Raw genomic sequence first — 72,089 nt, forward strand, 5'->3', positions numbered from 1 at the left:
ACTATTATAACACAACTTTTGTAAGCAAATAGATTTGTGCTATGCCACGACCCCATTGGCCATTATAACACAACTTTTATCAAACTTGAAGAATAACCTATAAAATATTTGCTTGTGCAGTCATCTTCATGGCACCCACAGAACTAGTCGCACTAGGTTATTAGGACCCATTGCCACCCCCCTTCATCTTTATCCAAGGGATACTTTGCTACATTAGCTCTAATGAATTACATGACACTATTATTGGAAATGGCATGGTAGCACTTCTTGATTTGGAAAGACTATTGTTACTACAACTGGACACATCCAATTGGCTCAAAATCTACCGCATTGCCCTCTCTAATGTTGGCAATTCAATATCAAAGCTAAGGATCTTGGTGGACAACTTAGACACTCTCATTAAAGGAGATAAATGGAACCTTAATCAATGGATGGAGTCTTCCAAGGGCATCATTCACAATCTCTTCGCCCATACGAACATTACCTTTATGGAAGAAAATCCTAGAGTGAGAAAAACAATGGAAGTGGCTACTTCATCCCAAACTAACCTTACATTGAGGAAAGCACTCATTTCTAGTGAATATTCTAAGGTTGATGCAAAAAATTTTAATGCCACATGGGATACCCCAAAAGGCCTAAACAAATATGACTAAGGGTCATATGTAGGAGCATTTATCCCCCCTCAATTGTTAGAAATTTATCTACAATCTTGTAGACATCAATAAATATGGGGTCTTCACACTTGAAATGTGGCTATTGATGTTAGGAGAAGTGAATACCATAGAGGCTTCCAAGTATTATACCAACTTAGCACATGAAGGGACATCCTCCCTCTCTAGGACTACAATATTAAATGGCCTTCCGCCTATGGTAATGTTTGAAACAAGAAGGTGCATCTCACCACGTGGTATATGTGTCTCCACCAAAGTTGTCAAACCCAACAAAAGAATGCATGACTCTAAGTTTCTTCATGGATTGTTTAACTATATAAGGCCCTTCATCCAATGTTGCTATGATCTAGTAGGCCATAAGTTAGAATGTAAGAACAATTCAATACTATGATTTGGTCATGTGAGTTGGTTTGTAATGCATAATGTTGAAATAGTGTTCCAAGACGAATCCCTCAAAGGATCCGTGGTATTATTCTTCAAATGGCTAGCCATGAAAGTACCTAATGCAATAAAATTATCCCTCGTATTGTCATACTTTTAAGAAATGGTTTTGAATGTAGCTAAGAACCTTATGATCAATAATGATTCTCAAAGCATCCTTAGAACTGTGGAAGGTGAGAGAGTAAGACTCATTGAAAGATGCTTCTCCTCCAACAACAAAAATTCAAACGTGGTAAGTAATACTTCCATACAAAGAGGTTCTCAAACCTCTTCAAGGGGAAGCTGTTGACCACAAGGCCATTACAAGCCTAGAAAATTTGATACCAAGAGGCATATTCCACGGTGGATTCCGTGAGACCATGTTGGATTCCGTGAGGTTTTGCGGTGGATTTCGTAAAATTATATTTATTATTTATTTTATTGGGGCTCGTACACAAGGTGGATTCCTTGTGTGAAAAGTTGACGAGGGCGCCTGTCCTTTTCGAGCATCACGTTAATTTAATGTGCAAGTGGGTGATTCCATAGCGGGTGATTTCGCAAAATACATATTTAAATTAATGGACGTTTATGAGTTTTGAGTGCGCACTCGTATTAAATTAAGGTTAGGATAGAGTTCCAACCTATTTATTTATTTTGTAGCTGAAGACTGCTAGGTATTCACTTTTGTCAGTTTAATTTTATTATTTTCTAACAATTGTGAATGCTTCAGTTGATGTGTAGAGTAGGCGGCGGTGGCACTGGGAAGCACTGGGCAATAGCATGTATTCAAGTTATTTAGAAGAAATTATCATTTTTGATGGACGCACGTCTCATGCGTGACACCAATATTTATTTTGATGCGCTTATTTATTGAAGCGCTTGACATATATTTATTATTTTGTATGTGCATGGGCGCACGGTTTAAATATTCATTATTGGACATTGTATTTGGGCACTACCCGACTATTGGGCCGTCCAACTGCTTTATTCTTTATTTGGACAAAAGCAAACACAAAAGTTAAAGCATGCTGATTGTAAAATTGGGCTATTTTTGAGCTTGGAGATGAATAAAATATAAAATACATGCTTTGTGGAGCGGTCACACAAGACATGGGGGGAGATTGTACCCAATTGGTCTTTTTGCCTCATGTCGTGCAAGTCTATTCTCTTGAATTTTGAGCTTAAAGTAGAGTTCTTTTGTTCTTGGGGACCTTCTGGCGCTCGCTACGTACACATATAGCATCTGATCTGCACACCAGTGGTATCAGAGCGAAGCTGAGATCGAGGGCTTCCAATTGCTCACCATCTCACACGAAGGCAAAGTTCATGGAACGAATAGGCTTTACAATCAGTCTCGCGACAATCCGTCAATACGTGCATGTTCTTGGCAGTGAAGAACCCCCTGCTACGCTATTGGATCGCGAAGGACCAGCCTTTGCTGACAAAGGGCCACCCGGGAAGTTTCTTTAAAAGTCGTTTTTCTTCTCAGAGATAACAGAAAGTAAAAATCTCATTAAGAATAAGCTTAAGAGCTTTATTAAAACTTAAACTTTACTTAAGCTTCTGAAATTTCACAAACGACGGCAGGAGGTCGAACTGAATGGCATCCACTGCGACCAGGACATACTGCCATCCTATCGCGTTGATTTTAGAAAAAGTCAAGCTTTTTCTTTAAAGCTTCAAATTCCTAAGCTTCTAAAGCTTAAAAATTCAATCTTTAAATTCCTCCTTAGTAGGCGTTCACACGGAACTAATCCTGAACCGGTTCTACAACTCCAGCAAGCCCCTGTTCGTGCCTACACTCTGGCAGAGACACTCTTCAGCCCCAGCAAATTGATACACGCAATATATTTTCCGCTTGAAGGAGGGCTTCATCAATTCCCATACTCGCAAAAAGAAGAAATATCGCTAAAAGTCATTTTTTTAAAAAAAGAGCAAGCCTTCTAAACCTGACTTTGAGCTATGCTCATCCCGCTAACAAGATGGTGCACAGATCGGATGCCGTATGCGTGCGTAGTGAGCGTCAGAAAGTCCCCAAGAACAAAAGAACTCTACTTTTTGCACACAAATCAATGAAGAAAGCTTGCACGACATGAACAAGAGACCAATTGGGTGCAATCTCCCCCCATGCCTTGTGTGAGCGCTCCACAAAGCATGTATTTCATATATTAATCATCTTCAAGCTTAAATAATAGCCCAAATTACAAAATAGCATGCTTTAGCTTTTGAGTTTGCTTTTGTGCCAATAAAGAATTAAAGCTAATGGGTGCCCAAGAAGTCAGGCGGTACCCAAATACAATGTCCAATACAAATATCTAAATCATGCGCCCATGCGCATACAAAAATAATAAATAAATATCAAGCGTCTTGATAAATTAGCGCTACAAAATATAGGCGCCATGCCTAAGATACGCGCCCATCAAAATATTGATGATAACTTGAATACACGCTATCCTCCAATACTTTCAATTGCCACCGCTGCTATCTCTACACATCAACTGAAACATTCACAATTGTTAGAAAAATAATACAATTAAATCGACAAAAGTGAATACCTAGCAGTCTTCAGCTACATAAATAAATTGGTTAGAAATCAATCCTAACCTTAATTTATCATGAGTGCGCACTCTAAACTCATAAACGTTTATTAATTTAAATATGTATTTTGCGGAATCACCTGTTATGGAATCACCCATGTACACATCAAATTAACAAAATGCCCGAAGAGGATAGGCATCCCCATCGACTTCTCGCACAAAGAATCCACTTTATGTATGAGCCCCGGTAATAAAATCTTACGGAATCCACCATAAAACCTCACGGAATCCACCGTGGAATATGCCTCCTGGCATCATACCCCCGGGGTGGGATAGCAATTATCCTCAATTGCTATTAGCTCAATGTGGAGCTAACAGAGTGGGGAAAGCATTCAAGTCTCTAGCGTGCATCCATTGGGCCTCTTCAACAGGATGGTTTTTAAACTTGACCAAATATCTAGAATATCTACGGCCAGTTCTAGTGGTCATAAAGTCAGTATCTATAATAGTTTTAGGCTCAAGGATTTCAGTTTCATCATCTAGTAAAGGGGGGTTTTCATAGACAGGGTGTACATGTAATTGGCCTCTAAAGGGTCATAATAAACTGATATGAAAGGTGTTGTGGATTTTCCAATGTTGTGGTACTTCTAGCTTAAATACATTGTCATTGATTTTGTGTATGATCTTGAATGGTCCATAGAATCTAGGTGCTAGTTTCACAACTGGGTGTTTATCTACACTTTGTAATCTATGTTTTTCTATGCGTAACCAAACATAATCATCAACTTTAAAATTCATAGCATGTCTCTTTTTCTTTGCTTGTTTTGTATATGATTGCTGAGCTTTGGCAATCATATCTTTAACTTCATCAAAAATAGTGGCATGCATGTTAGCAATATCATCACCAGTCTAAATTTTGTTTGATAATGATGCAACAAGTGTAGGAAATCTATATCCATAAATAACTTCAAATGGTGCTTTCTTTGTAGCTGTATGTGGTGTATTATTATATACAAACTGAAGTAAATGTAGATGTGTATCCCATGCCTGTAGTTTTGAAATAGTGTAAGCACGCAAAAGATCTAAAATAGTACTGTTAGTAGCTTCTGTTTGACCGTTTGTTTCAAGATGAAATGCAGATGAAAAATCAATATTTGTTCCTAAGTTGGCAAACAAAGTAATCCAAAAATTATTACAAAATCTAGAATCACGATCAGAAATAATAACTTTTGGGAAATCATGATTAGTGAAAACAATTTTCAAAAACAATTGAGCAGCTTGAGATGCAGTTAAAGTTTTCTTGCATGGAATGAAACATGCTTGTTTGCTAAACCTGTCTACAACAGTCCAAATCATATATGGTTAGCTTTAGTGTTAGGTAAACCAGTGATAAAATCCATTGAAATATGTTCCCATGGTCGTGATGGAATAGATAATGGCATTAGTAAACCATATTGTTTACCATGGTGTCTTTTAACTCGTTGACAAACTAAACATTCAGATACAAAGTTAGATACATCAATGTCCATATGTGGCGAATAAAAATCTTCAGTCAATGTACGCAAAGTAGATATAATTCCTCTATGACCTTGATATGGAGGACAATGAATCTCATGCAAAACAAATGATCGAAATGGAACTATAACACATAATCTTTTTTCATAAAACATGAATCCATTATTGTAAGACAATGAATCAATAGGAATCCAATTATTTGCAACTAACTTATTCCAATCAGCTTGAAAAGTAAGATCCTGATAATAAGTATCTTTCATGGGGATAAGGGAATCAAATGATATCACAGAAATATTATGAATTGTCGATCTTCTACTCAAAGCATCGGCTACAACATTCTCTTTTCTTGGTTGATATTATATAAGGGGATGAAAACTTTGAATAAAAGCTGCCCATTTAATGTGTCAGTCAGATATTTGGGGTTGACTAAGGAGATGTCTAATGCTTTGTTGGTCAGTTTTGATCATAAATTCAGAACCCATTAAATAATGTTTCCATTGACGTAAGGCTTGTACTACAGCTAGCAATTCTTTATCATATGTAGAATATTTAAGTTCGGATGGTTTGAGTTTACAGCTAGAGTAGGCTATGGGATGATTATCTTGCATAAGGACAGCTCCTATTCCAGATCCGCTAGCGTCAGTAACTACTGAGAAGAATGGTCTATTGAAATCAGGTAGTTGTAAGACAGGAGCATGGATTAATGCATGTTTCAATAAATCAAAAGATTTTTGTTGATTATCAGACCAGTTATAGACAATACCCTTCTTTAAAAGTTTTGTCAAAGGTAAGGCAAGTAATGAGAAATTCCTTACAAACTTTCTGTAAAAACAAGCAAGACCTAGAAAAGAACGTAACTCATGCACATTTTTGGGTATGGGCCAATTTAAAATTGCATCTATCTTTTTAGGGTCAACCTTAATACCTTCTGATGAAACAATGTGTCCTAGATATTCAATTTCTGATTGAAAGAATTCACTCTTTTCCGGATTAGCATATAATTGATTGTCTTTTAACAACTTAAAAACTAAAGACAAATGTTCATAATGCTCATTCTCATTTTTACTGAATACTAATATATCATCAAAGAATACTATGACACAATGCTGATATTTCAAAAATATGTGATTCATCATGCGACTAAATGTGGCTGGTGCATTAGTTAGACCGAAAGGCATAACTAGAAATTCATAGTGTCCAAATTGTGTTCTAAATGCAGTTTTGAATATATCATATTTATCCAATCTTACTTAATGATAATCAGATTTAAGATCTATCTTATTGAATATGGCAGATCCTTGTAATTTATCCATAAGATCATCTACCCTAGGAATTGGATATCTATTCTTAACAGTAATTTTATTTAGGGCACGATAACCAATGCACATGCGATAAGTATTATTTTTCTTTTTCACTAATAAGACAGGTGCATCAAATGGAGAACTACTAGGTCTAATTAATTTGGTTATGTCTATATGGTGCTTTACATGGTGGTTGTGTTCCAAGAATTAAATCTATTTATTGAGCTTCAATACGTGAAGGTGGTAGTCCAAGTGGTAAATCAACAAAACAATCTTGAAATTGGGCAAGAAATTGTGTATGCCTAGGATGCATCTGTTTTTCTTTAGCTTGAAGTTCATTCACCCATACTAAATAAGATTTGCTACTTTTACGTAATGCACGTTTAGCCTGAGTATGAGTAAGCAGTGAAAATTTATTAGAAGCGTGCATACCATGCAATGTGATTTGTTTTCCTTGAAAATAAATTTTAATTGAATGCGTAGAATAATCTATGTTGGGATTATATTGATGACGCCAAGGCATTCCTAAGATAATGTCACTAGACTGCAAAGGTACAACTAGGAAATTTCTTCGTTCAGTATATTCACCAATTTTAATTTCTAAATCATGCACCTCTTGTGTTCCATTATATCTTGTGCCTAAGAATGCAACTTTAATGAGATAATGTGTAGAAACAGTTTGTAAATTCAACTCTTTCACTAACTTTGTAGAAATAAAGTCATGTGTGCTACCATCATCATGTAATATAGTCTTTTCTTTACCATGCACAAAACATTTCATTGTTAACAAAGAATGGGGAGTTGGCATACCTAGCAAAGTATCCGAAGTAGTACCAATGTCGTCATCATCTTCCGTAAAGTCAGGCATTTCCTCACATTCTTCTTCTTCAATTGCTCCAAGATAATTGATATGGATATGTGGCTTTTTGGATTGACAATTGGCTGCTAGATGTCCAGGTTGATGGCATTTGTAACAAACTATGGGTTTGGCTTTAGATACATTGTTAGTAATGGCAGGAAGTTTAGGAATGTTGGGATTTGGCTGTGAGGATGGCTTAGGGTTTGGATTGGTATTTGATGGCAAAGCAGGTGGTCGTGTCCAAGACTTACAGAATGAAGATGGAAAAAAACGACTTTGATTGAATCTTCAAAAATTTGAATTGAATTGTTTGGAACGATAGTTACCATTAGTTGGAAATTGTTGTGGTCGCTTGTCTCTTCCGCGAATCTTGTCTTCAGTGTCATGAGCCAAGGAAATTGCATCTTCAAGGGTTGTTGGCTTGAACATATTGACTTCTGCATAGTAATGTCCAAGTAGGCCAGACATAAATTTGCGTTTGTGAGTTGCTTCAAGTACATCTTCGAGCATGCATAGTTGCAGTAGAGCATTCCAAAAACGTTCAGTGTATTGGAAAATAGGTTCACGATCTCTTTGATGTAGAAGATCCCTTTACTTGATGGCTTTTTCATGGAACTGAGGAGGAAGGAAATTCTGCAAAAATTTCTTTTGGAAACTCTCCCTTGTAGTAGGGCAATCAACACTCTTGCGGACCACAATCCACCATATCTTCGGGTTGCGATCCATCTCGGTTGGCGGTAGATCATTGCAGATTGGCCAATTGAACTTGCAAAGCTTGTCGGGCTCTTCGTTCTTCTTCGAGCTACATCATAATCAAATCCAACTTTTGTTCCATTGTTAATTCGGGTAAATCACCTTCAGCCATAAAATCGTCCATGTTTTGTTCAGTCATCCTGTAAAATCCAAAAGATCTCACACTCTCGAAATCTGATTAGCGGAATGAGCGTAGCTCAAAAGCGGGTATACAAGGCTTGTATATTTTTGTTTGGCTTTTATAGTCTTTCTCCTTTGCGATTGCGGTATTCGTTGTCACAATCGTCACGTAGAAACGGCGTATAATCTTCGTATGAAGTTATGTTCTTACTGAAACTAGTTCAGCAAGTCTGCAGGTGTGAACAAGGTCCACCAGAGAGCAATAAACGGATTCTGTGCTTCTGCGTGTAAACTGCCTTTATGGGAGTTGTTGAATAAGTCTTTTATGGACCTCTGTGACTTAGGTGACTTGCAAGAATAAGGAGGCTTAGTGGACTTGGGGGACTTAAGAGCTTAAGGCTCTTATTGATCAAGCGTGGATTTTGTGGACTTTAGGACATCCTCAACGGATTCGACGGCTGTCAGTTCATACTGACGCCGCAGGCGGAAAATTCGATGTGGCTAAGCTTTCTTATTAAGCTTACTATTAAGCTTTTTTAAACTTTGAGATAAAGCTTTTAAGCTTTTTAGCTATGGAGGCTTTTCTGTCTATTTGAAGACAACTTGAAGAAGGACATGTCCACGTGGTCCTCCGCCTCCACAGGCTGGTCCTTCGTGATCAAAGGGTACAGAAGGGGGTTCTTGACTGCCAGGAACACACTGGTATCGACCATTCGCGACGAAACTGACTGTAGAGCTCGATCGTTCCAGGAGCTCCGCCTTCGTGCAAGATGGTAAGCGATTGAAAGCTCTCGATCTCAATTTCGCTCTGATACCACTGGTGCACAGATCGGATGCCGTATGCGCGCGTAGTGAGCATCAAAAGGTCCCCAAGAACAAAAGAACACTACTTTTTGCACACAAATCAATGAAGAAAGCTTGCACGACATGAACAAGAGACCAATTGGGTGCAATCTCCCCCCACGCCTTGCGTGAGCGCTCCACAAAGCATGTATTTCATATATTAATCATCTTCAAGCTCAAATAATAGCCCAAATTACAAAATAGCACGCTTTAGCTTTTGAGTTTGCTTTTGTGCCAATAAAAAAGTAAAGCTAATAGACACCCAAGAAGTCAGGCGGTACCCAAATACAATGTCCAATACAAATATCTAAATCGTGCGCCCATGCGCATACAAAAATAATAAATAAATATCAAGTGCTTTGATAAATAAGCTCGACAAAATATAGGAGCCATGCGTAAGACACGCGCCCATTAAAATATTGACGATAACTTGAATAGACGCTATCCTCCAATGCTTTCCACTGCCACCGCTGCTATCTCTACACATCAATTGAAGCATTCACAATTGTTAGAAAAATAATACAATTAAACCGGCAAAAGTGAATACCTAGCAGTCTTCAGCTACATAAATAAATTGGTTAGAAATCAATACTAACCTTAATTTATCACGAGTGCACACTCTAAACTCATAAACGTTTATTAATTTAAATATGTATTTTGTAAAATCACCTGCTATGGAATCACCCATGTACACATCAAATTAACAAAATGCCTGAAAAGGATAGGCATCCCGATCGACTTCTCGCACAAAGAATCCACTTTGTGTATGAGCCTTGGTAATAAAATCTTACGGAATCCATCGTAAAATCTCACGAAATCCACCGTGGAATATGCCTCATGGCATCACAAGATTTCGAGTGTGTGAGGTTGTTTGAAATTTTACAGGATGACTGATCAAAATATGGAAGATTTTATGGCCGAAAGTGATTTACTGGAACCAACAGTAGAGCAAAAATTGGACCTAATTATGATGCAGCTTCAAGAGGAATGAAGAGCACGTCAAACTTTGCAAGCTCAATTGGCCACTCTTCAATGATCTACTGCCGATCAAGATGGACCGCAACCTAAAGATGTTATACGACGCACGATCGATGTGACACTCGAAGCACAATCTATCCAGAAAGAAGCCAAGATAAGTAAAAGAAATTTCAAATTTCGTACTTTCAATGGGTTATACGATGGAAAGAATGTTCTCGCTTTTATCAATCAGTTTGATGATTATTTCCATGAAAAACAGTATGCCAAAAAAGACAAAATTAAGTGTGTCACTAATCATTTAGTGAACAGAGCATTGCTATGGTGGACTGTTGTCCGCAAAAGGATTGATTGTCCTACTACTTGGGAGACTTTTCAAAAGAAATTTTTGCACAATTTTCTTCCACCTCAATTCCACGAAAAAGTAATCAAACAGTGAGATCTTCTGCAACAAAGAGATCGCGAACCTATTTCACAATATACCGAGAGTTTCTAGAATGCCTTATTACAACTTCGAATGCTCGAAGATGTACTTGAGGTGATCCATAAGTGCAAGTTTATATCTGGTTTGCTTGGTCACTTTTATACGGAAGTGAACGTGTTTAAGCCAACGACTCTCGAAGATACAATTTCCTTAGCCCATGATGCTGAAGATAAAATTCGAGGACGAGAGAAGCGACCACAACAATTCTCAAATAATGGTAACTTTGGTACAAAGCAATTCAATTCTAACTTTAGAAGATACAATCAAAATCGCTTTGTTCCATCTTTGTTCCGTAAATCTTGGACACGATCCCCTGCTTTACCATCAAACACAAATCCAAATCCTATGCCATCTTTCCAACCAAATCCCAACATTCCTAAAATCCCAACCATTACTAATAATGTTTCCAAAGCCAAACCCATTGTCTGCTACAAGTGCCATAAACCTGGACATCTAGCGGTGAATTATCAATCCAAAAGGCCAACTATTCACATCAACTACTTGGGAGCGACTGAAGATGAAGACCATGAAGAAATGCCAAATTTCATAGAAGATGATGACGATATCGGTACTACTTCAGATACTTTACCAGGTATGCCAAATCCTCATTCTTTATTAATGATGAAATGTATTGTGCATGGTAGAGAAAAGATTGTTTTGCATTATGATGGGAGCACACACGATTTTATTTCTACAAAATTTGTCAAAGAATTGAATTTACATACTGTTTCAACTCATTATCGCATCAAGGTTGCATTCTTAAAAAGCACTAGATACAATGGAACACAAGAAGTGCATAACTTAGAAATTAAAATTGGTGATTATGCTGAACGCAAAAAATTCTTAGTTGTGCCTTTGCAATCTAGTGACATTATCTTAGGAATGCCTCAGCGTCATCAATATAATCTTGATATAGATTATTCCACGCATTCAATGAAGATTCATTTTAATGAAAAACAAATCACATTGCATGGTATGCACACTTTCGATGGCTTTGCATTGCTTAGTTATACACAGACTAAATGTGCATTAAGAAAAAGTACCAAATCCTACTTAATACGGGTGAATGAAATTGAAGTTAAGGAAAATCATATGCATGCTAGGCACACACAATTTCTTTCACAATTTAAAGATTGTTTTGCTGCTGACTTACTACTTGGTTTACCACATACATGTCCTAAAGATCATAAAATAGACTTCATTCCAAGTTCACAACCACCATGTAAAGCACCTTTTCGACATAATCAAATTGAACATAAAGAAATTCAAACCCAAGTTGAAGAATTGTTAACTCGAGGACTCATTAGGCCTAGTAGTTCTCCTTTTAGTGCACTTGTCCTATTAGTTAAAAAGAAAAATAACACCTATATGATGTGCATTGATTATCATGTCCTAAATAATATCACTGTCAAGAATAGATATCTGATCCCTAGGGTAGATGATCTCATGGATAAATTACAAGGGGCTACAATATTTAGCAAGATAGATCTTAAATCTGGATACCATCAAGTATGATTGGACACATATGATATTTTTAAAACTGCATTTAGAACACAATTTGGACATTATGAATTCCTTGTTATGCCTTTTGGTCTAACTAATGCACCAGCCACATTCAGTCATATGATGAATCGCATATTTTTGAAGCATCAGCATTGTGTAATTGTTTTCTTTGATGACATATTGGTTTTCAGTAAGAATGAGAATGAGCATTATGAACATTTATCCTTGGTTTTTTAATTCTTGAAAGACAATCAATTATATGCTAATCTTGAAAAGAGTGAATTTTTCCAAACCCACATTGAATACTTAGGACATATTGTTTCATCTGAAGGTATTAAAGTTGATCCTAAAAAGATAGAAGCAATTTTGATTTGGCTAATACCTAAAAATGTGCATAAACTACGTTCTTTCTTAGGTCTTGCTAGCTTTTACAGAAAATTTGTGAGAAATTTTTCATTGCTTGCATTACCTTTAACAAAATTATTAAAGAAAGGTATTGTGTATCATTGGTTTGAAAATTAGCAAAAGTCTTTTGATTTACTGAAACATGCCTTAACACATGCTCCTGTATTGCAACTCCCTGACTTTAATAGACCATTCTTCCTAGTAGTCACTGACGCTAGTGGATCAGGAATAGGACATGTCCTTATGCAAGATTCACATCCCATAGCTTACTCTAGCTGCAAACTTAAACCATCCGAACTTAAGTATTCTACCTATGATAAGGAATCGCTAGCAATAGTACAAGCTTTACGTCAATGGAAACACTATTTAATGGGATCTGAATTCATGATCAAAAGTGACCAACAAAGTATCAAACATCTCCTTAGTCAGTCACAAATCTCTGAAGACTGGCATATTAAATGGGCTGCTTTTATTCAAAGTTTTCATCCACTTATACAATATCAACCTGGAAAAGAAAATATTGTTGCCGATGCCTTGAGTAGAAGACCAACTATTCATAATATTTCTATGATATCTTTTGATTCCATTATTCCTATGAAAGATACCTATGATCAAGACCCTAGTTTTCAAATTGGAATAAATTAATTGCAAATAATTGGATTCCAATCGATTCATTGTCTTATGCCGATGGGCTTATGTTTTATGAGAAAAGGTTATGTGTAACTATTCCATTTAGATCATTTGTGTTGCACGAAATTCATTGTCCCCCATATCAAGGCCATAGAGGTATTATTTCCACTTTACGTACATTGGTTGAAGATTTCTACTGGCCACAAATGGAATCTGATGTTTCTAACTTTGTAACTGAATGTTTAATTTGTCAAAGAGTTAAGCGACACCATGGTAAGCAATATGGTTTGTTAATGCCTTTACCAATTCCAAAATGACCATGAGAACATATTTCAATGGATTTTATTACTGGTTTTCCTAACACTCAAGCTAATCACGATATGATTTGGACTATTGTCGATCAGTTTAGCAAACAAACATATTTCATTCCATGCAAGAAAACGTTAACTGCATCTCAAGCTGCTCAATTGTTTCTGAAAACTATTTTCACTAACCATGGTTTACCAAAAGCTATAATTTCTGATCGTGATTCTAGATTCTCAATAATATTTGAACTACTTTGTTTGCAAACTTAGGAAGAAATATTGATTTTTCATCTGCATTTCATCCTGAAACAAATGGACAAACAAAAGCTATAAACAATACAATCTTTGATCTTCTACATGCATACACAATTTCAAAACCACAAACTTGGGATACACGCTTGCATTTACTTCAGTTTGCTTATAATAACACTCCACATACAGCTACACAAAAAGCACATTTTGAAATCATTTATGGACATAGATTGCCTACACCTATTACTTCATTGTCAAACAAAGTTAAAGCTGCTGATGATATTGCCAATATGTATGCTATTATTTTTTATGAAGTTAAAGATATGATTGTGAAAGCCCAGCAATCATATACTAGACAAGCTAACAAGAAAATAAAAGCGATGAATTTCACAATTGATGATTATGTCTGGTTACAAATTGAAAAGCGAGATTACAAAGTATTGAGAAACACCCTGTTGTAAAGTTAGCTCCTAGATTTTATGGACCCTTCAAAATCATTCACAAAATCAATGATAATGCATTTAAAATAGAATTACCCCAACAGTAGAAAATCCACAACACTTTTCATATAAGTTTATTACAACCTTTTAGAGGCCCATTACTTGTTCACCCTGTCTATGAAAACCCTCCTTTGTTAGAAGAAGAAACTGAAATCTTTGAACCTGAGACTATTCTAGATACTAACTTTATGACCACTTTGAACCTGAGACTATTCTAGATATTGACTTTATGACCACTAGAACTGGCTGTAGATACTCTAGATATTTGGATAAGTTCAAAAATTATCCTGTTGAAGAGGCTCAATGGGTGCACGCTCGTGACCTAAGTGCTTACTCCTCACTACTCGCTCCACATTGAGCTAATAGCAATTGAGGACAATTGCTATCCCACCTTGGGGGTATGATGCCAAGAGGCATATTCCACGGTGGATTTCGTGAGACCATGGTGGATTCCGTGAGGTTTTGCAGTAGATTTCGTAAAATTATATTTATTATTTATTTTGTCAGGGTTCGTACACAAGGTGGATTCCTTGTGTGAAAAGCTGACGAGGATGCCTGTCCTTTTCGAGCATCACGTTAATTTAATGTGCAAGTGGGTGATTCCATAGTGTGTGATTCTGCAAAATACATATTTAAATTAATGGGCGTTTATGAGTTTTGAGTGCGCACTCGTATTAAATTAAGGTTAGGACAGAGTTCCAACATATTTATTTATTTTATAGCTGAACACTGCTAGGCATTCACTTTTGTCAGTTTAATTTTATTATTTTCTAACAATTGTGAATGCTTCGGTTGATGTGTAGAGCAGGCGGCAGTGGGCTAGGAAGCACTGGGCGATAGCATGTATTCAAGTTATTTAGAAGAAATTATCATTTTTGATGGGCGTACATCTCAAGCGTGACACCAATATTTATTTTGACGCGCTTATTTATTGAAGTGCTTGACATATATTTATTATTTTGTATGTGCATGGGCGCACGATTTAAATATTCATTATTGGACATTGTATTTGGGCACTCCTCGACTATTGGGACGCCCAACCACTTTATTCTTTATTTGGACAAAAGCAAACACAAAAGCTAAAGCATGCTAATTGTAAAATTGGACTATTTTTGAGCTTGGAGATGAATAAAATATTAAATACATGCTTTGTGGAGCACTCACATAAGGCATGGGGGGAGATTGTACCCAATTGGTCTTTTTGCCTCATGTCGTGCAAGTCTATTCTCTTGAATTTTGAGCTTAAAGTAGAGTTCTTTTGTTCTTGGGGACCTTCCAACGCTCGCTATGTACGCATACAACATCCGATTTGCGCACCAAAATTTGGCTCCAAGAGAGTTGCTACAACAACCCAAAGCTCCAACAACATCCTTAACACATCTCACCACCTAAAGAGAAAAGGAGCTTCACTAGAAGAATGCAACTCAATAGCTAAACACTTTGACTAATTGATCATGATTATAGTTTTGCAACCACATGGCCACGTAGATATTGTCTCTATTAGACCTCGTGTGAGGACTGTACATGTTTCTTTTTGTAATGGGCTACTAGACTCTATTGGTCAAACCCAAAAAAAAGTTTTAAAGAATTTTTTGACTTGCTTAATCTACCCCTACAACCAAATCTTTTTGATGATATAGTCATTGGATGGAAATTCTTACCATCTCCTAAGGACATTCTCTACAAACCCTTAGATACTTTTTGCAAGACCACCAAACCCACTATAACTACAAACTCTATAGCAATCTTTTTAACTACAAAAGCACGCATCATGTGGGCATTATAAACCTTAACATCATTACAAATGAAAATCTCATAGTTCTAATTTCTAAGAGGTTCAATCATATTCCCTCTAGAAACTACAATGTAAAAGAAGCCCACGATGTGTCACTTGCTGATTTTGAAGAGTTCCTACATATTCTTAATCTAGATGCACTTGGGTACCAAGGAAAATTCACCTCTTATATTACCCAAAAATTAAATTAGCAATGATATCTATTGGAATGCCACACAAACATGAATTCAATCCCAAGGGTTTTTCTAAACTATTTGAGGACTTATATATCATTGGCATTGATAAATGCCCTAATAACCCTTCCTTCTTTTGCAAAAAATTGGTTATCTCCTTTGCAAAGGATAGATTTAATGGGATTGATTTGGACCCATGCAGCTTGGGCACCCCTACCATATGCAATATTGTACATACATCCATCTACTACCTCAAAGTGAAAAGGGACCAATTCTAAGAAAAGATACCCTTTCTAATGGGAATATTTAAAGCCCATAAGGAAGACTTTATGTGGATTACCAATGCCTCTAATTGTATCTCCTCTCAGTTTACCAATATCTTAACAAAGGTACTCTTATCATGTAAAGAGACATTGATGAACCTTTGTGCAGAACTAGACAGGAAAGTGGCTATTCTACCTAGGATCAACATCCAATCCTTTTGGATTGCAAACTCAAGCCAACAAGTCTTTATTAACTTACCAAACAAAATCTTTAGCATTCTTTGAGATGACATTAAAAAATGTTATGAAATCATTCCTCACAATGGAGAATTTGGACTCATTACTATCATTAATACTCTTATCAAATGGACCTTCCAATGAATCAAGAATGAAATTTTCTCCCCACTAAAAGGTAATGGCAGTTGGACAAACCAGAAATTGTCAAGGACCCTTCTCTCTCACTTGATGAATGCCTACACCGCAACACTTGGGTAATCAACAACACATTCATTACCCTCAATGGCATTATCAAAAGACAAAGAAAAGGGATCCCTATGGGCTTTAGTTGCTCAACTTTATGGTGCAACCTTTTCCTAGCATTCTTTGAATATAGTTTTCGCAAAAATCTAGCAACCCTCAATTGATATGACATCCTCAAACACTTCACACATACATTCAAGTACTATGATGATCTACTCCTAATCAATGTACCTAACCCCACAATCTTTCTTGTCAACTCTCCCTTCACTATCTATAAAGGAATCCCCCTTGAGTTTGACTATTCAAAAAACTCCATCTTCTTCTTTGAAATAGGGCATTTTGTATCTCTAGCACTACCTTCCTCAATATGGAACTCTCTTGTAATAATGGGGTTATGATTATAAAAACACATGACAAAATAAATAAATTTACATTCCATTGCAATAAGTATATACATCGAGCAAGAACTCTCCCCTCATGCTAGTCCCACAAAGTGATTATCTCACTTATTGGACCCATTCTTTACTCCAACAATCATGTGGACACTGCCTATGAGAACATATGTTTACCTATAAAAGACTTTTCAAGAAACGGTTTCACCAAATCTCATCTATGGCAACTTGTCGCTACTATGAGGATAGCAAAAGAATATCCTCACATCAAAATAGACAAAAAAAGCTCATGGCCTTAATTGGTTGAATAGTTGTGTAGTACTACAGGACAAAAAACCACAGACACATGGGTGCCGTAGGCACCACCCACCCTCTTGTGGATCAACATCTACTTTTACAAATGGATTAGACTCCTCATTAATAATAACCAATATAATAGATTGTAAATAAAGTCACACATAAAATACATTAAAAAAGGGCTAGACATTGACTCACAAAAAATTGGTTAAGACAATCTAAAAAGGTAATACTCATTACTAGCCTAATAGTAGTGTTGACTAAATTATTAATAGCAATGTGCCATACTCTTGATATCTCCTCATTAATAATAAGCATTGTAGACATCAAATGAAACACCACCTAAGGTACAAAAGAAGAATGGAACTATAAGTTAGCTCACCCAATTAGAAATAAAGGATTTCTCTAAAAAACTAATAATACATGCTATCTCACCAAATGGTGGACATAATTTAGTAAGCTTAAGGAATATAAGGAACAAAGCCATATGCATAACTATGTTAAGGCTGCATATTCTCAATACTTAAAGAACTTGGACCAATCTCTACTGCTAGTGGCCCTTGTGACACCAACATTACTTATAGACTATATCACGAATTAATAAAATGTCTAGTAGGGTGGCAAAATTATTAGAAAATGAACTAGTTAATGGAACCAACTAGCTATTATAAGGAAATAAGGACCAACTTCCTTAAGCTCATCTAGTTAGATGTGCAATAAAAACTCTCCCCCTACCAAAGCCTCAGATGCTCCACCTCAAATAATGGTTGATTAGCCCTTTATGATGCATGGAAGTTTGGAAAGTAATGTTATGTGCCCTCTCTCCCATTATAAAACAACTACCTCTTCACAAATAGTGAGGCTAGCTTCCCCATCACATTACTCACATGCCACACTGTCCAAACCCATAACTCCTTCATCATATTGACCTAGCCTTGTCACTCTCCTTCTCCGCCATGCCTGTAGAATAGCATTGGCCTTAGTCACTTCTCTTAGCATTCCTCCCTAGACCACCACTCCATGCCGCCTCCACACCTAGGTCTAGCCTCCACAGTAGCAATGCAACAACATTGCAACCCACACGAGAAGAAGGCTATGGTCATCAATTCTTAATTGACGTAGATTTGCTCAATATTCATGGCTGACGACCCACACAACCTAGAAATATTTAAGGTTTTTTCATGATCATCCCAATACTCCTTATGCATAGTTGATTTAATACAAAAAATCTTTTCCTTTCACATTGTAATGTATACGCAAGTGCATGTGTGTGTGTGCGTGCATGCGTGTGTTACACGTATTGAAGCATTAAAAATATATATAATGATATATTTGCCAATATTGGTATATATATGTGCATGTAGCTATAAATATAAGTACTAACTAATACACATAACTCACATTAATACAAATAAAGGTAAATTTATGAGGTAAGTATTGATTAAAACCACACGGCCTATGAAACACTAACAACAAGTTTTAATTAGGATTCTATAATAACAAACCTGAATCCATCCCTATTTTTTTAAAATGCAATTAATAGCATGAAAAGCACTATTATTCCTCCCCTCCCCCACCCCACCCCTACTATGTGTCACTTCCCCATCCTCTCCTTCAATGCCTTATATGTGGCAAGTTATTGTAGCCCCTCAGGGCTATTTTGAGGAAACCTTCACTTACATAACACTTGAAAATATGCATTGTCCTCCAAGCTGTCACTCTTGCCACATTCTTTTGCTTACATCTACCGTGATCTAGCTACTCCAAACTAAAGTTTACTCAAATGGACTCCAATAAGATAAACCATTTTTTGGGTTGACCCAGATAACAACCAAGTAAGGTTTTTGAAACCTGTAATATGTGGCTAAAGTCTTGGTCCTTACCATCTTCATTGTATGGAAGCAGGTACCAAAGTTTACTCCTACTCGAATATGTTTTGCTTTGCTAAAGTTCCAAACTTATAAATTGTTTCAAAAATAACTTTTAACGAAAATAAAATTGTCTCTTTAGCTTCCCATTTGTAATGTCTCTTTTGGTTTAAAAAGAAATTACTAGAACTTTGCAATGCAAGTCATGAGATTCTCCCTCCCCTCCTCTACTTGATGAATCAATGTTTGAGTGAAATGATAACTCGTTTCATTTCAACCCTACGTTACCACTTTTTAAATCACATATTAATACACTTTGGTAACACACCCACACACACACCCATACACACATTGATTACACATTAATCATTAACTATTAATTGTTATTATGTAAATGATCCTTAACCTATATTCAATTTGTATATGTATAGTTGATATTCATATTACATATAAACACTTAAATATTATATATAATTATAATTAACTATTTATCTAAATTAATAATAAATATTAATATGTATATAATAATCAATATATTATTATTATTACATATTAGATATATTAGATATATTAATTATAATACTTATTATATTTATATAATTAATTATATATTAATTAGTTATTAATATAATATATATAGCATATATGTATATTGATAATAAATTAATAGGTTAATGTATATGTATTATGTGTTATGTATATACGTTAATATATAAGTATATATTAACTACTAATAATTATTATGTATACTTATCTTTCATATATTATTTGTATCAATGATAATTATAATATATATATTATGGTTATTCATAAATTTAATATAATTGATAAGATATTGATTATCAATAAATAATTAATTATTAAAAAGATATATAATTTATTTTAATTAATGTATTATACATAGATAATTATGTATATATGCTATTAAATATTTGATTATGAGAAAGAGAATAATAACAACAACAATAATAATAAATTCTCAATATAGTTCATGGGTTGTCAAATTTATGTGATGTTATTTCTTTAAATGTGTAGATTGATATTTAAAAACAACAAAAAAGTAACTACATATAGCATCACTGGATGCCACATGGCATTATGCCATCTCTTTTAGTTTCATAAGAAACTGAACATCCAATGCTTGTTTTTCAATTCTCAAGAATAGAGACATTATTTGCTTTCAACAGAGGTAGAGCTTCATTTGGTTCTAGTTTGGGACCCAAACATAAATTTATTTCTGAGAGACCAAATGAACTTGATGGCAATCACGGCGTAGCACAATTAGCCTCCACTTATTATCTTCCAGTGATGAAGAGTGATTAGCAAAGAGAAGGCTACGAAAGAGTGATTAGCAAAGAGTGATTAGTAGATTTAAATTTGCCCCTTGGAGCCAAGTTTCGATTTTCTTCCAAAGAGAGGAAACATGTCTACATATTTACTATTAGTTAAGGGGAGGTTGGGGGCGGGTGCCATGTGGCAGCCCCCAACCTCCCCACAAAGAAATGCGGGGGCAGGTGCCACGCCCTCGCTGCGAAAATCGCGCCCGCCCCGACGCAAAGTGCCAGGGAGACTCGCGGAGCGCCTAGTTTCCAAAAAGGAAACGTGTCTACATTTCCAAAAAAGATGTCTCTATCTCCTCAACCCTCCCACAGAAAGGACAAAGCGGGGAATTCTGAAACCTTTTTGCCAGCCTTGCATGCCGCCATCTCACAAACACTGTCTATCAGACGGCATAGCTCTCCAGGCTTTGGCTATGCGTCTCTTCCAGGTGTCCATAGTAGCTAGAGGAGACTCTCTTCTCCACTTAAGTTGCAAATCCTTGTAGATAGCTGGAGATGGGGTTCGAAGATCCCTCGCAGAGCACAGCTATTGCATAGGCATTTCCCGGTCGTTGGGGATAAAAGGTCTATTCGTATCATACTAGCATCCTTTCTTACACTGGAACCTGAGAATAGAGAGGAGCATTTATGGGAAAGGAATCAGAGCATGGGTGGATTTATGGGGCACTCAGAATAAACAGCTCATATCCAGTCATGACGCTCAAAGGCAAGTTTCAGCTCTTAGAGAAGGAGGAGGTGTTTCTAGAGTTGGTGTATCCTCGATGAGGATATCCCAGCTAATTTGAGGTTGAATTCTTCTGCCCTTCCTAGTCCATAGAAGTTCCCTTAGCAGTTTCTCTACCTTTGTCCAAGTTGTTTGACTAAAGGGGAGCAGGGAGCCCACATAAACAATCATAGAGAGAAGAACAGACTTGATGATAGCCAATTTGCAAGCAAAGGAGAAGTTAGTAGACTCTAGTTAGCCTTTAATTTTAACCTGCAACTTATCTAGAAACCACCTGTATCACCGGTGAAGTGATGTACCAACACCTATCGGTGCTCCTAGGTAATGCATCATTTCTCAGGCTTGACAACTCTAAAGCCCAATTGGATTAGCCACTCCTTAGGATCCTTCCAAGAGAGAAGAAAGAGTCATGTTTTAGCTTGGTTGATTTTGGAGGCAGATAATGCAGGGAATCCCTCATATAAACCAAGTAACTGGGTCACAAATTGCTGATCTGCTCCTACTATAGAAGCCTTGTCATCAGCAAAGAATTGGGCTGGGGCTTGGGAGCCATCAAGGAGGGGAAAGCCTTTGATAGTACCATTCTGAACAGCTTTGTTGACTTTTCGCAGAAGCGGATCTATGATTAGGGCAAAAAGCAGGGCAACCCTGCCTGATAGATCCCCTAAGAGTAAAAGGAGAAGTATAGGTTCCATTACTATTAACCATTGTTGATGCATTCTAGAATACAGTGGCAATCATACCACAAAAGATTGGCCCAAATTTCATGGCCTCCAAAACACTCAACACAAAAGACCATCAACCCTATCATAGGCTTTGTCCTAATCCATGTCAGAGGGCATGCTCAGGGCATAGTCCATAGAGAAGATCAAATTCAGAATAGCATCATGGACTATGCCCTCTTCCAAATACAAACCCATACTGTCTTCCATGAGTAATCTTGGCTAATAAGTACTTAATCCTCATGGCAAGAGCTTTGGCCAACCCTTTATATGTGAAGTTCAACAAGGTAAGGGGCCTCCAATTGGATATTTTGGATCTATCCTGCGACTTGGGGATCAATTTAATAATCCCATAGTTAAGATCGGGGTGCATGCATCCCTTTTGCCTCATGGAGTTCAACAAAGTTACCAAATCCATGCCACAAACTAGCCATAACTTCTGAAATAGCTCAAAAGGGAGGCCATCCTTGCCAGTAACCTTACCTATCTTCATAGAGAACACCACCTCCTTCACTTCCTCAATGGTGAATGGCCATTCCAATAGAAGCATTTGATTAGTTGTTAATGTTGGAACTTCTTCTAGAAAGACATGTAGTTTATTACCATAGTTTGCAGGAACCACATGTTCCAAACCAGCTATATTAGTAAGATGCCCCTGAAATAATTTTGCCAGTGAGAACTGATCCGAAACCAATACACCATTCCAATCCTCAATACTTATGATAGACACTTTTTTCTGCTTGGTCTTCATCTGTGCAAAGTAAAATCCATTTGGGCCGTCACCAAACATCTCCCATCTTCCTTTGAGCTGAAGCTTGGCAGCCTTAACAGCTTCTTCTTCCTGCAATCTGAGGAAAGCTTCCACATCCTTAAGATAAGCATGCATGGTATCATCATGGGGGTTTATAGCCAGTACTGCAGAAATTGTAGCACACGCTTTACAAGCACCTTGAATCACTTGTCTCCTGCAAGCTGCTTGGTTTCTCCCGTGCTCCTTCATGACCATAGTGACCGTTGCATGCCCTGTGTGCCATCTCTTCATAGGGGAGGAGCATCCATAGGAGCTCTGCCAGCCACGCATCTTCAAGCTTAGCTAAGAATAGCCAATTTTCCAAGAAGGATGTGTTCAACTGAAAGGGTGGGGGGCCGTTAGCAATTTGACCCAAGAGTATCACCTTGAAGGTAGCCAACCTTAGAGTATGATTAGACGTAGAAAATTCTTCAACCATATTGATTTCATAATTGTTCAATACCTTCTTGAAATCAAGCTATGTTTCCTGAAGCTCTGAGGAGGGCATATCCTCACTTTGTTGGCGTTTGCCAGAGCCTAAATGCATCCACTCAGAATTGCCATGTGGTGATGTAATGGCATTAGAGTGCCTTAATTGTGCCACATCAGTCCATGATGGGCTAGCACAAAAGTTACTCTCCACAATGAAGACTACGATAGAGCGAATTAGTTGGTCCTTATAGCTTTCATTCCTTGTTTTGGCTCATTGTGTGAGGAAAATATGCACCCATGATAGGATCAATATGAATAAAAATCACGATTAAATGTGTTTGTCTTTGAAAATATTTGAGAAATGGTCATAAGGTTCCATTAGAGATATGATTTATGCTTGATCCCATTAATCTTGATCTTTCACTCCTTATACATTAATGAGTGCCACATCCCCATATATTGCATTTCCATGCATTCAACATTGTATTAGTCTAAGTTACCAAAGCTTTCGAAATTCTGATTCTATCTCTTATATCAACCTCCCATGAACCCTCCTCCCACATGAAACGTGCTTTCAAACCTTGTTGCAAAACACTAGGAGAACATCGATGCGAAGCATTGAAAGAATCTAGGTGCGGAGTGCCTAGTGTTTATTTACAAACCACCTAGAATCATGACCACATCATTGGCATCGATTTTAAGATAAAGATTAACCATATCCATTAATAAAAATTTTAAGATAAAGATTAACCATATCCATTAATAAAAAATTTAAGATAAAAATTAACCATATCCATAAATAAACAAATTATCACTATAGGAGACTTCAACATTGATTATAACTAAACTAGAAATAAACTTAGAAAACTTCAAAATCTATTTTTCACATATAATGTGAAAGAGTTCACAAAACCTACTATAATGTACCAAACAAAACTTTACCATATATAAGCAAACAAGTGTGCACTAGCATGCATTGGATCATTGCGCTTTTATTTCCAAGAAGTACTCCTAACACTTCTCTAATTCCAAAAAACAAGGGCTCTCTGAGGATTTTACTTTAAAAGGAAAGAGAAAGTTTTGACAAAAAAATGAATTGAATCAAACTAAATCAACTCTTAACTCAACAACTCTGAAAGTGGGCCACTTAAGTCTAAAACTAGGGGTATATTTTCGAAGAAGAACCACCTTGTCACATCACAATTGTAATCGACATTTCCTAACAATACACTAACATACATACTATTATGACCCAACTTCTCCAAGTGAATACATTTGTGCGAGATGCGGGGATCGAACTCGCACACCCATAGAACTCAACTTAGATCCACTATTCCACGAGTGACCTCGTTGGCTTGCCACTATACCAACTTTTATCAACTCGAAGAAAAAAAATTATTGTAGGAATTTTATGCTAAGAAAGCTTGTTTTAGGATTCTTTTGCTTATCACTACAGGGGAAAGTGAATGGTAATTGCATTTGAATTGCAGGATTTTTGAATCTCTGCTGCATAGGAAGCCCGATCGGAAGGGGTGGGTCGAACCCGCAAGAGGCATCGCCATGGAGACGCTCTCGGTATACAGAAAGCTTCTGAAATCAATCAAAGCAAACGTTACAAAGGATGCGCCCAAATCATCCTTCAGAGATTATGTTGCAGAGGAATTTAGGAAGAATGCGAGCTTAGCAGACAAAACGCTTGCAACTAAAAATCTGCAGCTTGCTGCAGATTATGCAGTGCTTCTTCAAAGCATCCGTCACCACAAGGTACTGCCATTATAAGGGTATTTGCATGTTTATGCAACTAAAATGCATATAAGGTAGTGTCATTATAAGGGTATTTGCACGTTTATGCAACTAAAATGCATATAGATTGCTCTGCTGCATGTAATCTGTTGCACAAGCTACCTTGAATCAGCCATGTTTTCGGGTCGCCTTTATTTCTCTGACATGCTAAAATCCTAAGGGACCCCTTAGGATGGACATGCCCATCTGTTTTTTTAAAATTGGCAGTGGCCTGGGGCTCATCAATCACACAACCAGTCTCAAGCCAAGCTGGATAGAGAGAAGGCCTACAATCAGAAGAGCTCCTTTATTTCTCTTCAACATATTAGATATGAGAATACGCTAGTCCTAGCGTAGAGACAAGAGTGTATGGACAATACAACCAACCAATGACTGCTCATAGATAGAAAAGAAACAATCATGAACTCAATAGATCAACTTGGGGTGGTAGGACGGCTACCAACTATAAAATGAGCCAAACCAAGGTGAAGGCTCAAAGGAGAGGGTTAAGCACAAGGGTGAGGGACACTCTCAGAGAGGCAGTCTTGACAATGTGGAGCTGAAGGAGTTGGAGATATGATGAACATCAGTGAGGAGTGTGTCATACTTGAATGGATCCTGATCCTGCATTTGGGCAAGCAGCCAGCGAACACTCAATATTTGACAAGCTTGGGGAGCAGCACAGCTGCCTTTGGTAGTGCAAAGGCTGTATAACAGCAACATATATTTGGAGACTGCAACACGGCTTGATATGAGCAGATCTGATGATGTGGCAGCATGCTGTATCTGTGTTTTCTGTGCAGGACAGCAGCAGATGACTCCTCAAACTTTTGGCAGCAGTGGTTGGACCTGCATGTTTTCGTGGGGTAGCAATGTCATCAGCTGCTATAGCAATGTGGAGCAGAAAGGCTACATTTTGAGCGTGGTGTTAGATATGCTCAATGCCCCACCCTCATAAGGTGCCACCAATAATCCATGGTGCTCAAAGTTGTAAAGCCCCCATTATGATGAGAAGCCATATGTGAGCCCGGATATTGGTTGAGTCCTGACTTGTATGCCAGATGAGGTCTATGTGGCCGGATGGCAAAAAAGGTGACCGTTGTGGGTCTAATCTTTGGGTTAGACGGAGTAGTTAAGCTGGTAGCAACTCGAGGCACATCAAGTTGCGGGGTAAGAGAGTTATCAGGGGCCCTAGCCAACGGTAAAGGGAATATTTCCTAGCCAACTAGTGGAGATGCACATGGAAGGTCAACAGACACATGTGCATATGGAAGGTCAACAGACACAGGTGCATATGGAAGGTCATCCATCATGACCCCCTTCACAGGCTATAAAAGCTAAACCTTCACAGCTATCTATAATTTATCTTTCACCCAGTCAAAGTTGTTTCAGCTAGCCTTAAGCTCTTCACCTATCTTTTGCCTAGATCGCCATCTGAGCTTCATAGTAGAAGTGCACCGGTGGACAGAGCCATCTTTGTATCAGTTGTTTGGAGCTAAAAAATTTACTTCATTCTCCTCTTATCTGTTGTGTACTCTGTATCTCTTTCTCAGATTCTGTTTACTGTACCATGTAATTTTTACATAGTATCAGAGCCCAGGGGGCTCTAGGGATCGAAGAGTGCGCAAGAGGCAAAGGCTTCAACAGCAAAGAGAAAGGATGCCGTCTTCCGGAAGTGGTTTTAGTGCATCAGGAAGCGGTGGAGAAGGTGGTGCTGTTGTATCGGCTATTCAAATACTGAGAATTTGTCCACCAACCTTCAGTAGCAAAGGAAAGTTAGATGGTACAAACTACACCTTGTGGAAATTCAAAATTACAACTATCCTTGATTCTTATGAGCTTTTGGAGACAGTGCTGGGGACTGAGGCAGAACCACAGCCTACCCCCGACCTATCAAATTCTAGTGTGATGATTCCTCCGAATGTAGATATTCTACGAGCTTGGAAACGAAGGAATGCAAATGCATTATGTGCCTTAGTTACAGTTCTAATAGTATTTTGACTCAGCATACAACCAAAGCATTAGAGGCTTGGAATGCACTGAGGAGTCAGTATGAAATGCGAAACTAATCAAGGATTCAAAACTTGGAGAATCAACTAGCAATGGAGAAGTTTGCTGAAGGAGAGACGGCTGAAGCATTCATCACTCGGATTAAGAATTTACGCAACCAGATGGTTGGCACTGGGATATAAAAGACTAGCGAGGAGTCAGCTTGGAGGTGTCTTCGGATTTGTCCACAAAAGTTTGATGGACTAGTAACTGCCCTTAATACTCAGGTGAGACCTCAAGCTTTGACTTTTGAGGAGCTTTGTGCGTTATTGATGGAGGAAGAGTTGAGGCTGAAAGCTCGAGAAGGAAGTAACAATGGAGATGCTGCATTCTCTGCCAATGCAAAAGGCAAAGGTGGTTTCTTTACAAAAAATGATGGTGACAAAAAGAAGAAGGGCGGTAAGAAGAAGTATCAAGGAGAGTGCTTCTACTGCAAGAAGAAAGGACATGCAATCGCAGATTGTCGTGTCAAGAAGGCAGATTAAAGAATGGTTCCCTTAAAAGTAAACAGAAAGAGACAGTCAATACGGACAGAGTTGGAGTTATTCATGGTGACCATTGAGGAAGTGTGCTCCTCGGCGCAATAAGAATCTCACTGACTCATGGATGTTGAATAGTGGAGCCTCCCGTTACATGACCAACAAGAAAGGTCTATACAGTTCTGTGCAGCCTCTACTACAAGAATCCATCACTGTGACAGTTGGAAATGATGCAAAATGCCCTGCTGCAGGCACATGTACCATTTCTTTTGTTGCTGCAAATGGTGAAGTCAAAAAAATTTCAAATGTGTTGGAATTAAGGAGAAATTTGTTATCAGTTGTGCTGCCATAACTAATCTTGGTTATGAAGTGAGGTTTAAGAAGACAGGTGCAGAAATTCTCGACAGTGTTGGTAAAGGAGAAAGAAGGAACAACTTGTATGAGCTAAGTGCTCTTACAGCCACCGGTAGAGTGGGTATAAGTAAGCTTTGGCACGAAAGGTTTGGACACATCGGATTTGCAGTGCTGAAGCCTGAAGAAGATGTACAAGTAAGGTATGGTTGCTCACCTACCTGCAGTGATTGAATTGAAGGAACCATGTGAAGCTTGTATGATGGGCAAGCAACAGAGAAAGGCATTTCCATAGGAAAGCAAGATTAGAGCACAAGCTCCTCTAGAGTTGGTGCATGCTGACTTGTGTGGTAAGATGCCAACACAGACCTTGGAGGGATCTTCTTATTTTATGTTGATTATCGACGACTACAATAGGAAGATGTGGGTGTACTTCCTTCGTGATAAGGCTCAAGCTTTTGGTAAGTTTAAAGAATAGCTAAAACTTGTTGAGAATGAAACAACAAAAAGTGTGAAGAAATTTAGAACAGATGGTGGTGGTGTATTCAACTCAAAGGAGTTTGAAGACTTTTGCAAGAGCTAAGGGATCAAGCGTCAATTAATGATGCCTCACATACCTCAGTAGAATGGTGTTGTGGAACGCAGTAATCGCACCATTGTGGAGATGGCAAGATGCATGCTAAAGGATAAGGGATTTCCTAACCATTTTTGAGCTGAAGCTATTAATACTGCAGTTTACATTCTAAATTGGAACTACACAAAGGCTCTCAAGGAAAAAGCACCTCATGAGGCTTACACTGGTAAGAAACCATTAGTCTCACATTTCAGAATTTTCGGATGTGAATGTTATGCACATGTTTCAGATGAGAAGAAAAAGAAGTTAAAACCAAAAAGCAAAAAATGTATTTTCTTGGGTTATAGTGATGTGAGAAGAAGGCTTACAAATTATATGACAAAGAGGCAAAGAAGATCATCGCGAGCGTGATGTGGTATTCAAGGAGCAGCCGCATATAGTGGAGGAGGAGAAGACAAGTTCTTTCACTTTATCATCAAACAAAGTAGTCCACTATGAACTTGTTCAGAGAGCTGTCCCTATCCTTAAGGAGAAGCAAGCATCATCTTTAGATGATGAGGAAAAAGTTCACCAACCTAACATCACCCCACGGGAAAAGCCATTTCCGCGTTGGGTGAAGCAGCTCTATGATCACAATAATCCTATGCCTATATCTGTTGAGAAGAGGGCAGACGGACCAAGGAGGTCTCAGTGAATAGAGGAGTAAAGGAGGGCTTTTGCTCACATAGTCAATATGGCCTTGATGGCTGAGATTATGAGAGAAGTAAAGGAGCCAACTGACTTAGAAAAAGCACTTGCAGATCTAGCATGAAAGGCAGCTGTGCAAGCCGAGTATGATAGCATAATGAAGAATGATACTTGGGAGCTAGTGGATCGGCTAGCAAAGCGGAAGATTATTAGCACCAAGTGGATTTGGAAGGTAAAGTACAAGGTTGATGGTATCTTAGAAAAGTACAAAGCTAGACTGGTTGCACAAGGATTTTCACAGGTTGAAGGGTTTGATTTTCAATAGTCATTTGGTCCAACTGCTAGAATGACCACTATTCGCACAGTACTTGCAGTGGCCGTCCACAAGTAGTTGCCAGTTTACCAAATGGATGTTAAGTTAGCATTCTTAAATGGTGACCTCAAGGAGGAGGTGTACGTGGCTCAACCACCAGGGTTTGAGGCCCCCCATTCTGAGAACAAAGTGTATAATTTGAAGAAGACATTGTATGGGCTGAAACAAGCCCCCAGAGCATGGTATGAGTGGATAGATAAGTTCTTTTTAAACTTAAACTTCAAAAGATGTGCCTACTTGTATGTTTACAGGGATGGTGAAAAGTCTATAGTGATTGTTCTATATGTGGACGCCTTCGAAGTATGCATGGGAGATCTTGAAGGCATTTGGCATGACCAAGTGCAAGGAGATAGCTACACCTATGGAGGTGAATGCAAAGTTATCCGTTGAGGATACATTAGTACTAGTAGACATTGGAAGATACAGGAGGTTGATCTACTTATGTAACACCAGACTAGATATCAGTTTTGCTGTTGGTGTTTTGAGCAGATTCTCAAACAAACCTCATGAGAGTCGTTGGAAAGCTGGGATGCGGTGTTGAAGCGTTTGGGGTCGAAAGTCTACCGCAGGGGCAAGAGACAGCAGGGTGAAGGGAGATTCAGGGAGAGGAGTAGATGGAAGAGAAGGGGTTCTAAGGAATAGAAGATGTAGAAGAATACTCATAGAGGTAAAGCCTATCAATTTATTTTTGCATTATGAGAAGATAAATCTCTTGTAGAAAAAAATGTACATAAAGCAATACCTTCCTCTATGCTGCTCAGACCGCCAATCTGATGCTTCTGGCTTCAAAAGGGGAGTAAGATACTAGGATGCCTGGTCAGAATTCTACTAGATCACTCCATCTCCTAGCTCGGAGTGCTGTTCACTGCTTGAAAACTGCGATCGTGCGTCGCGCGATTTCACCAATCCTTCTTTTTACATAAAATCCTTCCAAAATGACTAAAAGCTACCTACTTTCTTTTACATGTCATCTTATTCTAGAAGTTTTCTACAGTTTTTAGATTTTTACAAGAGATAATATCTAAAATATCAAACATTGGCTAAACTTGTCAAAAAATCTAGTATTTTTGAACCATCCACACTATGAACACTGACATTAATGACTAATATGGCATTCGCTCTCTAGATCAATAAGAAAGCCGCACTCTAGAGTTTTTCACACTGTGTCTGCGTAGCGGCACGATATCCACCCCCTCTTAACCTGCACATCCTCCGGCATGTGCCAAAGTCTTATGGATCTACAGTGTTAGAAGAAGTATCCTCTGCCATTTCAATGTCTTCATCTTCTATCTCTTCTTCTTCCATATTCTCATGTTCATGCTCAGTATCCAACTTCAACTCATATGTTGAAGACTCACTACGTTTAAAGAGCTTGATACGTTTTTCAGCCACTGGAATCCTTAGAGCTGTCCCATCCATCTCATTTAATGCATAGGTAGCATTATAAAAAACAAACCTTACCACATATGGACCAAACCATTGCTTTGCCATCTTCCGACTGGCACTATGCTAATTTTCCAAGTTGCTATCATTAACCAGCACCCAGTCCCCTTCTTGTATAGCTCGTGGTCGAAGTCTGTGTCGCTTATCAAACCTCTTCTTGTTCTTGATCCTTGCAGTCTTCAGCTTTTTCATGGCTGTCTCAATGTCTTCAAGCCTTCTTTCTAACTGTCTAATGCATAGGACTAGCAACTCTTCTCTATTCAAACCCTCTTTCCATGGTAGAACACTCCAAGTAGTAATAGTCTCCTCAATAGGCATAATTGGCTGTTGTCCATACATTAATTCAATAGGCATATACTCTGTAAGTGCGTTATGAGTGGTCCTATCAGCCCATAAAGCAAAGGGTAACATTCTTGGCCACTCTTTCATCCTGCCGCCCTTGCATGACTTTGCTAATGCCTTACTGATAGGCTGATGACCTCTTTCACTTTTGCCATTTGCTTCAGGATTGTAGGCTAAAGCCAGCTTGATATCCAATCGTGAAAAGAAGTCACAAGCCTCATCCACATCCAATTCTCCTCTATCAGCAACCACTTTACCGACACAACCATACCTGCAAAAGACTTCTTCCAATAAGAACCTGCAAACTGCTTGAGTAGTTTTTGTACTAAGAGCTCGACCTTTCACTTGATTTGTCAAGTCTTCTTGCGCAAGCACAAGATATCTCATATTCCATAAACTGTAGGCATGGTAACCGAATCAACTACCCATTTGTAATGCATAGACAATGGATAGGTCGGTTGCAACCCATCTCTATGCTTTACCATGGAATACATCTAACAGACACTGCATGATTCTACATAATGCTCCACATCTTTATACATGTTCTGCCACCAATACTTCTCTTTGATCTTAGCAAATGTGCCCCAAACTCCTCTATGTCGAGCCCATAAGCTTTCATGAAACTCTTGCATCACCTGTAGTTGAGAAGCCCCATCTCCCAATACACGTACTGAAGCTTCTCTCTTTTTCTTTGCATGCTTCCATAAATATCCATCTTTCAAGAAAAACCCATAAGATTTTCTTTTAATCCTTTTAAATTCAGCTTCAAACCACTCAGCCTTCCTTTGTCATGAGGCTGAGATATTGGCCTATTTTCAGCCAATCATTCTCATACAACTCTTCCAAAAATTGTGTTCTCACTGAAGCATAACACTGATGATGCTTTCTCTCTATTGCCCATCTCTTCTTGTAAGCTCTTTTCTTATTTCTGAAATTTGTGTTACAACAGTTGTATCTATAGTAATGCATTTCCTGTTATCATAAAGTCATTTTCAGCACCTATCATATCATCCTCTTCATCTTCCATCAGCTCCTCTTCATCTTTAAACTTTGCTTGTGAAAGCATGTTAACCACAGGGTTTTCTTTATCTGCAATATGTTGAAAAATCAGAGTTAAGTGACTTTATATATGCAATCCACCGTAACATGGCAATATCGGTAGTTGAGCAATTTACTATCATGCCCAATAGAGGTAGACAATCAGTCTCTCCCACTACATGAGCTCCTATAAAATACTCCCTATCACACTTAAGGGTTGTCACTACACCCCAAAGTCCTCTTTTGACTTGAGAATACCGCCGTTGCCGTTCATTGAGGACCTTTGCTCCAAACCAAATGGTATACCTATTCCCATCAGCATCATCATGACCCATTGCCCAACCAATACCGCTCGTATCCACGGTGAGAATAATAGGCTGCCCATTCTCATAATTTGCTTTCTTTAGTGTTGGAGCTGAAATCAATAAGCTCTTTAACTTCTGAACTGCCTTCGTATGTTGTATATCCCACCAAAACTTTTGCCCTTTTCTCAAGAGCTAATATAGACTTTTAGTCACATGAGCAAAATGCGGAATCTATATCAAGTAAAAGACACATGCATCCAAAAATCTTCTCACCTCGGATACATTCGAACATGTCCCTTGCATCTTGCTTATGGCATCAATCTTTACTGGTGAGGGCTTTCTCCCATATAGTCCACACATGTGCTCAACAACTAATACTTTCTTCACTCCAAAAATCAACTTTTCTCTTGACAGAGTCAAATGCACTTCTTCAAGATGGCTCAAAATCCTGTCACAATCAACAATATGATTAGCCACAAATCTTCTACATCCTTGCTCATTCAGCTCTTCATTCTTCTCATGGATATCACACCATATGCGCCACTAAATTGGTTGCTCCCTGTGGAAGTGTACAGATCCTAACCAATCCAAGCGGTATCTTCATGGTAGTGATATCCCGGCTTTCCAATGCAAGCTGGAATTGATCATATCCTGAATATAAATCTCCCATAGAGTAAATTGCCTTGCCTGCAAATTCTTCTGCAAATTCATCCACTATCGGGCTTGATCCAACATTCCTTATGGTGACTTTGTTAACTGGTTATAAATCTTGTATAAACCTCAAAAACCATTCTTCTTTGGAACAATAAACCACCGATTCGAATATGGAGCTGAAGAGGGCTCCAAAATCCGTATTCTGATCTTCTCGTTCAAAAGCTCCAACAGCTTAGGCAAATATGTCCGAGGTACTGGAATAGGCTTTAAATTTCATGGCACATGAGATATTGTAAAGATCATCATAGGTGTAACTATCGGATCAACACATCCAATTTCATTTGGCTGAAATGCAAAGGCTTTCCCATGCCTTGCCAACATCTGCAAAAAACAAGATCTTTCTGCAGGCAAAAGAAAACTTGTATCACCAATTTTCAACTTTTGTAAAGTTTCAGCTGTAAATTTATGTCCTACTCCGTGTGGATCCCGTTAACTAGGCTGTTGAGTCACTTTTTTAGCCAACCCATCACTTTTAGGTGGTAAATGCAAAGCCACAGGCTTAACCTTTTTTGCAAGAGTTTTGTACTTTGTATCCACCCTTGCTTTAACCCTGTTTTGCAGCCCATAACATTCATGCTCAGCAAACTTTTGAATGACTTCATACATCTCTAAAGTGTCAACATAAATAACCTCTTTTTCTGCCTTGTTTTCAGCATTAATTATTGCAAAAATTTCAGCCATTGTATCAACATCAACCAGCCCTGAAAATAGCCCTGAAATACCTTCATTTGTAGCCACCAAACCATATGTCTTCAGCACTTTTTCAGCCCATCCTACATATTTCTTTTTAGCCTTGCACATGGCTGAAATATTCTTAAAATTGCCAAGACTATATGCTGTCCATTCTTGCAATCCAAACACAAACACAGTTTCCCCCTTTCTTGGAGGCATAATTATCTTCCTACAGACACTGCCATAGCCTCCACTTATAGCAGTGTTGTCTAAAAACCCTTAAACTCTCGTGCATTAGGTGGCATGGGATTATCCCACAGCCTATCTCAATTGCAAGGATGATTCACACAAATAGTGAGAAACTATACCGCATTTATATTGTCTTTACTCCGAATCCGAGCATATGAAGAACCATCATCTAAGGCTTTTGTTTCTAGCCTTGATCCCGAAATATAGAGCTGTTCCAAAATCACCGGATAACTATATGAATCCTGTACAAAAAAATGATATTCATCCCTAATATCTCCAATAGTCATGGGTACATTCGAATAAGCCGCATAAAGATTCCCTGATGAATTGTTTGCTGCTCGCATGTGCCATCCCAGATCTACATCAATCGGCCAATCTCCATTCTCATACAAGCTGCATGCCATAACATTGATTTCGGAACCATGATCCAAGAGTACTGTGCAAGGCGTCTCTCTTTCTCCCACTTTAACAATTATCTTTGTTGTAGCACGAGTCCAATGAGTTCGTGAATAATGACTACTTGGAATAAAATGAGCATCTTCTTCTTCATGTACTTGTTGATGGACATTCCCATTATACATAGCCTTTTCTCTATGCTTACTTCTGCCCATAAGACCAATTTTAGCCACAAGCTTGCTGTCTACACTCCCATGTAATCCATTTTCAATATTAGCCTACTCCAAATCAGCATTACATGCATCATCATATTGCCTTTGAAGTTGTTTCTCTATGTCTTTGTTAACCTGCATCAATGCTTGCAAAACTTCACCATCAAACTGTTTTTTTCGTTATAGCTTATCAATGATTGCATCATGAAATTCATGCTTTGCGATTCCAAGAACTTCGCTAAGTGCGAATTTCACTCTACTGCCAAGTATGCGATCTTCCAAGACCTTTTTAAGGTTTGTGGCAATCTCAAGATTTGATTGTAACCTATAACTGGGTTGATTACCCATTTTTTTCCCTTTTTGTTTCTTTTCTTGAGATGCATCCTCCATAACATGCTCAAGTATGGCTTTTTCAGCTTATTTTTGCTACCTCATTTTACTTCATGTTATGCGTTTAGATGGGCCTGATGAGGAAGGACCAACCGTGTCCTCATCTCTTCTTCTCTTTTCTTCCACAAGAGCTTCTTGATTATGAACCTTAGCCAAATAAGCATAGGTTGAAAATGAATTCACCGGTGCACTCTATCCTGTTCTCCCTCGTATACTTCGACTTGCATCAACCAATTCAAACTTTGCTGTTTTTCCCTTTTCCATGCAATCTAATGCTTGCATTCAAACACGAAATTTTACTTCAGTCATGCATTCTTTACGAGCTTTATCAGCCCTTTTAATTCTCAACCCATATGTGGCTGCATCTATGGCAACAAATGCTGTCCTTGCAGTCATATCTTCCAACCTCTTCTGCATGCCACCATTTCCAAAATTTGGCTCTATTGGAAGACTAGTTTTTGTTGCATGTATTTTGCCATCTTTCCAAAAGACTAACCTTTTTGCTTCTGCTTCATGGTAGGCTATACAGTCTCGTTTCTCATACTGTAAATTGTTACACCAAATGCATCTCCTCTTGTATCTTTCTTTGTATGGTCTTTGGGCTATCGCTCGACCCTTCTCTTCTACCTTGACATCCAACTTTTCGACCTTTATATAGATTTTTGTCAAATTCAACCTCAAATCACGCATGCCATTGATTAATTCATCCACAACATCCCCTTTAAGAGCCAGACCAAGTATAGTCGGTTGTTCCACCATAGCTACAGGTGCCTTGGTTACAATTCAGTCATAGAAACATGAAACGGGGAACGGGAACGGGAAACGGGGACGAGGACGGAGACGGGAACGCCAAACCTAGGGAACGGGGATGTGGGAACGGGAACGGCATTTAAAAAATCAAAATTTATGAAAAAAAATTAATATTTCACTCATAATCCATGTGGACTTTGGAGTCTGGAGTGTTAAAACTTAAAACCAAGGTATATAATCCACAAGGATAAATCATTCTAAGTTTTAACTTTAAGATATCATGCATTATTCTAAAACTACTCATTAGAAATTGAATTGCAACTTACAAGGCTCAAGAGGTAAGCTATTCAATTATAAATAATAAAATCCATAATACATATGCCAAAAATCATAAATGATAAAACAATGAACAATGAACTAAACTTAAAAGTCTAAGCTAAAAGAACATGCCTATGGTACCATTGCCAAAAAACTTAAAAGATTACAAATATGAAATTGAAGTCTAATCTTTGAAAGAACATGCTCATTGCTCCAAAAAAGACTACAAATATAAAGTCTAATCTCTAGACTGAAGCAAAATGCGGCATGCCAAAATAGCCCAAAGGGCAACTGCAAGACTGCAAGACTCAAGTACAAATATAATATCGGCATGGCACAACTGTCAACAACCCAAGTGTCACAGTGTCATCAATGATCATAATATCATATATAATGTAAATGTGTCATGTATCATGAGACTCGTGATAAGTAAGCTAAATCAAAGATCATGATCATGATCTGAGGCTGCTCTAGCCACTCCTGAAGTGCCAGCCTCATCATCATGTGTACCATGAATTGCTGCATCTCCCTTAACATCAGCATGTGTCTCCTCTTCTTGCTGCATCTCCCACTCTGTGAATGGATCAGGCTTTGTTGTCATACTGTTACATAACATTCTCAAATTAGCACTAACGAATACTAGATCATTTGCCCTCTCCACACCAAGACGGTTTCTCTTCTTTGAAGCAATGTGAGTGTAGGTACTCCACAATTGCTCCAAACAAGAGGAGCTGACTGACTGACTCAAAATACGGATGGCTAGTTGCTGTAACTTAGGACCATCCAAACCATAGTCCTCCCACCACAAAGCCACCCCAATCTTACAGCGATCCTCCTTTGCATCCCCACAACCAAAAGAACCCCGAAAGGTCCTATAACATGAAAGCTGATCTCTGATCTTTCGTCTAGTGCCATGATCAGGCACTAGACGAGACAATATAAGTCTCCATGCATCCATAACCTCACTGTCATTCTCCCGACCCTTGCCCTGGAACTCAGGATCCACAACAAATGCAGTTGCATGCATGGGTGAGCTATAGGAGTTCCACCTCGTCACAACTAAATGGTGTATTTCCTCATACGCCTCATCATTTGGTGCCAACTCCTGCAACTTTTCATTCAGTCTATCCATAGCCTCATATACCTTGCCAATGCAAGGTTGCATAGCATCCATAACCCTCAATAAATGTACAATGGATAATACCATAGCATCTATCCGCTTTACATCATCCCAAAAAGTGGAGTTATTTGCTTTCTCCAAGCATAAGATACCTGTAGGAGTATCTGCCAATGTTGATGAGGTAAACTCATCACTAAGAAATAACTGCCTCAAGGTACCACTGCATTCTCTTAACCTGCCTAGCATCAAGAAGTTAAAGGAAAATCTGGTATCAGAGTATTTTAAAAGTGTCTTCTTCAACCGCAAAGAGAAGTGATGGCGAAGAAACTGGTGATTCAAAACAAAGCTAACCATTTGAGCTCCTTGCTCTATGACAGGTGCAATCCATGACAGGTTACCAATATCCTTTAGTAGGTTGTTCAAGCAATGAGCCATACAATATGAAACTGTGATATGCGGATAATATCCCTGAATAATAGCACTTGCTGCCCTATTTGCAGGCTCTCCATCTGCAACAAATCCCACAACATGCTCTGGGCCAATAAGCTCAACACCTGTAACCCACTTTGCTGCAAGTACATCTGCTGACTTTCCTGTCCCCGATGCATCATGTGAAGATATGAAATACATTTCTCCACGAGAATAAGCAACCATACCATGAATGGATTGCTTGCGTGTATCACTCCAACCATCAGCAATCAAGGAAACTCCATTTTTAGCCCACATGTTCTTTCTAGTCACTGCTGCTTGCTCAACAAGGTGCTTTTCCTTGTCGAGCAAAGTGGTGCGTAAGGTCTCTGATGATGGAGGTACATTCGAAGGGCTATACTCACCAATCTTCTTGCACATCAATTTAAAATACTCTGACCTGGCTGCACAAAATTGAATGTGGTCATGATAAAAAAAGCGTGCCACTGATGTATCCACCTCTTCCTTCTTCTTGGATCCCAACTAGCATCAAGTGTGCTTTGTCTACGTGCAACATGTGGCGTTGTTGATGCCATGGCCGATGCAATGCCTGCAGTAGGTGTGGAGGTAGCACTTCCTGATACTGACCCTGCTCTAGATACATCTGATGGGGATGGTGTCACAAAAGTTGCAGGGTCAACTGCAACACGTCGTAGTCTAGATGCAAGATAAGCTTGTTGACCTGCTACACGGTCACGAAGCTCCCTTTGCTTCTCCAAGGTCAAATTTGGACAAAACTGCACCTCTGAATTTGGCTTATGTAGGAGATGAGCTCGGACCTGATTATACATAAATATTAAAATGGAACAAGTGACAATTGGTAGTCCATATTCTAATATTTAAGTAACTTTGAAAAATTAAAATCAATAAAAATTTGAAATACAAATGCTCGGCTCAATGGATTACCTTGTTTGCTCCACTAGTTCGCTTGTATGGGCAAAGCTTGCAAGTCCATGGTCGAGATCCTCCACCACTCAAAGGGCGGTTAGCATTTACTTCTTCCCACCATGACCAATCATCAGACCTTCTTTCTCGACCACCAACCCGACGAGCGGGGCGGGAAGATGAAGCCATTTATGATTTCAGGCTGAAAATTGAAGGTTCAAGAGTCGAGAGAAGGAAAAATTGAAGGCTGAAAATTGATTAGGCTCAAGAGTCAAGAGTCAAGACTCACTCAAGAGTCGAGAGAGAAGGGAAAGGGAGAGAAGGGAGAAGAAGAAGAAGGTTCATGGAAGAAGGAAGAAGAGAAGGGAGAAGTGAAGAGAAGGTAGAAGGAAAAAGAGAAGGTAGAAGGAAGAAGAGAAGGAAGAGAAGAAAGAGAAAGAAGAGAAAATAAGAAGAAGGAAGAGGTTGGAGGTGGGAGGAGAAAGAAGAGAAAGAAGAAGGAAGAGAGGGAAGAGAAGGAAGAGAAAGAAGGTGGCTAGGCCTTGGGGACAGGATGCAGGCGGGAGCAGGACACAGGACAGGACTAGGCGCAGGCGGAAGTAGGCGGGAGCAGGACGCAAGAGAACTGGGCGCAGGCGGAAACAAAATACGGGCGACCGGCCGTAGGTAATTTTTGCCACGTGGCGTTGGACAGGGAACGTTCCATCATTTGGAAACGGGGTCCGAGACGGATACATGCCGGGGACGGCGATTCCACGTGCCGGGGGGCCGTTCCGGCCGTTTCCTGTCACTATGAATTCAGTTTCCTTTTAAGCACTGGTAGATGTAGTGCCTGTACCCCATCTTAATTTCATGTGCTCTCTCTTTACCAACATATGCACTGCTTCAGTTACATTAGCCCAATCTGATTTCAACCTCGTTTCAAAAGAGGCATCTTGTAAACGATCTGTCAGCTTCTCTTGCAAAGTAGGATTTACAACCTTCAGAAACAAATCAATTTTCTGACTCTCTAATGATGTGGCTTTTCAATCCAATCTGTAAATGTCTTTTTAGTTACCAATCCTGCATCTTCCAAGAAAAAACTTTTATCTCAAAGTTTTCTTAAAAGCTGCCCAATTAGTATCTCTTCTATATAACTCATCAATCCGATCGTGCAATGCATGTATGGCCAAACGGGAGAAATACCGACTCCATGCATACTGCGGTACCCCATGAAACAACATCTTTTCTTCATACAATCTAAAGAAGGCCAAAACATTTTAACCCTTAAACTACTTCAATTATTGTTCCACTGCCTGCAATGCATTCACAACTAGGGAATCAATTCTTTCTGCTTCCTGCCGAGTTTACATCTGTTGTAACAACAACTGTTGTTGTTGCTGTTGCTGCAACAAAGCAATCATTTGTTGTAAAGCATCACCACCACTTAAACGTGCAGAATCCCCCATCTTTACACACTTGCTGCTGACTTTCACGTCGAATTCACCACTGTCGGAGCGTTTGGGGTCGAAAGTCTATCGTGGGGGTAAGAGACAACAAGGTGAAGGGAGATTCAGAGAGAGGAGTAGACGGAAGAGAAGAGGTTCTAAGGAATAGAAGATGTAGAAAAATACTCACAGAGGTAAAGCCTGTCAATTTATTTTTGCATCATGAGAAGATAAATCTCTTGTAGACAAAAACATACATAAAACACTACCTTTCTCTATGTTGCTCAAATCGTCAATCTGATGCTTCCATTGACTCAGAAAGGAGAGTAAAATACGAGGACACCTGGCTAGAATTCTGCAAGATCACTCCTTTATCTCCTAGTTCGGAGTGTTGTTCACTGCTTGAAAACTATGATTACGCATCGCGCAATTTCGCCAATCCTTCTTTTTACATAAAATCCTCCCAAAATGTCTGAAAGCTACATGCTTTCTTTTACATGCCATCTTATTCTAGAAATTGTCTACAGTTTTTGGATTTTTACAAGAGATAATATCTAAAATATCAAAAATTGACTAAACTTGTCCAAAAATCTAGTATTTTTGATCCATCCATACTACGAACATTGACATTAATGACTAATATGACATTTGCTCTCTAGATCAATAAGAAAGCCGCACTCTAGAGTTTTTCACACTCTGTCCGTGTAGTGGCACGACAGGGGGTGCTCAGATACTTGAAGGAAACTCTTGACTATGGTATCACATACAATTTTGGAACTTCTCTTATGGGAAACTGTTGGGCAGGAGACAGTGATCTCAGGAAGTCAGTCTGTGGTTATTGTTTCTCTTTGGGTTCAAGAATTTTCTCTTGGATTAGTAAGAAGTAGCCAACAGTGGCGTTGTCTTCTGCCGAAGCAGAGTATAAGGCAGCTTGTTTTGTTGCATGTGAAGCAGTATGGTTGAGAAGGATCCTATGGCATATGGGTGATGCATAATTTGATTGGGAATGGAATAGTGGAACTGGTCTACTGTCCAACAGAGGAGAATGGAGCGGATATCTTTACCAAAGCACTTATGAATGATCTGCTTCAAGTTCATCTTACCCTCATAAGGCGCCACCAATGATCCATAGTGCTCAAATTTGTAAGGCCCCCATTATGAGGAGAAGCCATATGTGAGCCCGGATATTGGTCGAGTCCTGACTTGTATATCAGATGAGGTCTATGTGACTGGATGGCAAAAAAGATGACCGTTGTGGATCTAATCTTTGGGTTAGATGGAGTAGTTAAGCTGGTAGCAACTATGATGTTAACATGTATTTTCAGTAGTGGCAACAGATGCTTTTGACAAATTGTAGTGCAATCGAGGGTGATTGCAAGGATTTTAAGGGGAAGGTTTGTCATGAGGATGTGAAATCTTAATGCTTTGCTTAGCATTGTTTAAAAGTTAATTAAATGTGCAAAGGTGACTAGCATATGTGATATGCAAGTTAATTATTTCATCATGTGGGACCCAAGGTGCCGAGATATCAATTGGTGCCAAACACGCAGAAGTTGTAATAAGTTATCCTTGGTAGGTACTAGGTGGTACCTGGTTAGATTTTGGCCTAGAAGATTTTATTAGCCATTAATGTCAGTGGCGACATTGGGAACTAGCCATTAATTAGTTAATTAATGCCAGTTCAGGGGCTAACAAGTGCTCAAGAATACTTGGATGATAAATCGGCCTAGCCAATTTGATTGTTGGTTGGTATGGTTAAATTTTTAAGCAAGAATTAATAAAAAATTAAATTTCAAAACTAATTTAATTGGGCTGAAAAATGCAATTAGACGACTGCCACTTGGCAAAACCTTCCCATGCAAGTGAGGGAAAGGCTATATATGAGGCTGTTGGAACCTCATTCTAGCATGGTGGAGATTGGGAGAGGAGAGAGAGAGCTGCTGCTGCACTTTTTCAGCCATTGGTGATTAGCCTACCATTGGAGATTGTCAAAGAGCTACTCCCAGTTGGCCAAGAGGCTACCATTGGAGGCAGGTGATAGCCCTTGTAGGTTGTCTACAAGTAGCTGACAACAAGTTTGGGGCCCACAAGGGTAGGTGATTGCATGTGGGGCTTGTGTTGATGGTGGGCTGCAATAAATTAGTCATTCACAGTAGGGCAGCATAAAATTTTAGACAATTTTGGTAATGAAACTCTCAAATTTGTCTCTCTCCAGCTTCTTCACCATCGTCTCAGCTAATTCACAACTTCCCTCAAGAGATCTCAGTCAAATTTTGTCCCAAGAGGGTGCAATTAAAGAATTTCTATTGCTAAACCCTAATTTGCAACAAAAATTAGGGTTTACTAATCACCTTGGGAAGAATGCTTAGAAATGGGATCCTAGTACTTGAAATTTAGCAATTGAAATATGGGGATTTTAGAGAATTTCAGGAGGCCAGCCAACCAAATAGTAAGTTCGGTGCAGAATTTGTCATCCAAGGAGCATAGTTGAAGGTCAATCCTTGAGCAAACCAAGGGGAAATTTGGTTTGGAGGCTTTTCTTGGTCATTTAATGACAGCAAGAGGGAAATGCAGAGCGAAGGAGATTTAAGGAATCTCATTGTATTCCATCTAGATGCAATTAAGGATAAAGAAATACCACAAGGGGCACTAGTTTTGGGGCCAATAGGCTGTCCATTGTCTAAGATTAAGTGGTAACATTTGCATTTTCAATTTATGTGAATTTTATACGTTCTGTAATTAGTGTTAAATCAAGTTATTTACCACCCTATTTGAGAAGGCAGGCCGGTTTCATTTGGGGTACAAGGGAGGGAGGTAGTAAGTTTGGGGCTTCATTATCATCCTTTGTGAGCAGAAGTTAAGAGATAAGACCTTTGAAGCTTTTCCTTGAATATGATCCAGATCACAAGGTCAAGGTCTTATTATTGCATAGAGGAGGACAATACCCAAGAATTCTAGTACATGTCGGATAGCTTTTGATCTTTAATATATAGTGTGCCAACTAAGTCTAGGATGTGATTGTTGGTGGAAAAAGGTATGGTGGACTTAAAAAGGTTTTGACTGCCCTCATGTTGGCAGCTTGTGGAGGAATTTGATATATTTGTTACTGTCCAGATATCTTTGGATATTTGGAAAATGTGCTGCAAGACTGGAGAAAGAAGCACTTTTCTTGGATGGTGTATGCTTTTTCTCTGGCTCTCTGAAGAGCCTGTGATAGGAAGCTAGTACATTTGGTGCTTTTAAGGCACTCTTCAGGCAATTTCTTCACGGCATTAATAGGCTAGAATGGCTTGATGATCACATAAACATGTCTGGGACTTTCTAAATTGCATACACAAACATCTTGGTCAGAAAGCTCCAAAAGTTTGCTCCAAATTTGGGTGGGTATTAGGGCCTGATGTTCCCATGTCTCCTAAAACTTGGGAACACCTTGAGAGACATTGGACAATAATAAAGCATGTTGATCTTTGCATTATCCTCAATAAACTTGGGATTTAGGACTGGTGTACAATGATCATTCTATTAATAATCTGAATTCCAGAAGTTTTGCTTATTGCTGTAACTGTCAACTGTAACATATGCCTGGTCTAAATTTTCCTTATTCAAATGCATGAAGTTTTGCTCATATTTGTATGATACTATGTTTTAATCACCTTCAAAACATCTATTAGAGTTAAAATGGTTTGCATACATGCCTTGTAGATTACCTTTGATCACTATGGGGGATACTTGTGCTGAGGAATAAAAGCTTTGACAGAAAAACTGAGTATCATACCACTAAGTCCTTATTGTGCTGAAAGGAAACTAGAAATGAATTAGCGTACAACTAATGAAAGCTAATCCTGTCGTGTTGATTTCGTACAGAGGAAAGGACGTTGCAAAAGGATGGCATCCCATTGTATATGTTGTACAGATGAGTGAAAAGCAGTGAACAAATGTTCATTTAATGATGTGATGTCTAATGTGCAGCTCTATTGGGCTGATGCAGGAACTCTTGTTCTCCTATAACATAGCTGTAGATAGAAGTGCTGAGCAGAAGGAGCGTATGAAGAATACAGCTGAGAGAGTTGGTCTGACTCTTCCAGAGTACGAGAACTTCGAGGAAAGTCTATCATCCCGAGCTTGAGTTGAGTGGTGTAAAATCTTTTGTTTCACATTGCTGGGATAAATGTCATATCAATGTGGAGAAAACAGAGCCTGTACTGATCTCCATTCTTACAAGAAAAGGGTGTGAGAAAGGTGGCCCTGGCCCTGTTTCCTTTGAATGTTCCTGGTTATAAAGAACCTCTATATGAGAACATTATCCACATGGAATGCATGTTCTGATTATATATATACTACAGACATTGCATCCATAAAATTACTGACAGGGTACGCTGGGGATTTAGGCATTGGCATTGTTTGAATATGGAACGTGACAGTCAGATGCAAAGTTTCATGTTGGTATAAGTACCCCTGGCAAGATACTATTCCTCCTGATTGGGATGCTTTTATTCTACTAATAAGCTCATCATTAATTGGTGATCAAAAAGTTCAGATTTCCTAAAAGCTCTATAAAGTATTTGGACCCTATGTTCTCAGGGTTTCTTCTCTGACAGGCAGGTTGTCCCTTTTAATTAAATTTGAAAATGGACCTTTTCTGAGGAAAACATGCATGCAGCATCATATAAGATTTGCATCCATTGGCTTAATGTTGGTCACTTAGCCATGGTCGTCAAATGTGGAGTCTCTTTTGGCAAAAAGATGAATATTTCACAAAATGTATGCATATAAGTTATTATTTGACACCATATTTTTCCAAGACAAGAAAATTCTATTAATACATCTCTTGGGGACAATGAAGTAGCTCTCCCTCTCAGTCTCCAAGCTGCCATGTATCCTCTTGAATCTCCCACAGAGTATGGACAATCTCTGTCCAGATCCTGAGAGAGTTCTGCAGGATATATCTAATAGATCTATAGCATGGTTGCATCTGGCCGTCCATGTATACCAAGCGATGATGCTATCTGTGAGCTCCCAACTGTGACAATGCTCTCGAGTTCACACTGTCAATGAAAACAGGCATGGGAATCTTGCTCACAAGCTTTCCTGAGGCAAGCTAAGCATGACAAGGTAGCTTGATATAGGAAAAAGGAGATCTTGCTTTTAGCCACAAATAATATTTAAAGAGATACCAAAAGGTGCTTGTACGTATTGTAGGCTTCACTCCCCTGGCTGTAGGTATGCCTCATTTCTTCTATGTTCTTTGTGTATTTTGGTATGTAGTTTGAGTTCCTTTCAAATTGAGATTATTGTTGCTTGTTTCTGCTATTGTCATGTGTACCTTCTCTCTCTCTCTCTGGGCACCCCTCCCCTCGCCGGCCAAGCATGCAGAGCCAAAGAAGTCTCGCACCACAGGAATAGAGTTGAACAGGGAAAAAACTGCATAAATTTGTTGTTGATATGAATCAGATCAAGGAAATGCTTTCATGGTTAGAAAACCTCTCTCTCTCTCGCACGTGTATGCATGCAGGGGCAAAGAAGCAGCCTCGGAGCGTAGTAATATCCTCTCATGCTGTCTTGCTAAGTTCTGCTTTTTGTAGAAAGCCCATACAGATTGTATATTATCAGTGCACATATCCCTACAAAGCGCGCCCCGCCGCCCCCCCCCCCCCTCCGGTGGATGGTCTGTTTGTCTGATGTGATGCTGGAGGTCTGACCTGACGTAACGCCTGATGCTCTGACGTGACATTTGATGCCCTGACGGTCGCATGATGCTTTGACACCCTGACCTGATGCTGCCATTTCCACTTTTGACAGTCGTTGATACTGACATGATGGTCCTATGCTGATGCTGTGTTTTTGGTCGCACTGGAATGTAGTGAAAAAGGGAGTGTAGTGATTCTGATGAACAGTGAATCAGGGAATGCCTTGATTCTGGTCGCGCTGGACTGTCTGCAGCGATTCCGGTTGCGCAGTGGACTATCCAGTGATTCTGGTCACACAGCTCAACTATACCGTTTCTGTGATTGTGCAGTGGACTATTTAGTGGTGCAGTTTGGTCACACTCTGGACTATGCAGTGATGCAGTGATTGTGGTAGTGCTTTGGATTATGCATCGATGCAGTGACTGGTTGCGCTCTCTCTTATGCAGTGACTTTTATCGCGCTGGACTGTCATGCTAGAGAGATATAATGGTTGAGGCAATAGTGACTTTTATGGTGCAGTCACATTGACAATTTATGATACACTGACAACTTATGCTATAGTGATAGTTTATATTACTGGTTTACTGCTCTAGTCAAACTGTAAACAGTTTATGCTACAGCATATGCTATAATCATGATAGAAGAAACTGACAATGAAGGAATCACAAAACCAACCATGGAAGTAATGTTTTATACACTGCCAAAGAACCCGAGATACAAAACCTATGGGTCATAAAATTCGAGATTGGAATGTCTACTATAGCAGAAGACTTGGAGCTGACCCCCTTCTCCCCATGGCACACTACCAGACCCACTTCCTTCAGTTATCTGAGGATGGTTTCATCACCTGACCCGGTTACATGGATACACAGTTGCCTCATGGATTATGCACAATTATTGTCAGATTCGCACCTCATCCCACCACCTAAGGATTGAGACATGCAAATGGGATGGCATACAAACAGAGGAATGCGTATGCCCACTATGCGACAGAGAGCCAAAGACAAAGGAACGCTACATTTGCCAATGCACAGTGTGCTATGATATGTGAGGCAGATAACATTGTTTGTTTCAAGAGGGTTTTGGACCCTTGAGATGAATTATATAGTTTGAGGATCAGAGATGCTTGGATTTCTTCCTCTTGGAGCTCCAGAGGCATAGAACAACTATTCTACAAAGTAGAAGGCCCCCATAGCTTGGCTCACATAGACAGAGAGTGGCCTCTGACTTTTTCATTGCTCCATGACCGAATATTGCACATACCACCACTATTGCCACACAACCTACATGAGTACATCATCATTGGACCTCATCTTTTGTAGTAGTTGTCCCTTTGGATAGAGCAGGGGCGCTCAGCTAGTTTAGGCGTCCACATCCACCTGGACGAAGGCTTAGAGATCCACAACATAAACAAGTTAGAGCCATCATTAAGTGCCATAAGAGACAAATGTAGAGATGTCTCAACCATGCATAGATACATCTCCTTAAAGGATAGACATCCCATTGATGTAGAGCTTTTGTTTTCAACTTTTACTTAGATCATCGACATGTTTTCTTTTTATAGGATATTATTTCACTTTTCAATCTTATAGGCATGCTTTTCATATTTTCTCGATCCAGATGAGAAACACACCATCATTGTATGTATTACTTTGGTCTTATAGGCGACATTGGCCTTTTAGAGAGGTTCTTATACTCTTTCTTTCTTTCTTTCTTTCTTTCTTACACACTCATCGGTCTCTTTGCTTGCTTGTATAATTATATATGACACATTAGTCTCGCTTCTTCGTCTTTCAATCTTTTACCCTCCTCTCCAAAGGTGCAGTTCCTCTTTCTTCTCTCTCATACAACTTGCCCATCATCATACTCACCAATGGTTTGGGTCTTTCTTGTGAAATTATAGTAGGAACACTTGTCCCAAGCTATGGATTATAGTGTAGATCAACAAAATTCTTGCCGAGATTGATCATTAAGAATGGTGTGGATCACTCTGTTCTTTTCTTGGGTTTTGTCAGGTACAAGCACCCACACACATCTTAATTGTCTTGATGCTTTTCGAAGGGGAGGGTGGGTTAGTCTTTGGATATCCATGTAGGAATTGCCCAAGATGCCAAATTGTGCCTCGTGAGTGTCTAGTTGACACAATAGCCTTGATTGATAGACACACATTCCTGTCAATTTTGTTGCCTTGCTAGGTTCTTTTTGCAGCGAGCCCACACAAACTACAAAGCCCCCCTCTCTCTCATTAGTCTATCTGCTTGTTTGCACAATTAAACATGATGCATTGCTCTTCCTTTTGTGTGTTTCAATGTCTTACCCTACCCTCCAAAGGGACATTTCCTTTTACTTCTCTCTCACACATGTTGCCCATCATCTTGCTTACCCATGGCTTGGGTCTTTCATATCAAATTGTAGCAGAACACTCTCCCCAAGCTATTGATTATAGTGTGGATCAAGAGAATCCTAGTCCCCCTACGTAAAGATATCTTAGCTTGTGGAGTAGATCCAAGTGTTGCAAGAGCCCACCTAGTCTATCATGACCTACAATTCTTGAATTTATATATATGGGCTCACCCCCTCTACATAAAGATATCTTAGCTCATGAGGTTCTTTAGCTCTGACACCTCTTGCATATCCTTTTCTGATGACAAAATCTAGTAGACGAAAATTTTACTATATCTGCACTTTCTTCCCAAACCAGGTCTCTTAAAATATTATCATTGGGTGGGGGGGGGGGGGGGGGGAGGAGGGTTAAACAATATTTGAATAGGATCCTATCAACAAGGACACACTAGTAGAAGCTATTATAGCTACCAAGGTAAGATATGTTGTTTTGTAGTATTTTTGTTGTGGGTTCTCAAAATTCTTTGTCTTCCTTGCTATAGGATATTTAGGGTCTTCCTCAAGTAAGTTCATGAACTCACTATCCATCTCTTCTTGAGCTTCAAATGGCTTGGAGCATGGCTCAAACTCCTTCCCAACATGCTCTAACCAATTGCATATTTGTTGTGTTGTTATTATTTGCTCTTTTGGATTTAGGTTGTGTTTCAAGCTAGAGGGAGCTCCTTCAAATTGTTCTATTGGGTGCATCTTATACTATTGGTTGCCTATCTACCTCTTCTTTTCTTAGCATTCTTTTGTATTGTCTCTACTAGATCAAACATCTAAGAACTAGGACTAGGACTACTAGATTTTCCTACTTGTATCATGGCATTAACATGCATAAACTCATGGTCCAAAAGAGATTCTACAGTAAATAGCTTAATGGGAACATCCTCCTCATTGGCTTTGGTCTCTTATTAAAGATAATGGACATCTATGTGACCAAGTGGTTGAAACTTATAGCAAATAATGCCCTCTCTTCTTTATCATAGAGCATAGAAAGGAATTCAAAATCCTTAAAAATGGAAAAAGAAAACCTCACAAGATTTCATGGGAATCTTGAAGTTACATGAAAATAAGTATTTCTTCAAATTTTCACAATTTAAAATACCCCTATGCTGCAAAAATCTTGGCAATGATGTCACAAAAGCTCAAAATTCTTGGTACGAGAGTTTCTTCTTCACACTTTTGAGAGAAGGCTTTTCATATCACTTTGAGCTTACCCTGAATAGAAGAAGTTCAATGCTTGCTTGCCTTGATGACAACAATTTGCTTCTCTTTGGCAACATCTTCCTTGACGAAGCTAGTTTATTGAATCGATACTTGGACACATCAATCGATAATATGTTTTATTTCAAGTAAACTCTTCATCATTCTAAATGCCCCAATAATGATGACAATGGATCAATGTTGTTAATACATTGATGGTAACTTATTGATCTTTGCTATGCTTGGCAATACCCTTTCTTAGTTCTAATAAAGTCTTTTGACTTGGCACTTTTGACTTGGTGTTTTTTTCCTTTGTTACCTCACAAATTTGGGAGGTAATGACCTCAAGCATACAAGTCATTTCAAGGTTTTACTTCAACAATTGTTCCAAGGCTTCAAGTCAAGATAGACTCTCAACCATCTAGAGAATCAACACCTAGATGAGGTTTACATTCTATCTTGACTTGTAACAACTCTATAATAAATGGTTAAATTGCTTTTAATGCCTTGATAATGAATAGATAAATTGGACCCTTTAGAAGTTTTTCAATCAACATAAGCCAATTGAGTTGCCCCTCAGGATATACAAACCTAGCACAATTGCAAGGCTACCTTGAACATAAGAGTAACCTCCCAATCCCTAGCAAAGGTCCCAAGTGCCCCACTCTAGCATTTTATCATAATCTTGAGATAAAAGTCCAGAAGGATAGGTTTTATTGTGTATTCTATGGCATGCAAACTTGGTTCCCTAGTTGTATAGTAACTTGATGCTTGATCATATTAGGCACTAATAATTGAAGGTGACAAAAAAGAGATCTCTTGAACTTAATTCATATCCACAACCTTGACAAATCTAAGCAAGAAAGGATTATAACTTGTGATTTCAGAGTGTAAAGAATGGCGACTCTACCTTAAAAGTAGGGCTAGATCCAAAAGCCAATCTAGTGCAAGCTATTTGAATAATTGAGACACCTCAATCTCACCAAACTAAATAGAGCTTTCCATCCACCTTTCTACCCTAGAAACCACATTCAACATTTACAAGATTGCTCTCTTAATATCATCTTTCAGTGGGTACACCAACTAGTTGCCCTTGAAATACAAAAACATAACCAATCTCCAAATCCTTCAAAAGCTGAAATAGAGTCCTTAATGGATCTCGTAAGCTAATAACTTATTCAAAGAGATAGGGTAGACTTTGAGAGCCTTTCAAGAGGGAGAGAGTGCAGGACCATTTGACCCTAACCTAATTTGACCACTTTATAGTACTAAAATCCTTCAAGTACCTTACCTTGAGAATCATAGGATGGATGCTAAGATTGGATAAGGAAGTCATCCAAAGACAACAAGAGTTAGATGGAAATTTTCAAATTTTGAGTAATGCAAGTGGCACACATATCCATGGATACATTTTTTGACCTTGTGCAAAAAAGCATCTTTGATGATACCTTACCTAAGGAAGTTAGTATCAAACTAGTGAAAAATGTATATATAGAATTGGAGGTGAATAATAAAGCTAAGGAACAACCCAAAATCTCAATAGTAGCTAAGCAAGGTGATGTATTGTGTTTCCAGTCAAGAAGGGTCTCCCATTGTTGTGTTTGGACAAACCCAACCATTTAGGGTAGCACTTTCTTTCTTAATGCTCCCTTTCCCTTGTGTTTTCTAGCTAGGTACCCCCTAATAGCTACGTTTTGACCCCATTTTCCACTTGCATTGATGTCATTGATTCTACTTATGCAGTAGACAAGCAGGGTCTCGTTACAAATTGATGCCATCATTTTGCAAGTCGCCTATAGCATATGCTTTGTTTCTTGTGTTTTGCAAGTATTTTTTGAAGGAAATTGATAGTAGACCAACATGATTGGTAAAATCCTATGGATCAAAACCATGAGAATCATTGAAGGGATGATTGAGATCATGAAGATTGATAGTTCGACCATCATGATTGTGAGGCTCATCTAGAAGATTTCCAAGATTGTGATGTGGATCAACCACCTTCATACCACTCTATCCATGGTCCCTCCTTTGCAACTGTGAGTCCATGACTAGTAATCATAGTCCCACCTATTCAAGTGCTCATTTTACCCTCCCTCCTCACTTCCAAAATGTTGGACGTAACAAATTACTCACTGTAGTCATGGAAAGTGGATTGCATCCTTGACACCTTTGACCTATAGGAGTTCCTCACAATCCCTTACCACCAACCTATTATGCATCCCCAAGTTGGAGCCACCATGGACTTTGCAACTTTCAAGGATCATGTTAATGCTAGAGGCCACTTATTTCACATTCTGAGCTATACACATTGTGTGCTTGTGCATGTAAGACATATCCACACTTGCCATAGAGGTCTAGACCAAGTTGGTGTCCCTTTACTAGTTCTAAATATTTGGGCATTGAATGATGCTCGACTTGAAGCTGTGACATCTCTCTATCATAGAATTCCCTATGATGAAGGACCACATCAATTAGATGAAGGGAATTTTGGATGACCTTGTATCCCAAGGAAGATGATGGCTTTAGACAACCTTGCTCTATGACACTTCTATCACATCTCCCATCACCAAAATATGGCACTTTTATACCAATCTTCTCACCTCTCATTTATGGGATTCTATCACATGAGAGGAGTTATTCTCTATGGTGCTTGAGTAGGATGTGCATTACAAGGAGACAAATTCTTGCACAAGCAACTATGCTTTCACATAATCTTCATCAGGTAAAAGATAGTCCAAGAAGAAGAAAAGGAAGAAGAAGTCCAACAAATTAGAGTCATCTTCTGATTGTGGCATAAACATCGAATGTAAGTGCAAAGGAGATCCAAGTTTCCACACTATAGAACACCTTGCATCCCAAGGAGAAGTGTTGGATGAGATACCACCACCTTTGTTTAGGAGCAAAGGAAGGAGCAATGGAGTCTCCATCTTTATCTACCTCTACTTCCACCATTACAACACAATCAACACCTCCACATCCATGAGTTGGAGTCATTGCCTTTGGTTATCCCTTCTTTGGAGATGCCCTAGCTCAATGATAGTAGTTCTATGAGTCGCATGACTCATCAAGGAGGTTGGCTCTAGGATCTCTTAACTTAGAAGGGTATAGTCAACATAGGTGATATTTTGCATATGCATATTTCGGGTATACGAACTTTGCATTTGTTTTTCAACCATTGATCTCAAAGATCCATATTGGAAGTCCTCTATATTTTGATCTTGGGATTTCATATTTCTTTGTTCATCATTTTATAAGACTTGATATCCAAGTTTTCTTCACTAAGGGTGCCATATTTGTTGAGGATTTAAATACAAGCCATTCTTGCAACAATTTGTCTCATGACAAGAAGCTATGTTGGCTCCACTCTCTCTGATGTGAAGGACCCTACAAGTTATCATTTAGTTGTTGCAACCATTCCCAGTGGTGCATCCCCCATACCATAGGTTCTACCCCATCCCCTACCATCTCTTCTAATGGTTCTTTCATACTCCCTATTCCTTCCAAAGAGGCACGGTCTCGATGGTGTGGTGATTGTGGATTCCCTATGTCTTCTCGTTTCAAAGGGAGATTCCCAAGATTGTGAGGAGAATTAAGGAATATTTTGAATTAAAAAGGGCCCTTTAAGGATTATAATTACATTCTTAATCACATCTCAACTAGATTAAAATAGGGAGGAAGGACATCTTAGTAATTGCTTGATTTATTCTTTACATTTTGTATTTAATGAGTCCATTCTTGAATATTTTGATCAGGATCTTGAAAACAATCTCCTATCTTCCAAGAAATTTGATTATGGCCATAAGTTGCCAACTTCAATTCTTATCACTTTTTGTTTTTTGGCTTAACTTCTCAAATTTTATACATTTCATGTATTATTTTGTTATTTTGTTTATTTTTTTCTCTTCTTTGTTCTATTTCCTTCACAAATTTCTCTTTCTCTCTATTCCATCCATGCATCAACATATTGGAAGAAGCCTTCTCAACATTTCTCTTTCTTAGTCTTATGATTGCACCATTGGAAGAAGCTCGAGGTACCATTTCTATTGGAAGAGGCAAGAAAATGCCAACATATTGTTTTCAATACCAAGAGGTCACATTTTTTTATATTTACATTGAAAGTGTTTTTAGAAGTTTTCTCATTGCTTTTTTACAATACCATTCTATGGATCAAAACATTTAGGATATCACACCACCTTGGGGTTAAGAGAACCTTACATTTCCTTAGGTTTGCTCAACCTTTGATCTAGCTCCTTATCAACCTACACAAACATCCAATCTCAGCAAAACAAAGTCATATGCATTATGAAAATCAATTTATAAAGCAAGGTTTGAACTCCCAATCTCACAGAGATCGAGGTTTTATTTGATTATTAGAACATAAAAGCTTCAAGCACACATGTAAACAAAAATTCTAAAACCAATCTACCATTTTTAGAATTAAGGATTTTTCTAGTTTCACGAAAATGCATAACAATGTTGTTGCAACGTGTAGGGTTAATGGTCTACCACAAGGTTTTTATAGAAGGGTGTAGGGAGATTGAGAGATGAAACATGAAGAAAGAAATAGATTTGAGAATTTTAGGATATTTAATAGAGATAGGTAGAGATGAAACCTAGTAATTTCATTTCATATGGCTCAACAAAGCAAGCAATCTATAATACATCTAATATATCTGATAGATCTGATAGATATGCCCAAAAGGAAAATGCACATGCACGTCTGCTGAACATAATCCAAAAGATATAGATAACACCTCAAAATCTCATACATACATCGAGCTACTGAAGGTAGATGATAGGTAGCATCCACCATAGACAAGACACATAAATAGAAATGTACAAATCGTTGTCAGTACCCTATACGAGCCTTCAAAAGCACTTTAGCCATGTAATTACAGTTTTGTTATAGCATCAAAACATGGTATTGATGCTGCCCCAAATCTAAGCTTTATTGTCTAGACTATGTCTATCATTGTTAGAGAACATAATTCAATCGGTAGACCATCAAAGAGACCCTGTTGGAGCATCGAAACCCCAATCACCGTATGCCACCCTTTCTTACTGTTATTCATAGCCCAAACAAGTCCACATAAAGAGCATAAACTCATCAAATCTCCTCTTTGATGATCAAAGAAGGTTTCCCTGAAGTTCATGACCAAGAATCAAGTGAAGGATCGCATCCAAGACCATATAAGAGGGTGAAGAAGTTAAAGAACAACTTGTTGCCCTGTTTCTCATTGTTGCACATAGTAAAAAATAGCCCACATGTAGCTCTCAATCCAAAACAAGATACTCCTTTTATGTTCAATGAAGGTTTTCCTAGATGACTCAACTTGCATGGAGCTAGTATTTTGTATGGGTTACTTTACATGAATTGAAAGCCCAATTTACTAACTTGTACATGGAGGATGTTGACTGGGTAGCTTTCAAGAAGACACTCAGGGAAGAAATTTACATTAAAGACACTAGTTTGATTACCCACAAGACTTTCTAGGTGTGGGTTCTACCCAATAAGGGTCTTGTGGCTATAGAGTTATTAAGAAGATTTGAAAGTCAATTTGAGTAATTAGTGAAGGGGATGCAATGGTAGTGGAGAAGGAGAAGAGGAAGATGTGGGAGAGAAGAGCACACACAATGTAGGCGCTATCAAGAATGATATGACAGCCTTATTGCACTATCTCATATATATGAATAAAGAATATAAGCGGTCAGTGTTGTACACAGGCAGGCCCAAGGGCCTTTTACCCCAACAACCTTCCACTAAAAGGCCAATGGGCTAGGGAGTGAAAAAAGAAAGAAAAAAGGAAAAGAGACAAGGTGAGGAATCATGATATCTCACCCAACGCCCAATCGGAAAGTGAGCTATGCAATAAGTGGGAACCTTTGCAAAAGAAGAGTCAAGCATCCCCGAGCCCATGACATCTAGGAGACAAGTGATCCTGCAGCTCCATACAGCGGAGCAATCCAAGAATGCTTCTCATGAAGCAAGCACAACTCATGAGTGCAAGGCTGTAATGTATAAGCATCAGAGTAGCGCATAGCATTAGCATGGCGCATAGGAGACAACTGAGAGCACATAGACTCTCCAAAGTCAATCATAGAAGAAGGGCCAACATCCCGGCAGGTAGGGTCTCAAGATAGTATGCGGCCTCAGCGAAGCAGAAGACTGACATACGGCTGTAGCATCAACCATGAAGTGCACTGAACGTGCATCAAGAGGCTTGAGAGATGTCTGCGTTGCATAAAAGAGAGCATGATGGCTGTGTATAATCTGTTGGGCATCCAAATCCCATAACCTATAAGCCTGAAAGTCACTATCTCCATAACCAAGGAGAATACATTTGTGTGGCATAGGCATATTTGGCATATATACAAATGCTTGGCACCCAAATATCCTCAAGTAATCATAGGAGGGTCTCATGCCACTCCATGCCTCGTGTGGTGTAATACCATCCAAAGTCAGACACAGTGTCCTATTAAGCAAGTAGACTGCCATCATAAGGGCCTTAGCCCAAAAGCCATAAGATAACCTAACTGTGGTAAGCATATAAGCAACCTTTGCATGTAGAGTCAGGCACATGCCATGAGCAATCCCATAATACCATGGGCATAGGAAATCAATGCCAGACTGCTGACAATAGGACTAAAAGCTGGGAGAGATAGCATAACTCTCATAATCCATTTGCAAGCACCGGTGGGTAGCATGATCCATGAAGGTCATAAAATGTGAAGCTCCACCAAGTGACTAGGTAGGCGTAGGTCCATAAACTGCACAATGGACAAGATCTAGAGGATCATGCATCTTACAATTGCCATGAGCCAAAGGGGCTCTGCAAGGACCATAAGTACAATTAGGGCAAGCATCAAGAGCTGCATGTGATAAAGGAGGTAGCGCATGGAGTCTGAATGAGACAAGATCTCCATCTCTCTGTGGTGCATATGGCCTAGGCAATAATGCCATAACAATGCATGTGGTATCTGGATAACTACAACTATAGAATCTTCCACATGAGAGACATGCACTGGGTAATGAGAACTCTAGAACCTCTGGCCAAAACCAAGCAACCACGATAGATTTTTCATGACCTATCCTGAAGAGAAATAGAGTAACATGCATCATGCAACTAACGGATAGACATCAAGCTCTTACTAAGCATAGGAACATGTAATACATCATGGAGTACAAGAGAAGTCCCATCAGTGTATGTCCCGTGTACCAACAATAGCATAAGTATGCTCAATGCCCAAATCAATACATTCGTCAACCTCCCTGTAAGAAGAGAACCATGCTCTATGAGGAGTAACATGATAAGATGCCATAGAGTCCAAAAGCCAATCAAAGGCATAGGCCTAATCACTGAGCAAGTAAGTTGTAGGGAAACAAGATGACAAGAGTACATGCTCTATTATATCATCATGGGTAACCACATGTACCTTACCACTAGAAAGAGTGGTAACACCTGTTGCATCACTGACTCTCTGCTCATGTTGAGTCCGTCTTTGTCTCTGCTACTCTCTAGTTCGTCCAAAACATTTTCTTTTAACATGCCCAAGCTTTCCACAATGGAAGCATACAACATCTGTAACTGAAGAACCTGTAGAAGACGACAAGGAATCCAAGTCATCATGAATAGGGCTATCCATAGCATCCACGGAGCTCAAGGAGTCAAGGGCTTTCCTAGTGGATGGAACCTGCTCATAAAGACAATCATCTGCAAGTACGTCAGTGGTAGAAGCATGTTGCAAAGGCTCATGAAACCTCAACGGATGGGAGGACATAAAGGCATCAACCAAGGATGCAAAAGCTCCTGCATGAAGAAGAGTCGCAGTCAACTGCATGACATAACCAACCACAGTACGCTAAAGCATAAGACATATGTCATAAGAGCATACGGTATTCAGCCATGAAATCAGCCCATAATCATACGCCTAAGCATAGCTCTGCAGTACATAGTGCCATCTGGGAAAAACCAAGTCAAGCCAAGACCAGCAAGAGGCAAAAAATCTTGTAAGAGTCAAGCTCTAAAAAGCCCAAATACCTGTACAACATCATCCATACAAGTGGCTCTGTAAGGTATAAAATAGTAGACCATGTGCATAGATGGGTAAGCATACATAGCATCTGCTCTCTAACATGGACGGGGGAATAGTAGCCCAACTAGCATAGAAGCTAGACAACAGATGAGCAAGAAAGCCATAACTACAGCTAATCCCAAGCACTATAAAGTCCACTAATCGATCAAAATAACCCGCAATAAATCCAAGCACCAATGAGCATACAAAGCTTAATAAAAATCTACCAAGACAATGAAGCAACTCTGCTCAATACATGTCTGCATCAACCAAACATCCAAGGATCCATAACATCAGAGCATAAGGCCAAGTAGCATCCAAGGTCGTAATGGAAAGAGCCAAATCAATGTCAAAATACTCCACAAAATTCCTCAAATGCAAGTCTTGTCAAGCCCAAACATCTGCCATACTGCAGAGCCAACAAACCCAAAAGCATCCACCAATACATAAACCCACATGGGTAGCCTAGGCATAAGCAGTCATAAGTGGAATGCCAGTTGCAAATAAAAATTGACAGTGAACCATATAATTGAGCTCTAATTATTGCTCAAAAGAATTCCGGGAGAAAAAAGAACCATGTAGCATCATCCAAATACATCAGTACATAACCTCAAATAGCTGGGAGCACCACATGACCAATAGGCATAACCCAGCTGTAGCATAAATAGCTTCAGCCCTGAATATTCCAGCAGCAAATAACCTCTATAAATTGAACAAATCAGTGCTCAAAACAAGCTCAAATCGATAGGTATACATTCCCATATGTATAGGCACTAATCGGGCATAATCGGGGATCAAATGACCATGTAGCATAAGCATAAAATGTAATGACAGGGGGTTGCCCTATTTTGGGCTGCCTGTGGACTATGTAAAACAATTAATGACTGAGAAAATTCAGCCCCAAAAGCATCTCAAAAACATTGGGCAAACATCCCCAAAGCATTTGGGCATCAAATACCAAGCCTCGAGAGCATCACATAAGCTAAGAGCATGACATTTTCTTGTTGTAAATCAACTTAGATCTGTTCCAGAATATTCTGTGATTAGAATTTGGTAGATTTGACATCACTATTGCATCCAGAGTGTGCCAAAACCCCAAGTTAGACTCTTACCTTGCCTAAATCGGGTTCCAGATGCCTGAGATATGAGAAAAAATGGGGTTTTGAGTCAAATTTTGAAATAGGCGCAAAAACAATGTGCACTGCTACTGTGGGGCCTACTGGTTATCCTAAGGATAAGGGGCAAATGGGGGCACACAAGGTGCCCAATGAAGCCAAGGAACACTTGCAAAGAGCCTATGAGGGTCGGGGAGAGGTGGGAGATGAAATCTTACATTGGATGGAAGAAGCCATGGCTAGCATTGAAGCTCCAAGCTCTATGCCTTCAATCTGGGCTCGAGCCAAGGTCCACAATCAAGCTCTGATCTAGAGCTCTGATATCAGTTGAAGGGGATGCAATGGTAGTGGAGAAGGAGAAGAGAAAGATGTGGGAGAGAAAACCACACACATGTAGGTGTTGTTAAGAATGATATGACAGCCTTATTGCACTATCTCATATATATGAATAAAGAATATGGGCGATTAGTGTACATAGGCAAGCCCAAGGGCCTTTTACCCTAATAGTTAGATCTTGCAAAACAACACACTCTTGCAAGTCAGGAAATTGAATTATTTCTACAAGTGGCAGATCCTAAGCTTCAAGAGAAACTTGATGAGTTGCTAGAGGATTAGACTACAGAGATAGGGTTTAAAACAAAGTGGAGGCATGTTAAGAAAGTTGTTATTGCATTTGTAAAAAAGCATAGAAGAAGAGAAAGATTGCATATATCTAGCTTTCCCACTATTACGGGTAAAATAGTTGATGTAACCAGTAAGCCACCCACTTCTATGGCTAACCCTATGGATGCACGTGTTGTTTCCACTGTTAGGGAGGATGTATTAGATGAATTGGTTAAAGACATGCGGGATCTTTAGTTGAAGGTCACAAAATTGGATGAGAAAGGACAAAAGGAAAGGGGACGGGCAACAACCCCTAAACTAGGGAAAAGATGTATGTGGTGTGATAGTTTGTAACATGAAATGAAGGATTGTGCTACTTATCAAGAGGCTTTGGCATGACAAGAAATGGGATTGCCTCTTGCTTTGAATTTTGGAAAGTGAGTATGGAAAAGTTATTGGAAGACTTGGCTTTCTAAAATGCTTATATGGCTATATATGCTTCTACTTTTGATCTATAGTAGGATAGAATGCCTAGCCAAGTGATAGTTAGTCTGAAGGCTACAATATGGGCACATGCCTTGTCAACTGAAAAGAGGAAAGCTATTAATAGTGAAATGTCTCGTGCAAGGCAAGACATTCGTAACATAACAAGTTGGGAATCACCGGTAGATGCATATTCAGTGTATGCATATTTAGCAAAAGTGCAAAATACACAATGTACTTGTGGAAGAGAAACGGAAGAGAGATGAAGATAATGTAGGGACATCTAAGAGAGTAACATGAAGAAGTGTGGATTAGTCTAAAGCTACAAATCAGGCACCTCTCGAGCATGTTATGGAAGAGGTTGGTCAGGAGTAGAAACAAGATAGCAAGCAAGAGAGCAAAAAGAAAGGCAAACAACTGCAATATAAGGTGCAGTCTGATATTGAGACAACCATAGATGATATTGGAAGATCTTGTAGTAGAAAAGTCAACAATTACATATGTAGATTTTCTTAATGCATTTGAAGAGGTTTACAAGGCTCATATTTAACTTGTTGGAGGGATTCAGAGCCTTGAGATTAGGGAGTTGCTAGGTATACATGATTTACAGGATACATTTATTGCTTTTGAGACAATTCATGAGCTCAAGGATTTGCCTTTAGAGGATGATAGATGTGATGCTCCACAAATGGAGAATATTTTGAATGCTTTGTCAAAGGCCTTGACATGCAATGCAAAGATGCTTCAAGATATGGACTACTTTACTATTTTCAGTGATGGTCAACATGTGTTGGATGCAAATCCGGCTCAGTTTATGTTTGATGTGATACACAATTGTCAGTATAACTAGATTTTCATGTGATGGACTCTAAAAGAGCAGGCATGTTGCTATGTATTTGTTGATGGCTGCATTGATAGACTATATATGGAGATTCAATAGTCTCTAGTGTATGATGCGCACCCAAGGCCTTATGACCCTAGAGGGGGTACTAGGTGTGGTTCAAGAGTTATACGAATACTGAGTATTTTAATCTATGATCTAGGGAAATGCCTTCTTATATGCATGATGAATGACAAGTTGACACTATGGGTGTTTGACCCGAGTGGTGCATTGGTGGCACATATTGGAGGATGTGCAGGTTCAGAGGGGGTGGATGTTGTGTCACTATGTGAACACAGTGTGAAAAACCTTGGAGTGCATCATCATCTAACTATCTTATTGATCTAGAGAGTCAATGCCATATTAGTCATTAGTATCAGTGTCGATAGTATGGATGGTTCAAAAATACAAGATTTTTGAATAAGTTTAGCCTATTTTTTATATTTTGGATATTATTTCTTGTAAATATCCTAAAAAGTTGTAGAAAACTTCTAGAATAGGGTGACATACAAAAAGCAAGTGGCTTTTTAGCTAGTTTTGGGAGATCTCATAAGGAAAGAGGGGCTTTGGAATTTGTGCATGGCATGATCATAGTTTCCAAGTAGAGTAAGCAGCACTCTGGACTAGGAGGAAGAAGAAGGAGCGATCTAGGTGAACCCTTGGTAGGTGTCATGGGGTTTTACCCCCTTTCAGAGCCTATGGAACCATCAAATTTGTAGTGAGACCAGCAAAAAAGAAGCTAATATTTGATACACATTTTTTGTCTACTAGGGAGCTCCATGAGATCTAATGCTTGGAGATTGCTTTCGAGTAGTCCCAAACAAGGAATTTGTTTATCTTCTTAGATTCTATCAATACATAGTACTTTCTTCCATTGAGCTTTGTCTTTATCTTGTATACCTCTTGTCTACTCCTTTTCCTCACTTCTATCTCCTATTCTCTACTTCCTTCTCTCTCTGATCCCCAATGGATATGATTTTTTAACTAAAACCCCTTAGACAATGGCTAATGTAGTGCCACCATATGTGGGAAAATGCCTCTAAATGGAGAGACATGAAGATAATTTTTTTATCACTAGTACATGGGTAAATATTAAAGTATGACTCCAATTTTGAGGTCCATTCTTGCAAGTCTAATAGGGATGGAAATCGCCCATTATACTTGGTAAGAATGATTCAGAGCTCATTGGGGCCTTACTTCCCATGATAGCCTTGTTGTCCATGTATACATGCTACCCATACATACTATGTTGTCCATACATGCCATGTTGTGCATTGAACCCATGTTGCCCCTAATAACCATGTTGCTCCTAGTGCCATGCTACCTAGTGCTACCATGTTGGCCATTAATACCATGCTGTCCATTATTGGGTTGATCTGGATAAGTGCCATTAGGGCTCCTAGAGGGAGAGTTGGGGAGCTTCTGCTTGGGGGAGGATGGGGTCTCATGGGTGGGTTGGTTGCGTGGATGATGGGGGTGCTCAAGAGAGGCTCATCATGAATGTGAGAGGGCTTGCCAATCTCATATGTGGAAGTAGAGGGAATGCCCTTAGCTCCAAGAATCCCTTGTTGACTATTAAGTGGTTCCAATGGTGGAGGCCATCGTGATTCATGCTTGGACTCGTTTGTCTTATCTTGTGCCATAATGGGACTACAAGAGTGGTGAGGTGTTCCAAGGTTTGTTGAGTTTGAGAGTTGGATAGGGCCATTTTCTTGATTGCAAGATCAATTCCTGATAGCATCTAACAAAATGATTGGCAACCATGTTGTTGTGCCTTTCCATGTAACACAGCTCATGCTAACAAAGGGTGTGATTGAGCATACCATAGGGGTCCATATCAGGCACCTCATCTTGGATGTCACCATTATAATATTGTGCCAAGCTAGGTTCCTCATTCATTGAAGCCCTAGAGTCTCTAATCCCCAGCTAGAGCTTATCATAGGCCTTACCCTCGCCTTTTTGCCCTGCCATGGAAGTGCAGCCCATGGGACCCACTATTAGTAAAACAGGCGTAACTTCTAGTAGGGAACTCTAATCGATGAGATTTTTTATTCAAATCAAAGGGGATGAAGACTTTTAGATGAGCTAATAATGTTTGTGACAAAAAATTATCAAAGCAAATTTCAATTGAATCTTTTTGCCTATCTTTGAGCGTTTACACCCTCTCCCTAATGACCTTAGTGTACAAAAATGGCTATATCTTTTAGAGTGTAACTCCTATTGGGTTTAAATCGAAGGGGAGGATATCCCCTTCCAAATTCACACTGTATGAGTAGCTCAAAGTCTGAGATTCTTAAGCATCATAGTAACCAACATACATAGCATATTGAGCATGATCCTAAGCATATTTAAGCAATAGTTTGCTCTGCCAACACTGCATATGGAAGCCTCACTGTCATATATCTTGCATTGACTACATACATATTAAGCGCCATACATGAGTGTCTTGGTCAATTAATGTGCCTCATATCAAGGGATATATCATCGAGAATGGGGTGACCATGGAGTGTACCTACACTTCCATACAAGTATCGGGCTCCACTAGGAGGTGGGCAAAGTTTTCCCTGGGCCAGGTTGTGCACCCCTTCAAGTTCTTAAGTGGTAAGGCATGGTCACCTCTCTTTTGGCTTACCACCTCACCTAGCATCAAACTTTTTTATGAGTTGGAGTATACATGGCAAAAAATTTTGGTTACTCAACCAGCATGAGATGCATGTGGAAAAATAAACATTGGGCCTTTTCATGAAATGTAAAAATTGGATAAGAGCTTGGATGGATAGCTTATCTTGGCAGTCCAGTGACTCATTGACTGACACTTACCATTTTATAATGACTTATTACTCTCTCGGAATCAATTCAGAGGACACACATGACAAGGGAAGTGTTAGGGCCAACATTGACCAAGTGGATAGAGTTGCCATGGTTAATTGAAATTCTAATGCAATAGGAAAAGCAAGCAAGCAAGCTACTAATTTAATTGGATAGCATGCATTCAATGAAGGGCTTTAGGTATAAGGAAATAAGCAACCTTAAATCTCTCCAACAAGAGGATTAAGCTCAGCAAATAGACTAAATGAGATATTAAATAATAATAAGCATACTTTGCTAGTGATTGGAGTAGATGAATGAGACTTGGCCAATCAATGAAGCTCAAATTCTCCATTAGTTCAACTCGGGGAAGCGAGACACCTTCAATGGGTTAGAATCTTCAAGTAATTGATGAATGCTCTAATGGTTGAAGCTCTCATGCTTGATCTCATACTCGCTCTTCAAGAGTTGAAAGCTTTATGTGGAGCTTTCATGGCTATCGATGAGAAATCTTTGCATGCTAGGCTCCATGTCTTCAACCTTGCTCCATTTGGCCAAGAGTGGTTGGAAGATCTCCTAGGGGAAAAAACTGAATAAATCTTGAAGGATTAGGGAGCTTGGGCTGAGCTTTAATGGCTATCCAAAGCAATGTACATCAGGGTTTGCTTATCTCAAGAGAGGGAACCATCAAGAGGATGAAAGAGGGGTTCAAGATTGAGCCATGGGAGTTTCCTTTTGCTCAAGAAATCTAAACTTGATGCTTGCTCAGTTGGGAGGAAGATTGGACTGGTGCGGATAAGGCAATAGGATCATCAGTGCAAAATGCAATGCATTTTGTGGGATGTTCATTGCTATCCATATGGCTCTACTATGGGAACAAATGGTGTTTGGCAAGCTCTAAATCAAGCAGGGAACAATGTGGGGCAGCATGGGAGTGAGACTAGAGGGTGCTTGTAGTAGGAGAGGAGATTTGGTGGTAGTCCACCATGGGAGCTTGAAGGGAGAGCTTGTGGGAAGAAAAGAGAGAATCCTTGAATAAAAGGTAACTAGTATTTTGCTCCTTCTCCAACTCCTAAGACTCAAAATTTATCTTGTAATCCCTAAAAGTTGCATAGGAAAGAGTGACGACCTACTAAATTAACTAGTTTACCTATAGATATGTCAAAAGCTCAATCCATAGCTCTTGCTTGTCTTTAAGAAAGCTGCCACTAACTTTAGTCCTCCTTGATGTTCTTGTACTTGCTACTTGAGTAACTAGGGTTTCCAAATTTGAAAAGGGAGCTAGATTCGGAAAAGGGAAAGGGAGAAAGGACCAAAGCTTGATGCTCTGATACCGATTGTGATGAAGGAGACTAAGAGGACAAGAATAATGTGAGAGAGAGAGAGAGAGAGAGAGAGAGAGAGAGAGAGAGAGAGAGAGAGAGAGAGAGAGAGAGAGAGAGAGAGAGAGAGAGAGAGAGAGAAGAGATAGAAAGACTAGGAGAGGAGAGAGAAATTTAGGAAAGGAGGGAGAGAGAGGAAGGAAGCCATGGAAGTTAAAAGAAAAGGCGAAGAGTTAGTTCTTGATTATGCGTGGATATCCTAAACCGGGTCTCTTACACCTTTTATATCCCTAGATAGTGTAACTGCATATCTAACCCCTAGTTCCCATGCATCTCACTCATTACAAGTGGATTGTGGTTCTGGGTCAATCCCCAATACTATCTCTAGAAGCTCATAAAAGTCAAGGATAGTTGTAATTTTAAACCTCCCCAAAGTATAGTTTATATTATCTAACTTGCCTTTGTTGAGGTTTGGTGGGTAAATCCTCATTGTTTGAATTCTTGATATAGTAGCACCACTATCTGATATGCCATGCAACATTGCTCCTCTTCGCTATTGAAGCCCTTGTCTTTCACATACTCTTCATTGCTTCGAGTCCCCTAGGCTTTAACACCATCTAAAAAATTACATGGCATAGCAAATAGAATTTGAGCAAGGAGTAGAGAATAGATACCAAATATGGAAAAAATAAAAACCTCTTAATATCAAATAGAATGGTACAAAGATAGCTCTATCCACCCATTCACTTCCACTATGAAGCTTAATTGGCATTTTAGATTGATGATATGCAAAGAGCTTAAGGCTAGTTGGAAGAAATTTGACAACGTGAAAGATAGATTGATTATGGCTTTAGAGGGGACTTCCTTTTATAAAAGACAAATACAATGTATAGAATGTGCATTGATTATAGGGCCTTAAACAAAGTGGTTGTTAAAAATCGGTACCCTATTCCAAGAGTAGATTATTTACAATGTATAGAATGTGCATTGATTATAGGGCCTTAAACAAAGTGGTTGTTAAAAATCGGTACCCTATTCCAAGAGTAGATTATTTACTTGATAAACTTAGAGGGGGACAAATTTTTTAACTAAATAGATATCAAAACAAGATATGATCAAATTCGTATGGATTCACCTAATATGTTTAATACCACATTTAGGACATAGTTTATTCATTTATGAATTTATTATTCTATCCTTTTGTATGACTAATACACCAACTACATTTTCACAGATGATGAATAAATATTTTCTAAATTATTAAGATTTTGCGATTTTTTCTTTAATGATATACTTGTTACTAATAAGTCAAAAGAGGAAGATAAGAAACATCTTAGCATTGCATTTAACTTATTGCATAAAAATCTTTTATGTGCAAATCCTAATAAGATTTTTTTCTTTCTAAATCAAATTGAGTATTTGGGACACATAGTTTCTATTGAAGGTATAACTCTAGGCCCTAAGAAAATTCAAACCATCAAAGGTTGGCCTAACCCTAAAAGTGTGCATAAAGTTTGAAATATCCTTGGATTAGTAGGTTTTTACCACAAATTTACTTGAAATTTTCCACTAATTGCTTTGCCTTTAACCATGTTGTTATGTATAAATATTATTTTTCGATGAGGCCATAGTCAACAAAAATCTTTCGATATCTTTGGATCCATACACCTATCCTTCAATTTCCAGATTTTTCTCAATCATTCTTTCTTGATGGATGCTAGTGGTTTTGGCACATGCACAATTTTAATGTAGAAGGATCACCCCATAGCACATGAGAGTTACCAACTCAAACCTTTTGAACACAAATACATTACAGACGATAAAGAATGGCTATATTGTATGATTTAGATATTTGAAAACATTATCTCATGGGATCCAAAGTTCTTATCAAAGAGATCAACAAGCCATCAAATATTTATTGAACAAATCCCTTATATTTGACCATCACATTAAATGGGTTTCTTTCATTCAAAACTTTCATCCAATGATTTACTGTTGCTAGCCATGTCATGTTAATGTGGTTGCTAATGCATTGAATCATAGACCTATAAAACACATTGCATCTCATCATTTCCTTTATTTTGATAAAATTAAAAGTGTAATTGAATAATATTTCTACCGTTGAAGCTCAAATTTTTTATACAATGATTCCTACTTATGCTGCAAATTTTGATTTTTTAATCATTTGTAAAGATTTCCAAATACTTACACCTTTTTTTTATAATTGCAGTTCTATGAATGGATTTATGTATTATCAAAGAAAGTCGTGTGTCACTCCATCTTCCAAGAATATTGCATTGACTGAAATGCACTTACTAGATTATATGGAACATAGAGGAATTCAGTCTACTATAGTTGCATTTAAATAATATTTTTATTGGCATGCAATGAAGCATGATATTGCAAATTTTCTATTTAAATAGATTGTGTGCCAATGCATTAAACATTATCATGAAAAAGCTTATCGATTACTTATGCATTCACATGTACCTAATGGCCCATGAAAACAAACCTTTATGGATTTTATTACTAGTATTTTTACAACATCCATACACCATGACATGATTTATAGCATAGTGGATAGATTCAATAAATAAACCTACTTTCTTCTCTATAAAATGACTGTGACTACTCCACAAGTTGCTAAACTTTTCATTAACACTATCTTTCCTCATGATTGATTTCCTAAGATACTACTTTTTGATCATGGTGGTCGATCTTGCAATCATTTTTGGGTAACATTGTTTAAAAATCTAGGCTCTAAGTTAGACTTCACCTCAACTTTCCATCTTGAAAGTAATGGCTAGCCCAAATTGAAGCAACTACTAGCACTATCCTTGAACTTCTTAGATCATTTACCATTGATATACCAAATAACTGGGATCCTCTAGTTTGCCTATAATAACACTCAAAATTGTGCTATTAGTAGAGTACCTTTTGAAGTTGTTTATGGAAAGAAACTACTATCCACATGACCATAATATCTACTAATATTCTTAGCTCTAGCAATCATTAAAAAATTCTAGAAAAAGTGACTAAAAAGATTAAGCAAGCAATTCAGATATGTAGCCCAAGGAAACAAGAAATATAAGGCTATTAGATTTAAATAAAATGATATAGTTTGGCTACAAATAAAAAGAGGAGGTTATAATGTATTGAAAGGCATATGAAAATCAAATAATCTCCGAGGCATTATGGGCTATTATGTATTGTTCATAAGATAAATGAAAAGCAGTTAGATTAGGCATTCCTTCTCATTAGCAGATTCATTATTCATTCCATATTATTTTATTGAGACCTTTTAAGGGGACTCCTCTAGTAACTCCAATTGTAGATGACCCTCCATTGTTAGATAAAGATACAAAAATTGTTGACTACTAAAATGTCTTGATTTTTTGACTGATTTTTGTTATTTTTGAGGAATAAATGGTTTTTTTTTTTAATTTTGTATGTTGATTAGTTGTTTTGAAAGTGTTTGAGAGTGTTTTGGATAAGGTTGATTAGGTTTGAGAAGCTCATGATAGTTTTTAGAGGAGATATGATGTTCTGACATGTGCTATTGATATCCTGATAGTGTTTTATAGGTTCTAATTGGTTTTGTTGAGCTTTGTTTTGTTTTGATTTCTTTCTGGTATGAGAGAAGGAATGATGATTAAGGGAGTTTGAGAGTGTTTGGAAGCTTATTGAATGATTCTTGATGGTTTTGAATGGTTTTAGTTGAGTTGGATGCTTGTTGTTGACTTATTATGTAGACTTTCTATTGTTGAGCTTCTGTAGATGTAATGTCCCCATTACTTAGTTTATTTGTGCATATACGTACTACAGAATCCCTACAGGATTTACACGAAGTAGGACTGGTTTATTAGAATAGTCTGAAATCTCTAGTATCATGTTTAGATTACTAAATTCCCACTTTAGATGGATCCAAACATATACTATTACTTATTTTGAAGGGAATAAGTCGTCCAAGACAAGAGATGGAGAAAAATGATGTGATTTACAAAAATAGTCATTTTGCCTATTTTGATGGATTTTCACAATTCTGTCCACACTAGCTTGTCGACGAGATGGGTTCCAATCGTTTTGAGTACCCGGATGACTATATTCAGAGTTCCTATGTGACGAAGTCATGATCCAAATAAGTTGTAGACAAGCATAGGGCAGAAAAACGAAAATAGTGAAGAAAAACGCCTTAAAATTTTATGAAAAAGCAAAGAAAAAACACACATGAGAGGGAGTGGAGAAAAACTATAAAAGGAAGGACAAGGAGGAGAGAAGGGCCATCAAATCACAAGTGTGTGTAAGGCTTGAGGTTGAGATTTTATCCATCGCCTTCTTCGATCTTGCAATCGAATTTCGGAGAGAAGGTTTGAGGACGTGCTTTAAGCCTCTCGCCTACATCGAAGTTCCAACATCGCGAGTTGCTATGGATATTGGCTTGAGTTAAGCTTAAAGCTTCTCGCCTATTTTTAAAGACTGACAACCAATTCCCATCCCTATGGCAAGCGACTTCACGAAACCCCACACGAATTTTGTGCTACATCTAGCTCCATACCAAGAGGCGGACAAGAGCAATCTTGATGAGGATGAGACATTGATCGAGAAGGAGGAGACTCTATTCCACGAGATGAAGATACATTATTCCATTCAACCCAAGGAAGGGGATACGCTGAAGATCTCTCATCCTCTTCTACTCTAATCCAAGAATAGAAGACATTGAAGAACTCTATCCTATTCTATCATACCTCTACTCTCGTTCCTATTCCGTTTACTAAAGAAAGAGAGATCATACCTATTCTCTCACTCTTGCTCTATATTAGAGAAAGGGCAACTCTTATTCTTACCCCTGCTTGCCAAGGTGAGAGAGAGATAAGTATTGCTCTCCACGATGCAAGAAGGGCCATCTGCGAGGCCTATTTCATTGAATCCCATAATAACCATCATCATCATCAAGAGTATTACACCTTTGCCAACCGGTATTACTGTCGTGTTCTTCTTCTTCTAGAATCATATTTCCATCATGGCCCCAAAGAAAAAGAATTCAAAAGCTGAAATCGTGAATGACCCTACGAATGTGGAAGCAATAGTTGGAGTTGCGAGCACATGGGAGTCACTAACAGAGTCATAGGTGCGGATAACAACCCTTTACCAATCGCAATACCACAGGTTTTTCAAAGAAAATTTATATTTAAATTCAATAGGAATAAGATAAGAATATCTTATAGGCTAGAAACTGTAAGGGAAACTATGAAAACCTAGAACTCAAGAGAAATCATGGGGAATTTTTGTCAAGATTGTGGGAGAGAAGGAAGGAGTCTCACTTGTAGCTTTCTTGCTTGCACAATGGGGGAATACACACAAAGGTGGAGGCTAAAAACAGTTTTCTTCTTCTTAGTTGTGTAAGCCAAAAAGAACTCTCGTACAAAGAAATAGAAGAACCCTATATATGGGTCTCAAACCAAACTCAACTAACTAAGGTGGTATACTAACTGAGCCACGAACTAGAGTAGATAAGGATATCTGTTATCTAGCTATTATTCATGGGCGGTGTACCAACCGCATCTGTAGAGCTAACAAGTCGGTGACATAAATGCACAACGATCACCCTCGCATATCACGGGTGGAGCTCGATATCTCAACACTCCCCCTCGAGCTCAATCCCAATTCCTGCACACCAAGCAGGTCTCTGAACTTGCGCAGCTTCTCTGCGCCCAATGCCTTCGTCAATATGTCAGCTACCTGATCCTTTGTGCTGACATAAACTAGATCAATAAGACCTAGTAAAACCCTCTCGCGCACATAGTGATAATGCACCTCAATGTGCTTTGTTCTAGCATGATAGAAAGGGTTATTTGCCAAGTGTATACTACTCATGTTGTCACAATAAATGACAACTGGCCCATCTGTAGGCTGATGCATATCATAAAGTAGCTTATGCAACCAAGCTACCTCACATGCAGCCATTGCTGCGCCCCTGTACTCAGCCTTTGTGCTTGACAAGGCAACTGTAGGCTGTTTCTTGCTACTCCAAGTGACTGCAGCACTCCCAAAAGAGAACACATATCCACTGGTAATCGTCTATCAGAAATACTACCAGCCCAATCGGCATCAGTGTATCCATGCAACTGTATCTGAACCCCAGTCTCATAAAATAGTCCATACTGCAATGTGGACTTCACATACCTGAGTATGTGTCTAGCCGCATCTAAATGCGGTTTCCTTGGAGCCTACATAAACTGACTTACCAATCCAACAGCATAGCTCAAATCTAGCCTGGTAATAGTCATATAAATCAAACTTCCTACTATGCGTCTGTACATAGTAGGGTCTTCTAGAAGCTCACCTGCATCTGCGCTCAACTTCACATTTTGCTCCAAAGGAACTGAAATAGGCTTACAGCCTGTCATCCCATATTTGGATAGCATGTCCAATCCATACTGCCTCTACAAGAGCCGTATCCCACTTGGTGATCTAATCACCTCAATGCCCAAGAAATAACGCAGCTCTCCCAAATCCTTCATCTCAAACTTCTACTTCAATAGCATTTTCACATGAAGGATATCTTCATCACTGTCACCTGTCATAATCAAATCATCAACATAAATGACAAGTAGCATAATATCTTTCTTTGTTTTTCTCACATAAAGTGAGAAATCTACCTCGGAAATCTGAAAGCCAATAGTGACAAGATACTATCCTATCTTGTCAGACCATGCTCTAGGTGCTTGCTTCAATCCATACAAGGCTTTCTTCAACCTGCAAACAAACTCAGGATGAACAATATGCACATAACTTGATGGCTGCTCCATATATACCTCTTCTTGCAAATCACCATGCAAGAAGGCATTCTTTACATCCATCTGATATAAAGACCATTCCTTTGATGCAGCCATAGCAATGACTATTCTTACGGTTGCCATCCTTGCAACCGGACTGAATGTTTCTTCATAATCAATGCCATATGTTTGTGCATATCCCTTGACTACTAATCTTGCCTTGTATCTGTTCACAGAACCATCTGCATTGTGCTTCACCTTATAAACCCATTTACAACCAATTGCATTCTTACCTTTAGGCAAAGGTACAAATTCCCATGTAGCATTTGCTTCCAAGGCATCCATTTCTTCATCCATGGATTTCTCCCATTTTTCTTT

At 38.8% G+C, this 72,089-nt stretch overlaps 1 protein-coding gene across 1 annotated transcript; it reads left to right on the forward strand.

The window, feature by feature from the left end:
• Positions 1–24,775: 24,775 nt before the first annotated feature.
• On the forward strand, positions 24,776–44,968 carry LOC148029091 (uncharacterized). The gene is made up of 2 exons (XM_087687849.1): positions 24,776–25,113; positions 44,362–44,968. Exons 1-2 carry the CDS (start codon positions 24,910–24,912, stop codon positions 44,497–44,499), a joined length of 342 nt encoding a protein of 113 aa, XP_087543975.1. The 5' UTR covers positions 24,776–24,909; the 3' UTR covers positions 44,500–44,968.
• Positions 44,969–72,089: the final 27,121 nt, after the last annotated feature.

The sequence above is a fragment of the Lygodium microphyllum genome, chromosome 11 (genome assembly GCF_053477565.2).
Source record: "Lygodium microphyllum isolate KBCC chromosome 11, Lygodium_microphyllum_v1.1.10, whole genome shotgun sequence".
Taxonomy (NCBI): Eukaryota; Viridiplantae; Streptophyta; class Polypodiopsida; order Schizaeales; family Lygodiaceae; genus Lygodium; species Lygodium microphyllum.

What these genes read in the sequence shown, in the direction of transcription:
- LOC148029091 (XM_087687849.1), top strand. Translation starts at nt 24,910, where the DNA reads ATGGAGACGCTCTCGGTATACAGAAAGCTTCTGAAATCAATCAAAGCA. An exon ending in AAAGCATCCGTCACCACAAG is followed by an intron (nt 25,114 to 44,361) that starts GTACTGCCATTA and finishes GGGCTGATGCAG; the next exon opens with GAACTCTTGTTCTCCTATAA.